The following is a 70,785-nucleotide window of genomic DNA, read 5'->3' on the forward strand; positions in this document are numbered from 1 at the left end:
TCCCAGCTACTCAGGAGGCTGAGGTAGGAGAATGGCGTGAACCCAGGAGGCAGAGTTTGCAGTGAGCCGAGAGTGTGCCACTGCACTCCAGCTTGCGGGACAGAGTGAGACTCCGTCTCAAAAAAAAAAAAAAAAAAGAAAGAAAAAATAAGAAAATGTCTGTGCTGGTCTGGGCAGCACATATACTGAAACTGGAATGATACAGAGAAGATTAGCATGGCCCTTGCACAAAGATGACATGTAAATTCGTGACACGTTCCATATTTTTCAGGAAACAACAGATGCTGGAGAGAATGTTCAGAAATTAGGCATGCTTTGACACTGTTGGTGGGAGTGTAAATTAGTTCAACCTTTGTGGAAGACAGTGTGGCAATTCCTCAAGGATCTAGAACTAGAAATATCATTTGACCCAGCAATCCCATTACTGGGTATATACCCAAAGGATTATAAATCATTCTACTATAAACGCACATGTACACATATGTTTACTGTGGCACTGTTCATAATAGCAAAGACTTGGAGCCAAACAAAAAGCTCTTCAGTGATACACTAGATAAAGAAAATATGGCACATATACACCATTCAATACTATGCAGCCATAAAAAATGATGAGTTCAGGTCATTTTCAGGGACATGGATGAAGCTGGAAATCATCATTCTCAGCAAACTAACACAAGAACAGAAAACCAAATACCACATGTTTTCAGTCATAAGTGGGAGTTGAACAATGGGAACACATGGACACAGGGAGGGGAACATCATACACCAGCGACTGTCGGGCAGTGGGGGTGTTGGGGAGGGATAGCCTTAGGATAAATACCTAGCGTAGATGACGGCTTGATAGGTGCAGCAAACCACCATGGCATATGTATCGCTATGTATCCCTATGCACATTCTGCACATGTATCCCAGAACTTAAAGTAGATTTAAAAAATGCTTAATGTGGTTTTGAGTCTCAAATAAAATGACACCTTCAAAACTGATTTTGAAGATCAATGAATAAGAAATGCTCTTATTTAAAAATATTTAAATTTATACAATTTTGGAGCTGGAAGGAAGTGCAATATTTTTAGGGAAATATGATTTATTTTCTTAGAGCAGTTATAAGGTCACAGTGAAGTTGAGCAGAAAGTAGAGCATTCCCACGTACTTCATGACCCCACTGTAGCACGGACTCCTAAAGGATCAACGTCCTGCCCCAGCGTGGTCCATTTGTTCCAATGCATGAACCACACGAACCATCCTTATCACCCAAAGTTCATAATTAACATTAAGGGTTCACATCTGGTGCTGTATATTCTATGAGCTCTGATGAATTGATGATGACAAGTATTCACCCTTATAGCATCATGCAGAGTAGCTTCAGTGCCCTAAAAATCACCTGTTCTCTTTCTATCCATCCCACTGTACCCTGACTCCTGGCCCCCCCAGGCTTTCTACTGTGTCCATAGATTTGCCTTTTCCAGAATGTCATGTGGCCTTTTCATGTTGGTTTCTTTCACATGGTTATGTGCATTTACTTTTTTTTATGTCTTTTAGGACTTAATAATCTACACTGTCAGGATGTGCTACAGTATATACATCCATTTATCTGCTGAAGAACATGTTGGTCCCTATTAAGTTTTGTCTATTGTGAATGTAGTGGTTAAAAACATCCAGGTTTTAGGTTTTCTCATTTGGGTAAGTGCCAAGGAGCGTGGCTGCTGGGCCATGTGCCTAGGTTGTGTTTGATAATGATTTTTTTCCTGGACAATCTCATGTGGTAGACAGAGATTGCTTCTTCAAGGGGAGGGACTGTGTCTCTGTCACCCTGTGGTCCCACAGCAGAGCATGGAGCCTGGCAGGTGGCTGTAAATGCTTATTGATCACATAGTGCTTAGAAATCACTTTATAGCCACTACAATGCAAATGTCGGGCAGTCAACATGAGCTGCCATCAATAATATAAACACGTTGAATATGGATGAAGTCACCCTCCTTTTGCCGGGGTCACTACCTGTGTGTCACGGCAGTGCCGTCATCACATGGATGAACTTCATGTGTTTTTTATAGATTTCCCCCCATGTAATACAGGACACAGTCTTTAAACAAAGAGTCACCAGGGTTCCTGATGGCCACTGGCCTGAGTCTGTCCCCTTGGAACTAAGGGCCCTCATAACTGCACTTACCTACCACAGGCGTCCCTGTAAGCACCACTAGAGGGCGAGCATCTTCACCAAACCTGATGGACCCAAGAAGTCTGACCTGAATGTCTCCCTGCTAGGCAGGAGTCCTCAGAGGAATCTTCTATCCAGTCCAGATGGAGGGAACTGGAAGAGTCTCCTCAAACCCAGGACCAACAAAGAGATTCCCTCCAAGATCCCAATTAGGGAGCCAGGACAGGGACTGAGAGGGAACAGGGAAGGGAAGGCACCATAGGTCCCAAAACCTGGAACTGATGGAGAAGGTCCCCTCCAGAAACTGTTTGGAGAGAACCAGCTGGGAAGAATTAAAGTCTCTGAGATCTTCCACCTAAGAGCTGGACATCTGAATTCAGGAAGACTTACCCGAGGCCTTCCCATGGTGCAATCGAGAAGAGCTCACGGGGCTCTTGCCAGTGCAGGATGCATTGGTTCTGGAGGCATCAGGAAGAAATCGGAGGTCCCCTTTGAATCCCACTTCTAACACCAATGAGGTCCACTAAAAATTATGGGGTCTATAGATTTAGAAAAAAGGAGCGTAATTTCTTCTAAAGGTTTACAACCTGCTCGCTGGGAAATGGGCCTCCAGGCAGGACCTGAGGCAAGCGTTTGGAGGGAGGGAAGGTGACCCAGGAATCTATGCTGAAGCTGTAGGCCGCCAAGTGTGCATATTCAGCAGGTTATTGGAGCAGCTATGAAAATTCACAGGGCGGGGGATGCATGCATGTATGGTGAGCAAATATACATGTCACATACGTCCCAGGTTCACCTGGTGGTTGAGGCTTTACATTTAAATGCATTATAATTAGGTTCTCTGCATCCAAAGGTGAAGTTGGGACATGAAGGTCCCCAATTCCTAACTAAAGGGCCTGGGGAGTCACCTTCTACAAATCACAAAGTCCCCTCAGAGGGGGTTTATTTAACCCTATATAAAGTGGCTTGAGGCTGAGCGCAGTGGTTCACGCCTGTAATCCCAGCACTTTGGGAGGCCAAGGCAGGCAGATCGCTTGAGGTCAGGAGTTGGAGACCAGCCTGACCAACTTGGAGAAACACCGTCTCCACTAAAAATACAAAATTACCTGGGCATGGTGGTGCATGTCTGTAATCCCAGCTACTCGGGAGGCTGAAGCAGGAGAATCGCTTGAACGCAGGAGACGGAGGTTGTGGTGAGCTGAGATCACACCATTGCACTGCAACCGGGGCAACAAGAGCAAAACTCCGTCTCAAAATCCATAAATAAATAAATAAATAAATAAATAAATAAATAAATAAAATAAAGCGGTTTGTTTTCCAGCCTGACTCAGGGTAGCCCAGAGTCTTCTGATGGTGCTGGCAAGGAAGCTCAGGGAGGCTTTGGCCATTGTCCAGATCCTCAGAGAAAGGACTGCTCACCATACAGGGTCCACTGTGGGAACAGAAACCTGCTTTTTCCCAGTGGAAGGTAAAGGGACTAGAAGTGGGGAGCAGTCTGAATCAAAAGAGAAACCGGACTGAGAAAAGTCAGAGAGAGAACAGGGAGCAATGAGAATCAAAGCAAAAGTCAGGGATGGCTCCTTCTAAATTCTGAGCTTCTCCCTTACTTTACCTATAGGAGGTGGAAACTTCAAGTGCTGGACTTGCTGGATGTTGATGAGAATGTCTGGGCCGGATGGCCTGGAGGCTAGGCCCTGTCCTCCTCCCCAGAGGCCATGAGTAAGAGGCAGACAGCAGAGGACTATCCAAGGATGGGAGAGCACCAGCCCTTAAAGGTGTTCATAGATGTCTGCCTCAAGGAAACACCCCAAGATGAATGCCTGAGATACCTCTTCCAGTGGGTTTACCAAAGGAGAGTTTTAGTACACCTGTGCTGTAGTAAGTTGGTGAATTATCTAACACCCATTAAATATCTTAGAAAGTCATTGAAAATAGTCCACCTGAATAGTATTCAGGAGCTGGAAATTCACAACATGTCCTGGCTGCATCTGATAAGAAAGCTTCATTGTTACCTGAAGGAGATGAAGAATCTTCACAAACTCATTTTCTCCAGGTGCCATCATTACTCTTCGGACAATGACCTCGAGGAATGGTTACTCACCAAATTCAGCCTGTGTTCCTCAGGCTGGAACACCTCCAATTGCTTAAAGTAAAATTGATCACCTTCTTCAGTGGGCACCTGGAACAGCTGATCAGGTGAGAAAGGATCGTGCACTTTCTCTGCAGACCACAGCACAGCCTTTTTTTGTTACAGCAAACGCTAGAAGGCATAACTTTTGTGTCAGCCAGTGGTGACATCACAGTGAAGGGGACACCAGAATATCAACACATTGTCCCGTTCAGTGCTCCATGTTCTGGAGTGGCTATCACAGGATCTCTGCAATGAGGGCAGCGGGGTTACCTGGGGTAGAGGCTAGAGAGCTACATCATGTACAAGCCAGGTAGTGGGGGTTTCAGCTCTACTGGGGGGTGCATATGTGAATTTCTTGTTACAAAGTGTGTTTCAAGTTGATATGATATAAAAGAGGTAATAGAGGAGGGTATGAAAGGAGGGACAGCGCATCAAACCTGTGCATTTCACAGTAGAAACTCTGTCCTCACCAGCTTAGTGATCACAAATGATCCTGTCTCTGATTCCCTGTTTGTAAAAGGTTGTTTTGAACTCCAGGAAAGGTAATTGACATGGGAAATGCATGCTTCCGGGATGGAGGTGAGGGAGTAGGCGTGAGAGTGGTAAAAAGTGACAGTTGGTTTGCAGATGCAGGCATGTCAGGGAGCCCCTGCTGACATGTAGCTCTAGCTGATGACCCTAGACCTTGCTCAGTTGAGTTCTTCGTGCACATCTCCCACCGGGTACCTGTGGCCCAGAGATGAACTTTTCTGCTAAAAGATGAAGAAAAGAGGCTTTAGTGACGTGATTTTGTGGCCTTGAACCAATCACACAAGCAATGGTGAAAGGATTGAGGCTAAACTAGGACTGCCCCTGAATGATCAGAGTCCTCATCACAGAGCAACTTGCATGTGGACCATCATCACATGATGGGAATAAACTTGTGTTTGGGTGAAGCAGACATTTCCCTTTCAGTTATTCCCCACCACCTTCATCTAACTGGTATCACTGCCCAGAACTAACTTCTTGATCTCCACAGGTGCCTCCAGAACCCCTTGGAGAACTTGGAGTTAACTTGTGGCTACCTATTGGAAGAGGACATGAAGTGTCTCTCCCAGTACCCAAGCCTCGGTTACCTAAAGCATCTGAATCTAAGCTACGTGCTGCTGTTCCGCATCAGTCTTGAACCCCTCGGAGCTCTGCTAGAGAAAATTGCTGCCACTCTCAAGACCCTCATCTTGGAGGGCTGTCAGATCCACTACTGCCAACTCAGCGCCATCCTGCCTGGCCTGAGCCGCTGCTCCCAGCTCACCACCTTCTACTTTGGCAGAAATTGCATGTCTACGGATGCCCTGAAGGACCTGCTGCGCCACGCCAGTGGGCTGAGCAAGTTAAGCCTGGAGACGTATCCTGCCCCTGAGGAGAGTTTGAATTCCTTGGTTCGTGTCGATTGGGAGATCTTCACCCCACTTCGGGCTGAGCTGATGTGTACACTGAGGGAAGTCAGGCAGCCCAAGAGGATCTTCACTGGTCCCACTCCCTGCCCTTCCTGTGGCTCATCACCGTCTGAGGAACTGGAGCTCCATCTTTGCTGCTAGGGAAGGCGTGCCTAGTGGGGTTGATAAATCCACACTTCTCTTCCAGGCACTTGGACACTAAAATCTAGTATGTATGTGCAAGTTATGTTTGTTTTTTCTTATTTCCTTTTTTAATAAATCTAAAATTTTATTAAAGCACATTTGAGACAGGGTTTCGCTGTGTTGCCCCAGCTGGTCTGAAACTGCTGGGCACATGGGATTCTCCTGCCTTGGCCTCCTAAAGTGCCAGGATTACTGGCATGAGTGATTGTGACCAGGCCACATGCAACTTACAGGAAGCACAGAATTCTTTGCTTCAGGCAGGTGCTCAGTATGAGGGAAAAAAGATAACAGCAGGGGGCAAGACTAGAGGAAAATGTTGAGGTGGAGTCAATGAGACCTTACGGGACCCATGTCCTACAGAGTCAGAAAGAGAAGCTAAAGTCCTACAGTGATGAGAATGTTATCCCTGCAGGGACGGTTACCAAGGAATATCAGAAATAACCTCAATGAAAACTTTCTGGTGTCCTCTGTATTTGATTGACTTATTTTAGTGATTTATACATCAGAAATCTCTAGTTATTGAGTTACTGATGGAAAAGTATCAAAGTACTCTGTTGTCTGTGATTGAGATTCAGCTGCAAAACATCTAATTCCCACCCATTCTTTTTCTTTGCTTTTTTTTAAAAAAAATGATAATAATAAAAGACAACATCTTGCTTTGTCACCCAGGCTGCAGTGCAGTGGTCCCATCTGGGCTCACTGCAATCCTATCCTTCGGGGCTCCAGTGATTCTCATGCCTCAGCCACTCTAGTAGCTGGAATTGCATGCAAGTGCCACCAAGCCTGCTACTTTTTGTATTTTTAGTAGAGACGCGGTTTTTCCATGTTGACCAGGCTGGTCTTGAGCTCCTGGCTTCAGTGATCTGCTGACCTTGGCCTCCCAATGTGCTGGGATTACGGGTGTGCCAATGATCTCCACCCATTCTTTACTTCTCTTCAGTCATCTGTTTTTTCCTTACATTTTCGCCTGCAAGGAGCAGCTCAGTCAGGCACAAAGGGACAGGCAGAGAGGGGCCCCGAGGAGAAGATGGGCTTGAGGTGGTAGGCAGAGCTGGGATCAAGCTACAGGGGCCTTTGTTGGGAAGCAGAAATGGCACTTAGTTCAATGACCTGGCCAGCTATGGGGCCACTGTGCCCACCCTGCTAACAGTGCCAAGTTCCTGGGTGTCAAAGGGAGGTTCTGTGCTAATCCTCCTGGGGCTGCATTTCCAAGATCTGCCCCCCACAGGGGTGACCACGGAGACTGACGTTCCTAATTGCTGGGTCTGGGGACCACGGTCCACTCCTGGAGGCACCCCACCTTGGCAGGGTTGTGAGCCATGCCTGTGCCCCGTGTTCCTGGGGCAGACAGCTGTGCCACCCACACCCTCTCATGGCTTAATGAGACCCGCTCCCAGGTCTGGAGCCTCTACAAAGCCTCAAACTCACTCCTCACTGCCTGCTGTTAGCCTGCAATATTCTTAACTAGAGTGCAGTTGGGGCTCATTAAACCAGACCCAGAAGCATTGGGTTTGTTTTTGCAGGGTTGGCCAGAGCTGCTGTGAACCTGCATCGCACCTGTCACCTCTGTGGAGAAACACAGAGAGAGGGCATAACTGAGGCTACGTACACTTTGAACCTGATGGGATCCTGGGACAAGAGGGAGTCCTGGCCCTCCTGAGTTGGCAGAACAGTAGCTCCAAAGGCACAACTGAAGCTGCCCAGGTCGCAGTTCCAACCAAGGTCCCCCAGTGCTCTTGAGGGCTCAGGAGGTCTCCCCTTCTCCTGCAGCATGGGGGTGTCTGCTCCCACTGTGTGGTCCCTCCTGGCACCTGCTGTAATTTTGGAGCGGGGTTGGGGTCAAGCATGTATGCTGTGGCAGCCCAGATGAGTGTGTGCATGCTCAGGTTAGTGCTGATGCACCGTCCGCCTGCTGTCTTGAACACTCTGGGCTTTGGGCCCTGATGAGCATGGGAGGGAGGCTGAGAGGGGGCTGAGGACAGATCAGTGCTGGCCTTTGGATGCTCCTTGATGCAAGTGACCTGGGCGCCATGGGTGGTGGTGGGAGGCAGACAGACACCTGGATGGGAAGACGAGGGTACCTGGTGAGGCTCTACCTTGTGACCAAGGAGGGCCTGAAGCCCGTGGGCTGGTCCACCAGTGCTATGGACCAGAGTGGGAATATGTGGTGCCTTTTCTGTGCCTGCCAATGGCTACCTATGACCCAAGCAGCACATACTTCCTTCCCCATGATGCCCCAAAAGCCCCAGACTCAGGGAAAACATCAGGATGAACAGTGGCAGAGTGAAACTACCCATTCTTGGGATGATTTTCCTGCAGAGACAAGCAATCCACTCTGGGGCCTTTTCTCTACTGAGAGCTGTGGAGATGATGAGATGACTTTCCTGGAAAGAGCAGCAGACACCACTGTGTACTCCAGGGACAAACATGGAAGCTGCTTTTGCTGTGCCTGGTTCATTTGCAGCCTTGCAAAAATCTGGCACCTGTGCTGGCACCTGGAGCTGCCTGCCCCACTGCTGCGGGAGCCAGTGACTGTCCAAAGTGGCCAGACCCCCTGCTCACTCACACACCCCTCACTGCTCCAGTCCTGACCCTCCCTTAATAGGCATGTGATCCAGGCCTGAAGCATGAGCCAAGCATAGTCTACCAGTCTGAGTGGGCAGAACAAACCCAGTGAACCCCATCAAAACTCCGGCAAAGGTGCCCCCAGCCATAGAGGCTTCTGGCCAGAAAAGTCACATCCCAAGGATTTCATAAGAGAAAATTACTTAAACACAAAGAAAGACAATAAGAAAGGAAGGATGGAAGAGAGAAGTCTCTAACCAACCAGAAAACAAGAAATTAAATGGGAGTACTAAGCCTTTATCAATAACAACAATGAAGACAATTTATCTCAGTTCTGCAAGTGAAAGGCTTAGGGTCCTTGAATGAGTAAAAGAATAAGACCATACTATATGCTGTTTTCCAGAAACTCACTTCACCTATAAGGACACATGTAGTCTGAAAGTGAAGGGGTAGAAAAAGATATTCCATGCAACACACCTGTATTTCCAGCTAACTGGAAGACTGACATGGGAGGATCATTTCAGCCTGAGAGGCCGAGGCTGCACTGAGCCGAGATTGCACCACTGCACGCCAGCCTTAGAAACAAGAGTAAGGCTCTGTCTTTCAAAAGAAGAAGAAAGAAAAGAAAAGCAAAGAAGATGTCTCTTCACATTTTATGCTGCACAGGCATTTTTTTTCTGATCTGCACTGCACTGCCAAGCCAGGTGTATTCTGTTGAGCTCACTTTGCAGCTGTCTTGCTTCTTGTTTATCCTAAGTGGCACCCAGAATAGTAGGTGGCACATTGCAGGCACTCAGTCAAAGGTTTTTTTGTGTGTTTCACATTTTTTTGTCTGTTTGTTTTGTTTGTTTGTTTGTTTTTGAGACAGAGTTTCACTCTTGTTGCCCACCCAGGCTGGAGTGCAATGGCGTGATCTCAGCTCACTGCAACCTCTGCTTCCCGGGTTCAAGCAATTCTCCTGCCACCACACCCGACCAATAGGAAGGGGAGGCACTGGATGTTAATAGTGTCAAATGTGCCAAAATCTTCTCTGTGGTTTTTCCCCAGAGTCTCCCCCTCCAGGGCCACCTGAAAATCCTCAGCCCTGGACAATGCAAGATTTTTTTTGACTGAGGATCACTGTGCTCCTTCTAGATCCACCAGAAAGTGCCAGGCAGTCTGATAGGTCCTGGTTTGACTTACATCTAGCAAGACCTTCACCTGGTTGGCAGGAGTAGATATGGGGTCACTTGGATGACAGGGACTCCAGTCCAGACCCCATTCTACCCCATTCCCTCCTGCAAAGATCAATCCTCACAGTCCTATGAGGCTGTGGCAAGTGCAGAGACAGAACTGCACCATATCCAACGTGCCTCCCTTCCCCTGGCCTCACACCAAGTCTCCCTCCCTCTGACATGTCCCTTGTCTTTGCATCCAGGGTGGATGTTTGCCATTGACTCTCTCTCCCCATGTCTCCCTGCTAGACTGACTCTTTGCCCCTGGGGTGAGATGGGGCAGCCACTGGAACCTCATGTAGACCAGGGTGAAATCAAAGGGCCTTAGAAACTCGCAGCTCCACATCCAGGCACAGGTCCTTTGAGGATCTCAGACACAAGTCCACAGCTTATCAGGGACGTGGCTCTGTGAAAGCCAAATAACCCGGCCCCCTACCCTGCTGCCATCTCTCTCCTCTGTACTTACTCTGGCCCACATCAGCTCCTCTGGGCCACTCCCTTTCTGGGCCCTGTTCTTTTCCTTAGTCCCCCTGGCTCCATCCAGCCTGCAGCGAGTTCCCAGACCTCCCCCACCCCAGGCTGCCACAAGCACCTTCTTAGGCATCCACTCTGCTCTCAGAGTGAGCTTCTCCTCAGATCTTTATTGGGGAAAAAAGGAGGGCAGCCCCTGATCTTGGAAAAGACGGTCACAAATGCGACCTGGAATGAGATCCTGTTGAGGACTAAAGAAGTCCAGCAGGGCCTGAACAGTGATTTCTACTGTTAGAAACATGGAGAGGGCAAACACCACGGGCAAAGAAAGCCCTGACTCAGAAACAGACTTACTGCATTCCAGGTGCAGCCTCGTCAGCTCTAAGGCTGGGCAAGGGGATCCTAGAAGGGATGGGCCCCTGCACTGGGACCTGTCCCAGGCTCTGCCAACAGCCTGGCACTTCTAGGAAAACCAGAGGAGTCAGCTCTTCCTGTGGAAGGCAGACAGACTTCCCCTCCATTGGTCCTGGGTGCCTCTTTAGGTCCAGAAGAGCAGCTGAGGAGCTCCCTGTTTTGTGCCTTGCTATGTGCACCCAAAAAGCTCAGTAGAATTTGGGGAGAATGTATGAGTCACTGCTGATTCCAGGGAGAGTGTCTCTCAGCACTGTTTGTGGCCATAGTCCTCGGTGCAGGAGAGATGGCCTGACATTTCCAGGAAGCAGAGGATTCAGCTTCTCTCACAGCTCAGGCTGGGGGAGGAAAACAGAAGTTCAGAAATATTTCAGAGACCCCCATCAAAAGCCTGGAGAAGCTTTGGAATCCCAGTAGAAATTCTGTGAGTGGAATTGAAGTCAGGCCGTCCCTTCAGATGGGCTCTGAAAGCTACTCTGACCTGGACAGCAGAGGAGCACCTTCAGAAGCACATGCAACCAGAACATGGTAGAAAGACCCCCCAAACTGCAGGATTCTCACTGGGGTCCTGAGGATGGTGCAGGATTCCCCCAAGGGGTTCATTTTTCTCCCAAATTCTTCAGATACACAGCTTGCACCATTCATGCTTCCAGATTGAAAAGTCTCCCTCCTTATGTCTGACCACACTGCTCCTCTTTGGGCTCTGCCCCAGCTCGCACACTCAGATTCACTCTTCCCAAGCTGGTATTCTGAGGGAAGCCCATCACGTTTGTGAGTAATGATGCTTCACCTTCCAGTAGGAACCAAGACTGTATCTGCCCTCTCTGCCCTCAAAGACACTGTGATGTTTTACGAGTCTGCATTATGTCTTTTGTAATTAGGTTTTTTTAATTTTTAAACTCAATCTAGAAGGAAGTCTTTCAATCCTTTTGTCTAGATGCCCACAAAATACCTGCCGTGTTTTATGTTGTCTTGGTTCCCTCCTAGGGTCCCATTAGAACAGTCAGTACTGTCCAGCCCAACCTCCACCTCACTTTGTAATTTAGGCCTGATTTCTTTCAGTGATGCCTTGACCTTAACCTTGAGATAAATTACACCCTCAGTAGTTCCTGTCTTCCACCTGAATGGGCATATGATCTACCATGTTAGGTAGCACAAAACCCAGGTGACCAGTGGATACACTGAGATTTTATTGTGTTTTTAGGGATGACATCACTGTCTTCTTAAAGCTGTTTTAACTCTGAAAAGTTTTGATACTTTTGATGTGACCAAAGGTTCTCCAATAAAGATACCATATATATATATATATATATATATATATATATATATATATATATGTATTTCTAATGTCTGAAACAGATAAAACCCTTCCCTGTATCACTATGAAGGTCACATATTAGTCAAACTTTACCAATATTTATGGAATAAGTGAATAAATGAGTTTTAGTCCTTCACCCTATTATTAATTCTTTCACTTTCATAAATCCATATCTAATTTAATCACTTAATAAGAAGAAAGTTGAAAACTCAATCACTGTTAACTGGGTGGAAGTTCAGGATCCAGTTGGATGTCATTTTTGGATTGGAAGTTGGTAATTGAGAAGGGGGTCGTGGTGAGAAAAGTCAATAAAACTCCTGAAGATGCACAGAAGAGACCCAAAACCCTGGCTCCTGGAGCTACTCCTTGATTCTCAGGGAGGTCCCAGCACCCTGCAAAGTGAGTCCAGATCTGGCAAGTCACCACTTATTAGGGATGTGCCCGTTTGATCTGATGTTCTGTATAGCATGTCACACAAAAGTCTGGAAGACACTAGCACATACACTGTGAAGAGAAGTCTCAAAAAAAGGGAAGCTTATAGAATACACTTGCTCTGTGATTTTGGAATGTTTTGCATTGAGAATTCTGTCCAGAGAAGGCAAAAAGAATGAAAAACAAAGGAAGCTCACCCACATGTACTTCTATGTACCTTTTACCATGCTGGACTTTCTTTTGTTTTGTTTTCTTTTCTCTCTCTCTCTTTTTTTTTTTTTTTTTTTTTTTTGATATGGCATCTCACTCTGTTGCCCAGGCTGGAGTGCAGTGGCACGATCTTTGATCACTATAACCTCCACCTCCTGGGTTCAAGCAATTCTCCTCCCTCGGCCTCCCCAGTAGTTGGGATGATACGTGCCACCACGCCCAGTTAATTTTTGTATTTGTTTTTATTATACTTTAAGTTTTAGGGTACATGTGCACAACGTGCAGGTTAGTTACACATGTATACATGTGCCGTGTTGGTGTGCTGCACCCAGTAACTTGTCATTTAACATTAGGTATCTCTCCAAATGCTATCCCTCCCCACTCCCCACACAACAGGCCCCAGGTGTGTCCATGTGTTCTCATTGTTCAATTCCCACCCTATCACAAGGACAAAAAACAAACACCGCATGTTCTCACTCATAGGTGGGAATTTTTGTGTGTTTAATAGATACAGAGTTTCACCATGTTGCCCAGACTGGTCTCGAACTCCTGACCTGAAGTGATCCATGCGCCTCAGTCTCCCAAAGTGCTGGGATTACAGACGTGAGCCACCACACCGGGCCAATTGCTGGACTCTCATGACACACATGGATATGGTATCACAAAGGCAATTTTTTCCATAATCCAATTTATTTATATTATTGGTAGTGAGCTAATGTTGACGTCCCCAAGTTAGCAATTCAGTGGCTATACCCATGACAAACGTTTCCATGCATCACGTGGTCAACAGCATTTGCTCCTGGGTTCAAGAGATTCTCTTGCCTCAGCCTCCTGACTATCTGGGATTACAGGGGCCCGTCACCACCCCAGGCTAATTTTTTGTATTTTTAGTAGAGACGGGTTTTTACCACATTGGCCAGGCTGGTCTCAAATTCCTGACCCCGTGGTCTGCCTGCCTCGGCCTGCCAAAGTGCTGGGATTACAGGCATGAGCCACCACGCCTGGCCATTAACCATTCTTAAAATATCACATTGCATTCTTTAAAAGTTTTATATCTTTCATATACGTAAATTACAACACAAATATTTATACTCAACTAGTATTTACATTATAGTAAATTTTCTTTTCTTGCTCTGTCCCCCAGGCTGGAGTGCACTGGTGCGATCACAGCTCACTGCAATCTTCGCCTCCCGGGTTCAAGCGATTGTCCTGCCTCAGTCTCCTGAATACCTGGGATTACAGGCGAATGCCACCACGCCCAGCAATTTTTTTGTATTTTGAGTAGAGATGGGGTTTCACCATGTTGGCCAGCCTGGTCTCAAAATCCTGACCTGAAGCGATCTGCCCACCTCAGCCTCCCAAAATGCTGGGATTACAGGTGTGAGACACCAAGCCTGGCCATGACAATAGCCTCAGCCTCCCAAAGTGCTGGGATTACAGACATGAGCCACCGCTCCTGGCTCATAATAGTAAATTTTTAAAAATACCATATAATATAATCCTTGCAACATTAAATTACACCATCTGGTCTGATCTACCAGCAGATGGCACCCGAGACCTATGGATTGGACATTTTACTCTTCTTAGGAATGAATCCAGTCCAGAAATGCCCACCCTGCCCCCTGCTGGCTCCTGGGGCTCTGCTGTTTGGGGGAGTCATGATGAAGTTGTGGCAGAGGGTAGAAGATGAGCCCCATTGCATGCCCTGGGTTCTTGTTGCCTCCCTGTTATCAGGAAAAGGAGGTGAGATTGAAAGATGAAAATGGCTGGGACTTCTGCTGAGAAGAGAAAAAAGAACAAGATGTATTCATCTAACTGTGTGCCAGTCCCCATGCCAAGCCCTAAACATGAACCATCTCATTGGATCCTTCCAGGGTCCTATAAGCTGTTGGACATCATCATCCTCATTTTACAGGGACCTGAGGCTCTTGGCTAAGATCCCTGACAGCAATACCAGCCCCTGAATCCTCAGCAGGATCCTTCACTTGGGTGCCCATTATGCAGGCTTCCTCAGCACAGGGAAGGTCACTCATCACCCACAGGCACTTGATCGTTATCCACCCTTTGATGATGTGAGATTCCAGAACACGCTGCACTGGTCTCTTCCTTGTTAGGGAGAGAGGGGAGTTGTTATGAGAAAATCTCTCATCAATCTGACCTAGCTCCCTAATAAGAAGTAACTTTTTTAAATGTCAGATGGAAATATTTAAAAAGTGTTACATACCTGTATAGTTTTAGTATTTTACTTAAAGGGAATGTGGCTGTCTTTACTGGCTACAACCAGTTTAATTCAAGAAGGGCTGCTAGTCATCAGGGGAAAAAGCAAGGGTTGGTGCTGCCCAGAGGCTCCAGCTAATACACAATATGGACATCCCCTTCCAGGGCAGCGGGAAGAGAGTGGCTCCTTGTGCAGTGAAGCTGACGTCCACCAACTAAGGCTTCTGGAAGCATGTGGAGACTCACAGGGGGTGGGCAGGGTCTCGGCATCTGGCTAGCGGTGAAAGACCCTGAGAAGAAGGTGCTTTCCGTGTGGATTGGCTCACTGTTCTTGCCCAGTAACGTTCCAGGCCCTTGGTGTCCACCTAGTGTGTATTAACCCACTGAACAGCCACAGAAACTAACAAGGAATTAACAGACATCTAAAGAAGTGAAGAACTGGAGGAGGCCAAGCCAAGCGTGGTGGTCCACGCCTATACTCCCTGCATTTTGGGAGGCCAAGGCAGGAGAATCACAAGCTCAGGAGTTCCAGATCAGCCTGGACAAGACAGCGAGACCTTGTCACCACACAAAAAAACAAGCATACAGGCGTGGTGGCTCACACGCCTCTAGTCCTAGCTCCTCAGGAGGCTGAGGTGGGAGGATCACTTGAACCCAGGAAATTGAGGCTGCAGTGAGCTATGATTGTGCCACCGCACTCTAGCCTGAGTGACAGGAGACCTCTAAAAAACAAAACAAAACAAAAAAGCCTGACACAGTGGCTCACACCTGTAATCCCAGCACTTTGGTAGGCCTACTTGCGTGAATCACCCAAAGTCAGGAGTTTGAGACCAGCCTGACCAACATAGTGAGGAAACCCTGTCGCTACTAAACATACACAAATTAGCTGGGCATGGTGGTGCATGCCTGTAATCCCAGCCACTTGGGAGGCTGAGGCAGGAGAATCATTTAAACCCCAGGTGGAGGTTGCAGTCAGCTGAGATGGCACCATTGCACTCTAAACTCCATGCTGGGCAACAAGAGTGAAACTCTGTCTCAAATAAAAGAATGGGAGGAAACTGATTACAATAACCAAATTTCATTTAAATGCCTTGATTTTCTTGGGCTGCATCTTATTGATTGGACAACTCAGTCAGTGCCTTTTGTTTTTTCCATCAATAACTGAAGATTCCTGAGGCTTAAACTGGAAAACAGGTTACTTAATAATACAGGGCACCAGACAGATTCTGCTCAGTTTTCCTTTATTTCTGATTGTTTCTTTACAACCATCCATGCAAGAGTAACTCCCTCAAGTATTCTCAAGCCTCCACTCTACACATTCAGATTCCCATTTTCGACTCTACAGGACACAGGTCCCCAAAGTCCCATCGAATCCATGGCAACATTTCCCGCAAGTCCGGCCTCTGCTTGATCAGCTTTCCTTTCCCACTTTCAGAGCCCATGTGTGAAACGATGGGTTCTGTGCTCCCTATAGGGTGTACCTAAGACCTAGGTTTTAGTTTCCAAGTGTCCAGAAGAAAGCGTTTGACATATCCACCAAAATAGGCAGGCATTCAACAGCAGCATTGATCTGCCTCCAGGTCATAAAATGACCTGTTGCCACAGTCAGGGCAGTAGTCAGTACAGAACAAGATCCTCTTGGGGTGCCTTAAGTCCCTCACTCTCTTCATCAGCTCAGCCCTAAGTTGGGCAAATCTGCTCCAGCAGAGAGTACCATCAGCACCATAACTCTCCCGCGGGGCAGGATACAGCTCCAGGCATAACTTTCTGAGTATGATTGTGTGGCTCAGCAGGTTCTCCAGGGTTGCCATGCAGATGGGATTTCCACAGAAGCTGAAGGTGTTGAGCTCAAAGCAGTGGCTCAAGGCAGGCAGGATGGTGTTGACTTGGGAGTCTACGATGCCACAGTCATCTAAATCCAGGTACTCAAGGGTGGCTGCAACTTTTTCTAGGAGAATTTGGAGAGGCACAAGACTGTAATTGGTCAGTCTGATGCCATTCAGGTCCAGGGTCTTTAGTTGACTGATGCTCGGGCACTGGGATAGATGCTTCAAGTCTGATTCCAAAAGCGCACAGTTAGTTATTGCGAGGATCTTTAACGAGGTCTTCAGACAGCTGCGGAGAGAGAGCAAGAAGTTAATTCTGGGGAATCATAGGGGTGAGTGGAGGGTGGTGGGGAATGACTTCAAGGTAATGGATGGAGACCATTTTACCCAAGCCCAGGGTCATTCTGATTGTCTGATGGTCAACACTTAGGAAGCAGCGTGATGAAGACCTTTGCCACTGAGGTCAATTCCACTTTAGGCCTGGCGCAGTAACTCACACCTGTAATCCCAGAACTTTGGGAGGCTGAGACAGGTGGATTCCTTGAGATCAGGAGTTTGAGACCAGCCTGCTGATCATGGCAAAACCTCCTCTCCGCCAAAAATCCAAAAATTAGCCAGGTGTTGTGGCAGGCGCCTGCAATTCCAGCTACTTGTGAAGCTGAGGCAGGATAATTGCTTGAACCCAGGAGGTAGAGGTTGCAGTGAGCAGAGATCATGTCACTACACTCCAGCCTGGGTGACAGAGCGAGACTCTGTATTTAAAAAAAAAAAAAGAGAAAAATAATTCCATTTGAGGCTGAGTCATTTCACCATCATTTATAGGAATGGATCAAGTTCTCAGAATCCCTGAAGCTCCCTTTCCTCATCTGTCAGGCAGAAAACCACATCCCTGGGCTACAGGAGCCCAGTGGAGATTCAGGCATAAAGGACAAACCCAGACAGGATCCTGCAACATCAGCTGGGGTGGGCAGGCTGCAGGCGTCCCTGACACGCCTGTATCATCAGCAAACCATCTATCACTTTCACCATTCTTTGTGCCTGCTCCCTGACCCTCTGTTTCAGAATCATGCATTTCCTAGGTAATTAATTTACCTGGAGCTCAAAAGAAACTTTTACAACAGGGAATTAGAGATGGGATCATTCTTGTTCACGAAACTGTGGGGCACAAAGCTGATTTTCTGACATGTGCAGGTTTGCTGAGCATTCCCCTCTTCAGTGCCCACTTCACTTCCCTACTTCCCATCATCTTCTTAAAAATTATCTTGTTGGCTGGGCGTGGTACCTCTCGCCTATAATCCCAGCACTTTGGGAGTCCAAGGTGGGTGAATCACCTGAAGTCAGGAGTTGGAGAATAACCTGGCCAACATGGTGAAACCCTGTCTCTACTTAAAATATAAAAATTAGCCAGGTGTGGTGGCCCACGCCTGTAATCCCAGGTACTCAGGAAGCTGAGGCAGGAGAATCGCCTGAACCTGGGAGGCAGAAGTTGCTGAGAGCTGAGATGTCACAACTGCACTCTAGCCTGGACAATCAAAGTGAAAATCCATCTCAGAAAAAAAAAGTTATCTTGTTTGTTTTTACTTTTATTTATTCATTTCTGACAGGGGTCTTGGGATGTTACCCAGACTGGTCTTAAACTCCTAGGCTCAAGTTATCCTCTTGCCTCAGACTCCCAAAGTGATAGGATTACAGGCATGAGCCAGCGCCCCTGGCCTATTTTTCCTCATCTTCACTTAGACACACGTCCTCAGGAAGAATTCAGAAAGGCACCCTCACTAGATCTGAACCCCCAGTAGCTAGCTTCCCAGCATGGCAGCCTCTCTATAGCATCTCCCCTAGCTGATCCCTCTGCCTCTATTGGGAGGGTTGCATGATACCCATTTCAGGACAGGGCCGCCAACAGGACAATGCATGGACATTCTAGTGTCCCCTTCACTGTTACATCCTCATAGGCTGGCTCACAGTAGAGGCCCACTAGTGTTTAGTGTAACAGGCTCTGCTGTGGTCTGCAGACAAAGCTCATCACCCTCCCTCACCTGAGCAGCTGGTCCAGGTGGCCTTCGAGGAAAGAAACAGAGTTCATATAAAGCTTTTGGAGGCAGCACAGCTTGAGGAACTGAGTGGTGAACTGGGTAACAATCTCCTTCTTCTGCTCTGGGGAAACGTAGCGAGAGACATCCATGTGGGAGAGAACGAGCTTCTGAAGATTCCTCATGTGGCCCAGGTATGGGGTAAACTGTGTCAGGATGGGCAGTATCCACTTGCAATTCACTTCCACCTCCTGGATACAGTCTAGGTTCACCATTTTCAGGATGCTTCTGATATTGTGGAAGGGCATTCCCAAAATTTTCAGCTTCTTACAGCACAGGTGTAGTAAATCTTTCCTCTGCTTGACCCATAGAAGGAGGTAGGTGAGGTATTCATCCAGAGTCCTGTTCTTGAGCCAAAGTTCTATGAACACAGTCAAGGGCTGCTGTCCTCTCATCCTTGGACAGTCCTGCACTGTTTTTTTGTTCCTCTTGGCATTGAGGAAGCACCCGTGGGCCATAGCTTCAGACCAAACCATCCAGAAGTTCTCACAGACATCCTGTAAATCCAGCACTTGAAGTTTCCATCTCCTGTGGGAAAATAGAGGTGAGACTGAGAATTTCAGAACTCATTTCTGAACTTAAACTCCACATCCTGGATAGCAGCTCCTCCTCTCCCTGCTTCTTGTCCCTCTCTCTGACTTTTCTTCACCCTGTTTTCCCCTTGGATCCTGCCCACTTCCACATTTTTTTTTTTTTTTTGAGACCAAGTCTCCCTTTTTCGCCCAGGCTGGAGTGCAGTGGTGTGAGGTCACCTCACTGCAACCTCTGCTTCCCGGGTTCAAATGATTCTCCTGCCTCAACCTCACAAGTAGCTGGGATTACAGGAACCCACCACCATGCCCAGCTAATTTTAGTATTTTTAGTAGAGTTGGGGTTTGCCATGTTGGACAGGCTGGCCTCCAACTCTTGACCTCAGCCTCCCAATGTGCTGGGATTACACTGTGAGCCACCGTGCCTGGCCCAGTTCTCACTTTTCATGGTGCCTTTCAGTGCCATTAGAGGAGAGGTTCCTGTTACCTCCATGGACCTGGCATGGTGAGCAGTGCTTTCCCTGAGGAGTTGGTGAATGACCAAGTCCTCTCAGCTTCCTCACCACCACCATCCCCCCTTGGGCCTCCTCACTTCTCATGACCCAGTTGTTCCTTCTGTTGGACACCTGGGCCCTCCCCACCAGCCCACCTGGGCCACCTCACCTGGGATGAACCCCTTGGGTAAGCAGTGCATCAAGCCCATCCAGCACAGCTTGGAATGCCTCCAGACAAGGCATCTTTATCAGAGGCCTCAGAGGGAGGCGGTGGAAGGGCCAGGCCTGCACCATCAGCTTCAGGGCCTCACAGCGTCTCCTGCTGAAGGCCTCCATGAACAGTGGGGGGAAAAGTTCCATGGGCAGCTCCTGCAGGGTGGAGATGGCCAAGGCTTGGTCCTTCAGCAGGCTCCGCCCCGCAAGCTCCAGGAGTCTGGGTGGAGTCCGGATGCTCATCTTCATGAATCTGCAGGGAAAACTTCCAGAGGACAAACCCAGAGAAAAGGCATCACTCTCAGGCCAAGCCCATGCAATCTCATCTTCTCCTATGGCAAAAGTCACTGCTCTGGCAATGGTGAAAGAGCCCTCAGTTTACTCCAATTCTACTCTGTACTCAGTGGCCATTAAGCCAGCATTCTGCCTCTGCTGCATCAGCACGAGCGTCTCCCAAGCAGTGAGGAAGCAGGGCCACCACTAGCCCTTCCTTTCTATCCAGTGTTCCATCCAGTGACTAGTGAGTGTGGAGGAACCTGAAAGCGAACCCCTTCTACCATTGGGGGTAATTACTAATTACTCAAGGTTCTAAAACAATGGGAATGGGAGTGTCACAAGCCTACATGCCCACATTTTCAGTTCCTACAAATAAGCTTGTTGGGAACATTCATGGGGCATCCCTAGAATAGGTTCTATTTGTTTTCTTTTCATTATTTAAGCTTGCTTTCTCTTTCTCTCTCTTTCTTCTTTCCTTCTTTCCCTCTCTCCCTCCCTTCTTTCTTTCTTTCCCACTCTCTCTCCCTTCTTTCTTTCTTGTCTTCTTTCCCTGCCTCCCTTCTCTCATTCTCTCTCTCTTTCTCTCTCTCCCTCTCTCACTCTCTTTCTGACAGGGTCTTGCTCTGTCACCCAGCCTGGAGGGTAGTGGTGGGATCTCAGCTCAGTGCAGCCTTGACCTCCAAGCTCAAAGGATTCTTCCCCCACAGCCTCCTAAGTAGCTGGGACCACAGTTATGCATCACCACACCCAGCTCATCTTTTATTTTTTGACTTTGTAAAGACAGTGGATTTCGCTATGTTGTCCAAGCTGGTCTTGAACTCCTAGTCTCAAGCAATCCACCCCCCTTGGCCTCCCAACATACTGGGATTATAGGTGTGAGCCTCCGCCCCAGCCTTATTATTGAAAATTTCAGTGAGAAGCTTTGAAAGCTATGTGACACTGTTATGCATCACTCGCAAGATAGACGTTTCCAATGCACACCTCTTACACATATTCAAACTGAACCACTTTGGCAGGGTGCAGTGACTCACACCTGTAATCTGAGCATTTTGTGAGGCCAAGGCAGGTGGATCATCTGAGATCAGGAGTTCAAGATGAGCCTGGCCAACATGGTAAAACCCTGCCTCTACTAAGACAGCAAAAATTAGCCAGGTGCAGTGGTTTGCACCTGTAGTCCAAGCTACTAGGGAGGCTGAGGTTGGAGGATCGCTTGAACCCAAGAGGCAGAAGTTGCAGTGAGCTGACATTATACCACTCCACTCCAGCCTGGGAAATAGGCTAGATTGAACAGAGAGACAGAGAGAGCTACATTTGACTAGACTTCTTAATCTCTACCCAGTTAGTCCTGATTGGATTTCTGGCTTTCTTAAAGATCACTGATTGAATTAATATTCATCCATCAAAATGAAACATTTAGGGATAGGGTGGAAGTCCAAGACTCATTCACTGATTCCCTTCACAAACGTGGAGTTTTACTAATATGTGTCCTTCAAAGTCCTGAGTGTGAGATAGGGAAGGGTTGAATCTCTTCCTGATATTAGACACAAAGAAAGCAAACTTGAAAGTATCTTTGTTGAGGGATCCTTGGCCACATCAAATTTATCAAAATATTTCAGAGTTAAAACAGTTTTCAAAGACAGAGATGATAGTCCCTAAGAAAACACAATAGAAATCTTCATATATCCAATGATCACCCGGGTGGCATAAATTTTTTGGTGTTGAAGGAGCTGAATCTCACTTCATCGGCCAGGCTGGAGTGCAGTGGTGTCATCTCGGCTCACTGTTACCTCGGCCTCCAAGATTCAAGCAATTCTCATGCTTCAGCCTTCCACGTAGCTGGGACTACAGGCATGCACCCCCCACAGCCACGTCTCCATTCAGGGGGAAGAATTACAGTGAGGACGTGATTGGTTTAAAATTAAGGTCATAGATCCTTTTTCGTTAAGATATTGTTTTTGTTTTTTGGACAGGGTGTCTCTCTTTTGCCCAGGCTGGAGTACAGCAGTGGTGTGAGCATGACTCACTGCAGCCTCAATCTTCTGGGCTCCAGTGATTCTCCCACACCAGCCACCCAAATAGCTGGGACTACAGATGCATGTCACCATGCTCGGCTAATTAAAAAAAAAAAAAAAAGTAGAGGCCAAGCACCTGTGACTCACAGCTGTAATCCCAGCACTCTGGGAGGCAGAGGCAGGTGGATTATCTGAGGTCAGGAGTTTGAGACCAGCCTGGCCAACATGGTAAAACCTTACCTCTACTAAAATTACAAAAATTAGCCAGGTGCGGTGGTCTGCGCCTATAGTCCAAGCTACTAGGGAGGCTGAGGCAGGAGGATCGCTTGAACCCAGGAGGCAGAGGTTGCAGTGAGCTGACAATACACCACTGAAGTCCAGCCTGGAAAATACGCTACATTCAAAAAAAAAAAAAAAAAAAAAAAAAAAAAAAAAAAAAAGAAAAAAAGGAAAAGAAAAAGAAAAAGAAAAAAGAGAGAAAGAGAACTACATTTGATTCGTCTTCTTCCCAGTTAATCCTGATTGGATTTTTGGGTTTCTTCCAGATTTACTGATGGAATTAGATATTCATCCATCAAAGTGAAAGATTTAGGGTTAGGGTGAAAGTCCAGGACTCATTCACTGATTCCCTCCACAAACATGGAGTTTTACTAATATGTGTCCTTCACAGTCCTGAGTGTGAGATAGGGAAGGGTTGAATCTCTTCCTGATATTAGACAGAAAGAAAAAACTTGAAAGTATCTTTGTTGAGGGATCCTTGGCCACGTCAAATTTATCAAAATATTTCAGAGTTAAAACAGTTTTCAAAGACAGAGATGACAGTCCCTAAGAAAACACAGTAGAAATCTTCATGTATCTAATGATCACCTGGGTGGTATCATCTAATATTTTTTGGTGTGGGTGAAGCTAAGTCTCACTTTGTCGCCCAGGCTGGAGTACAGCGGTGCCATCTCAGCTCACTGTAACCTCCACCTCTGAGATTCAAGCAATTCTCATGCTTCAGCCTTCCACGTAGCTGGGATTACAGGCATGCACCCCCATAGCCATGTCTCCATTTGGGTGAAAGAGGATGTGATTGGTTTAAAATTAAGGTCAAAGATCCTTTTTGATTGATTTTGTTTTTGTTTTTTTGGACAGGGTCTCTCTCTTTTGCCCAGGCTGGAGTACAGCAGTGGTGTGAGCATGGCTCACTGCAGCCTCAATCTTCTGGGCTCAAGTGATTCTCCCACATCAGCCACCCAAATAGCTGGGACTACAGATGCATGTCACCATGCTTGGCTAATTAAAAAAAAAAGTAGAGGCCAAGCACCAGTGACTCACAGCTGTAATCCCAGCACTTTGGGAGGCCAAGGCAGGTGGATCACTTGAGGTCAGGTGTTTGAGACCAACCTGGTCAGCGTGGTGAAACCCCACCTCTACTAAAAATACAAAACTTAGCCAGGCATGGTTTCAGATGTCTGTGACACCAGCTTCTGAGAATGGAGACTGAGGCATGAGAATTGCTTGAACCCGGGAAGTAAAGGTTGCAGTGAGTTGAGATCGTGCCACTGCACTCCAGTCTGGGCAACACAGTGAGACTCCATCCCCACCCTCAAAAAAAAAAACAAAAACGTTGTGTAGAGGAGGGTTTTTGTCATGTTGCCCAGGTTGGTCTCAAACCCCTGGGCTGAAATTATCCTCCCACTTTGGCCTCCAAAAGTGTTGGGGTTAAAGGCGTGAGTCACTGCTCCCTTCAAGAATTTTAAAATGGCATCAGCCAAAGCACAATCAACTTTTTTGAAATAAAGACAGAACTGCATTTAGAGGAAAACATTAAAAGCTTCAAATTGTTCATATATATAAAAAAAAGGACAGGATATAGCTCTGTGCCATCGTTGGCTGCACTGTCACCATCCCAGACCGACTGACTCTAGGTCAGATGGGAGTGTCCTTACAGAAATTAGTGACTTACCAGATCTGGATGTAGTTTAGAAGGTGCTCAAACCTCAGGAAGAACCAGGCAGGAACTCCAGGCTTGAAGACTTTGGGTCTCTCCTGTGGGTCTTTAGAAGCTTTTATTGACCTTTCTCATCACAACTCCCACCCACAGCCCTCCACATATCCGCTGCTAGCTTCCAATCAAAAAGTGATATCTGATTGCATTTGTGAAGCTCCACCCAGTTAATCCTGATTGGGTTTTTGGCTTTCCCCAGATTAATGGATTGAGTCAGATATCCATTCACATCACATATCTATATTCAGTTCGTGAAGCAAGAAATTGACAGTGTTAGGGATAGGGTAGAAGTCAAGAATACATTCATTCAAGGTTGGGCGAGGTGGCTCATACCTGTAATTCCAGCACTTTGGAAGGACAAGGTGAGTAAATCACCTGATGTCAGGGGTTCAAGAGGAGCCAGGTCAAAAAGGTGAAACCCCGTCTCTACAAAAATACAAAAATGCAAAAATTAGCTGGGCATGATGGCAGGCGCCTGAAACCCAGCTACTTGGGAGGCTGAGGCAGGAGAATTGCTTGAACAAAGGAGGCAATGGTTGCAGTGAGCCAGAATTGTGCCACTGCACTCCAGTCTGGGTGTCAGAGGGACATTCTGTCAAAAAATAAAAAAATCTTTCATTCATGAACTCCACAAACACTGATGGTATTTTACTAATATGTGAACTTCATAGTCTTGAGTGTGAGGCAGGGAAGGATTTGATCTGTTTACGACATTAGACAGAAAAATAAAATCTGAAAGTAGTGTTGTTAGGAGATCCTTGGCCACATCAAAATATAAAAATGCTTTATACTTTAAAACGCTTTCTAAAAACAGAGGAGTCATCCCTACGAAATCAGAATGAAAATCTCAATGTATTGAATGGTCTTCGGGATTTTGTATAACCTAAGGTAGCAGATTACATGCTCGTTCTGGTGGAGGAGAGGTGCCACTGAGGGCGTGAGTGGTCTCAGGGCTTAGGTTAAGGCTTCTTTGGAAGAAATTGAAACCACATCCATAAACTTTATAAATTTAATCAGTGAAGAAGTGAGGGAGAGAAACAAAAATAAACCAAGCTTGCAACACATTCAGCATTCATCACGACGTCTTCTTGCTCTCTGACCTGGTTCCTCATGGTTGCTGGCAGCCTACTGTTCCAAAATCATATAGACCTTAGATTACAGTTCCCCTTAACTTCCCTGCAGACAACGATTCAAGCATTGCAAAACATTAACTTTTTCATTTGAGATATTCTTTCAGGTTCTGCATGTCAGTGAAACTACTGATGCCAGCTGATCTGAAGGGCCCTGCAATGCACCAACTCACCAAAGAATGCAGTTTCTACATCCTGTTGACTTCTTCCCTCTTACCGCTACCCCAACTTTCCGGCCCCTTGCTATCCAGCATCCACTGGAAACCCTCAGTACTCCTTGGGGAGATGAATTTGAGGATCTCCTCCTAGCTTCTCATTCAGCCACCTTGTGATCATTAAACGCTCTGCTGCAAACCCTGCTGTCTCAGAATATTGCTAAGCTACTGTGCAGCAGGCATAGGAACCTGATGGTTCTGTAATAAAGTCATGTGAAAATTACAAATGGGAAGTGATGGTGGAGCTGGTCAGGGTTGAGCTGGGTTTTTAATGGGAACCTGGGAGTGAACCAAGACTTGCTGAACATGTTGGGGGTTATTGAGTGGGTGTAAGAGGAATCTATCTAACATTGCACTGATGCCCTTTTGGTTTTAATCCTTATGACCAAGTATGAGTCTTTCAAAACAATTTGTATAATCCTCCTTATTTTTCCTTTCAAAACCTTCAACTTCCTTTATCTCCCCAAATAATCTCACATCTATTCCCATTTCTTTGCTTACTTAATAATAAACATTTTTTTTTTTACAGAGTCTTCTTCTCTGTTAAGTAGACCACATATGTTGTTGCCACACAAGATTCGCAACCTGGTTCTATGGACAGAAAGGGTCAAAAGGATCCCATTCCTCAACAGCTGGGGGTGATGTAAAGGTCATGGTTATTCTTTGTCATATCTGCACCTGCATATTGCCAGTGAAAACTTGCAGGTCACATTGGGCAGGCTTCCAAATTCACCACCTGTGGAAGGTCTTTTGCTTGGCTTACATCCTGTCCCTGAGTAAAGAGTCTGATCGTGACTTCATGAGTGCTTCAAACTCTACAAATATTGATGAAGTCTTCCACCCACTGACAGTGAGAAGGCACTGATTTGATGCTGATCATGAAGTTTTGCTGGTTGTCTTGCAAGGAATATGTTTTATTCTTTTATCTTGTCATCTAAAGCCAATGATTGTAACCTCTGTATTGTCCCTTCCAATGGAAAAAACAAAAACAAAAACTCAACTCTATTTGAGCCTTGTCAGGTCAATAAAACAAAAGAAAATTTAAAAAAATAATTGATAGGAGGAGTCCCATTCCCAGCCCGGGCAATAGAGTGAGACTCCATCTCAAAAGGAAAAAAAAAAATGGCCGGGCACGGTGGTGGCTCACACCTGTAATCCCAGCACTTCAGGAGGCCAAGGCAGGTAGATCACGATGCCAAAAAATTGAGACCATCCTAGCCAACATGGTGAAACCCTGTCTCTGCTAAAAATACAAAAATTAGCTGAGCATGTTGGCACCCACCCATAATCCTAGCTACTCAAGAGACTGAGGCAGGAGAGTCGCTTGAACTCAGGAGGAGGAGGTTGCAGTCAGCCAAGATTTCACCACTGCACTCCAACTTGGTGACAGAGCAAGACTCCGTCTGAAAACGAACAAACACAAAAGAACAAACAAACAAAGAAAAAATCTGGAAAAATAAATTCTGAAAGAATTTCCATCTCTATGAATTCATCTTCAGAACTGATAGCATTTCCTGCTTGGCATTTTTTGCCTACATTTTTGGCATAAGATCTATCAACAAAAAGTATGAACCCAGGTTTGTGTAATGGAATATCTTAAACATCAATAGGAGGAGTCAATAGTTCTGATGCCACACACACATGTATGGTCTTCTCCATCATCAGGAAATGGTAACCAAGTGGTAGAGTTTTCCAGAGTGTAGCATTTGAAATGGAGATTTGAAGGTGACAAGGAAAGGATTTTGTAAGACATTAGTGTACAAGTTGAGCAATGTTGGTTCCTGTCACAATATTTTTATTGATTTATTTATTTTATTCATTTATTTTTTGAGATGGAGTCTCTCTGTGTCACCAGGCTGGAATGCAGTGGCACGATCTCAGCTCACTTTGACCTCTGCCTCCCCGGTTCAAGCAATTTTCCTGCCTCAGCCTCCTAAATAGCCGGGAGTACAGGTGCATGCCACTACACCTGGCTAATTTTTTGTATTTTTAGTAAAGACGGGGTTTCACCATGTTAACTAGGATGGTCTCAATCTCCTGACTTCATGGTCTGCCCGCCTCGGCCTCCCAAAGTGCTGGGATTACAGGCCTCAGCCACCATGCCTGGTCGGTTCACATCAAAATTTAAGAGGTATTCAATTGCATATGAAACTTGCAGGCAAAGTTTATTTCTTTTTTCTTTAAAGCATTAATTAATTAATTTATTTATAATGTATTTATTTATTAATTTTTTTTTGAAATGGAGTTTCACTCTTGTTTTCCAGGCTGGAGTGCAATGGTGCGATCTCGGCTCACTGCAACCTCTGCCTCCTGGTTCAAGTGATTCTCCTGCCTCAGTCTCCCAGTTAGCTGGAATTACAGGCACAGGTCACCACACACAGCTAGTTTTTGTATTTTTAGTAGAGAGAGAGTTTCACCATGTTGCCCAGGCTGGTCTGGAACTCCTGACCACAGGTGATGCACCCACCTCGGCCTCTGAAAGTGCTGAGATTACAGGCGTGAACCACCGTGCCTGGCCTACACTCATCACTTTTAATACTTTCTACATCACATGAGGAAGAAGAGCAGAAACACTTGAGTACTTCATGAAGGTCAAGGTTGGTATGAGTTTGGGTTCTAACATGATCAATTTCTGCTTCTAGGGAACCAAGCAGCTCAGGTTAAGGAAGGTCAGGAAACTCTAGGGTTTTCTCTCCCTCCAAAGAAAGCTTTACGCATCACCTTAACGGAGAAAGCAAATCTCATCCCCATGTTGTCACTTAATAAAAAGCCATACTTTACTAAAAATGGTCCAAATGTCATTTGGACTGCTTCAAACACAGGAATTTTCTGAACTTCATGTAAAACCCCTCCTCAGAAATATTTTCCTTTCTCCAAGGGATTTGCTGATATACTGGCTATAAACTGGATATGGCAGCCCTGGTTTCCACCAATTCTGTACCTAAGTCTGCAATGATCTTAATCTCAGCTTCTCCATTTTTATTTCAGGCTATTATAGAAAACAATTTACCAGACAGTTATTTTAAATTCCATCAATATGGAGACATCAGAAATGTCCTCTAGCCAGATGTGGTGGCTCATGCCTGTAATCCCAGCACTTTGGGAGGCTGAGGTGGGGGAATAACCTGAGGTTGGGAGTTGGAGACCAGCCTAACCAAGATGGAGAAACCCTGTCTCTACTAAAAATACAAAATTAGCCAGCTGTGGTGGTGCACAAATGTAATCCCAGCTGCTTGGGAGGCTGAGGCAGGAGAATCACTTGAACTCGGGTGGTGGAGGTTGCAGTGAGCTGAGATCCCACCATTGCACTCCAGCCTGGGCAACAATAGTGAAACTCTACCTCAAAAAAAAAAATGCAGAAAAGTAAAGAAAACAAAAAAGAAATGTCCTCTAATGTGCACAACCTCTGGGACAAAACATTCTGTCCAATAGACACCTGGTGCATAGGTGGACAATTTTCATTCCAATGGCCTGTTTCAAAGGTGGCAGGCAACTCTAGCAGGGTTTCTGTGTTTACACCAAACTGGATTTGAGTTTTAATAGTAAGGGGAGCTCCCCCATAAAAAACCAACAGAAAATAATGGATGCTATGAAGAATATGGAGAAATGAGAACCCTGGTACAACATTGGTAGTTATGTAAATTAGTACAGCTACTATGGAAAGCAGTATGGAGTTTCCTCCAAAAAATAAAAATAGGATTACCATATAAACCATAAATCCCACTGCTGGATATATATCCAGAAAAAAAAAAAAGAAATATATCCAGGAGATATCTACACTACCATGTTGGTCAGGCTGGTCTCGAACTCCTGACCTCAAGTAATCCACCTGCCTCAGCCTCCCAAAATTCTGGGATTACCGGCATGAGCCACTGCACTCAGCCTGCACTCTCCTATTTATTGCAGCACTATCCACAATAGCCAAAATTTGGAATCAACATAAGTGTCCATCAGTAGATGAATGGATCAAGAAAATGTGGTAAATATACACAACAGAATATCATTGAGCCGTAAACGTGAAGGAAATCCAGTTATCTGCGACAACATGGATGGAACTGGAGGACTTTATGTTGAGTGAAGTAAGCCAGATACAGAAAGATAAACATGGCATGTTCGCACTCATATTTGGGAATTAAAAAACACGAAACTTAAAAATAGTAAAATGGCGGTTATCAGAAGCTAGGAAGGGTACTGGGAAATACAGAATAAGAAGGGGATGGTTAATGGGAACAAAAACAGAGACAGGAATAAGATCTGGGGTTTAGTAGCACAATAGGGCAACTCATGTTGACAATAGTTCGTAGTAAATTTCTACATAATTAAAACAATGGAATTGGAATGTTGCTAGCAGAAAGAAATGATAAATTCTTGAGATGGTGGATATCCCAGTTACCATGATTTGAATATTACACATTTTATGCTTGTATCAGAATATCAGGCCAGGTGCAGTGGCTCATGTCTACAATCCAAGCACTTTGGGAGGCTGAGGCAAGTGCTTTTCCTGAGGTCAGGGGTTCGAGACCAGACTGGTCAACATGGTGAAACCCCCTTTCTACTGAAAATACAAAAATTAGCCAGGTGTGGTGGCGGTTCCCTGTAGTCCCAGCTACTTGGGAGGCTGAGGCAGGAGAGTTGCTTGAACCCAGGAGGGTGATTTCTAGAGACTTCTGATACATAAATGTCTAAAACAGGTTGATCAATCGTGGAAGACACCAGAAAGTTTCCATTCAGGTTCCATTTATTTTTGACATTTTTAAAAAACCATCCTTGCGGTGGTAACTCCTGCATCACTCTAGAACTTCAGGCTCCATTTCTGAGTCTAGAACACAGGTCCCTGAAGGTCTCATTGATTCCAAGTCAGCATTTTTAACCCAGTCCTGCCCCCGGCTGAGTCACCTTTGTTTTTCCACTCACGGTGAGCAGGTGCCTGAAACACACAGCTGTGTGCTTCCTTTAAGAAACGGCTGACCGGGCCCGGCTGCACACACTTGTAAACCTGGAACTGTGGAAGCCCAAGGCAATCAGATCACTTGAGGTCAGGAGTTAGAGGCCAGCCTCCTCCAACATCGTGAAACCCTGTCTCTACTAAAAATACAAAAATTAGCCAGGCTTGGGGCCCACACCCATAACACCAGTTACTTGGGAGGCTGAGGCAGGAGAATGACTTGAACCGAGCAGATAAAGCTTGCCATGAGCTGAGATTGTGCCACTACACTTCATCCTGAGGGACAGAGTGAGACTCTGTCTCAAAAATAAAATAAAATAAAAATATAAACAATTAAATTAAATTAAAATTAAAAAATGCACCCATGTACAAGATTTTAGTTCCCAAGTGTCCGGAAGAAAGCTTATCCATCCCACTAACCAGGCCTTCCCTAGGAGCAGATGGAAGTCCACTTTCTCAGATGGCCATGAGCCACAGGAAGGGCAGGGGGTGGGACCAAAGAAGATCCTCCTGTTCTGCCTGACTTCCCTGAGTGTACGCATCAGCTCAGCCCGAATTGGGGTGAGGATCTCCCAATTGGCATGACCCCTGTTGTCAAGACACTCCAGAGGCGCAGGATACATGTCCAGGCCTAACTTGCTCAGCCTGCCTGTGTGACGCAGCAGGTCTTTCAGAGCATTCATGGAGGTCTCATTTCCATGAAAGTAGAAGGTGGTGAGCTGGGAACAGTGGCTCAGGGCAGGCAGGGGGACCCTGAGTTGGGGGGCCTGGATCCGACAGTCCTCTAAGACAAGGGTCTTCAGAGTAGCAGCAACTTTCTCCAGCAGAACTCCAAGGGGCTCAAGATTGGTGGTCCACATTAGGATATGAATCAGACGCAGCTCCTTCAGCTGACTGAGGCTTGGGTACTGAGACAGACACTCCATGTCCCAATCAGTTAGGTAAGCATGACAGAATGTAAAGGCCCCAAAAGGGTTCTTGAGGTACCTGGGGAGAGCAAAAAGTTAGTTATGGGCAATGGTGCCAGTTAGAGGAGGGGGGTGGGAAATCATCTCAATGGTAAACTTGAAGTGGGCATTGAGTAATTCTGCACCTTACTACCACACAGGTGTTATAGTAACTGCAACAGGGAAGCCTGTTTCACCCAAACACAAGTTTGTTCCCATCATCAGATGATGGTCTGCATGCAAGGTGCTGCCTGATGAAGACTCAGATCATTCAGGGGCAGCTCTATTTTAGGCTCCGTCCTTTCAGCCTCGCTTGTGTGATTGGTACCACTCTCACACCTACTCCCTCACCCTCCATCCCAGAAGCATGCACTTCCCGTATCAATTACCTTTCCTGGAGTTCAAAATAACCTTTCACAGACAGGGAATTACAGACAGGATCATTGGTGTTCATTAAGCTGCTGAGGATGGAGCTTCTACTGTGAAGTGCACAGGTTTCATGCACTTTCCCTTCTTTTTCTTTTTCTTTTTTGACACAGAGTCTCACACTGTAACTTAGGCTGGAGTGCAGTGGCACAATCTCAGCTCACTGCAGCCTTCACTTCCCTTGCCTCAGCCTCCCAAGTAGCTGGGATTATAGGTGCCTGTCACCATGCTCAGCTAAATTTTGTATTTTTAATAGAGATAGGGATTCACTGTGTTGGGCAGGGTGGTCTGAAACTCCTGACCTCGTGATCTGCCTGCCTCAGCCTTCCAAAGTCCTGAGATTACAGGCAAGAGACATCGCACCAGACTGCACTTTCCCTTCTTTCATACCCTCCTCTTTATGAAGAATACGTTTCCATCATATTAACTTTATACACACTTCCTAAGGAGGAATTCACAAATGCACCTTCACTAGATCTGAACCCCCAACTAACTAGCTCCCTACACATCTCTCTCTGTAGCATCTACCCAAGGCCATCCCTCTGCCCTTATTTGAGTGGTCTTGTGATACCAACTTCAGGATATAGAGCACTGAACAGCTTAATGAGTGAGAATATGCGGTGTTTGGTTTTTTGTTCTTGCGATAGTTTACTGAGAATGATGGTTTCCAATTTCATCCATGTCCCTACAAAGGACATGAACTCATCATTTTTTATGGTTGCATAGTATTCCATGGTGTATATGTGCCACATTTTCTTAATCCAGTCTATCATTGTTGGACATTTGGGTTGGTTCCAAGTCTTTGCTATTGTGAATAATGCCGCAATAAACATACGTGTGCATGTGTCTTTATAGCAGCATGATTTATAGTCATTTGGGTATATACCCAGTAATGGGATGGCTGGGTCAAATGGTATTTCTAGTTCTAGATCCCTGAGGAATTGCCACACTGACTTCCACAATGGTTGAACTAGTTTACAGTCCCACCAACAGTGTAAAAATGTTCCTATTTCTCCACATCCTCTCCAGCACCTGTTGTTTCCTGACTTTTTAATGATTGCCATTCTAACTGGTGTGAGATGATATCTCATAGTGGTTTTGATTTTCATTTCTCTGATGGCCAGTGATGATGAGCATTTTTTCATGTGTTTTTTGGCTGCATAAATGTCTTCTTTTGAGAAGTGTCTATTCATGTCCTTCGCCCACTTTTTGATGGGGTTGTTTGTTTTTTTCTTATAAATTTGTTTGAGTTCATTGTAGATTCTGGATATTAGCCCTTTGTCAGATGAGTAGGTTGTGAAAATTTTCTCCCATGTTGTAGGTTGCCTGTTCACTCTGATGGTAGTTTCTTTTGCTGTGCAGAAGCAGAAGCTCTTTAGTTTAATTAGATCCCATTTGTCCATTTTGGCTTTTGTTGCCATTGCTTTTGGTGTTTTGGACATGAAGTCCTTGCCCATGCCTATGTCCTAAATGATAATGCCTAGGTTTTCTTGTAGGGTTTTTATGGTTTTAGGTCTAACGTTTAAATCTTTAATCCATCTTGAATTGATTTTTGTATAAGGTGTAAGGAAGGGATCCAGTTTCAGCTTTCTACATATGGCTAGCCAGTTTTCCCAGCACCATTTGTTAAATAGGGAATCCTTTCCCCATTGCTTGTTTTTCTCAGGTTTGTCAAAGATCAGATAGTTGTAGGTAAGCGGCGTTATTTCTGAGGGCTCTGTTCTATTCCATTGATCTATATCTCTGTTTTGGTACCAGTACCATGCTGTTTTGGTTACCATAGCCTTGTAGTATAGTTTGAAGTCAGGTAGTGTGATTCCTCCAGCTTTGTTCTTTTGGCTTAGGATTGACTTGGCGATGCGGGCTCTTTTTTGGTTCCATATGAACTTTAAAGTAGTTTTTTCCAATTCTGTGAAGAAAGTCATTGGTAGCTTGATGGGGATGGCATTGAATCTTTAAATTACCTTGGGCAGTATGGCCATTTTCACGATATTGATTCTTCCTACCCATGAGCATGGAATGTTCTTCCATTTGTTTGTATCCTCTTTTATTTCCTTGAGCAGTGGTTTGTAGTTCTCCTTGAAGAGGCCCTTCACATCCCTTGTAAGTTGGATTCCTGGGTATTTTATTCTCTTTGAAGCAATTGTGAATGGGAGTTCACTCATGATTTGGCTCTCTGTTTGTCTGTTGTTGGTGTATAGGAATGCTTGTGATTTTTGTACATTGATTTTGTATCCTGAGACTTTGCTGAAGTTGCTTATCAGCTTAAGGAGATTTTGGGCTGAGACGATGGGGTTTTCTAGATATACAATCATGTCATCTGCAAACAGGGACAATTTGACTTCCTCTTTTCCTAATTGAATACCCTTTATTTCCTTCTCCTGCCTGATTGCCCTGGCCAGAACTTCCAACATTATGTTGAATAGGAGCGGTGAGAGAGGGCATCCCTGTCTTGTGCCAGTTTTCAAAGGGAATGCTTCCAGTTTTTGCCCATTCAGTATGATATTGGCTGTGGGTTTGTCATAGATAGCTCTTATTATTTTGAAATACGTCCCATCAATACCTAATTTATTGAGAGTTTTTAGCATGAAGGGTTGTTGAATTTTGTCAAAGGCTTTTTCTGCATCTATTGAGATAATCATGTGGTTTTTGTCTTTGGCTCTGTTTATATGCTGGATTACATTTATTGATTTGCGTATATTGAACCAGCCTTGCATCCCAGGGATGAAGCCCACTTGATCATGGTGGATAAGCTTTTTGATGTGCTGCTGGATTCGGTTTGCCAGTATTTTATTGAGGATTTTTGCATCAATGTTCATCAACGATATTGGTCTAAAATTCTCTTTTTTGGTTGTGTCTCTGCCCGGCTTTGGTATCAGAATGATGCTGGCCTCATAAAATGAGTTAGGGAGGATTCCCTCTTTTTCTATTGATTGGAATAGTTTCAGAAGGAATGGTACCAGTTCCTCCTTGTACCTCTGGTAGAATTCGGCTGTGAATCCATCTGGTCCTGGACTCTTTTTCGTTGGTAAACTATTGATTATTGCCACAATTTCAGCTCCTGTTATTGGTCTATTCAGAGATTCAACTTCTTCCTGGTTTAGTCATGGGAGAGTGTATGTGTCGAGGAATGTATCCATTTCTTCTAGATTTTCTAGTTTATTTGCGTAGAGGTGTTTGTAGTATTCTCTGATGGTAGTTTGTATTTCTGTGGGATCGGTGGCGATATCCCCTTTATCATTTTTTATTGTGTCTATTTGATTCTTCTCTCTTTTTTTCTTTATTAGTCTTACTAGCAGTCTATTAATTTTGTTGATCTTTTCAAAAAACCAGTTCCTGGATTCATTGATTTTTTGAAGGGTTTTTTGTGTCTCTATTTCCTTCAGTTCTGCTCTGATCTTAGTTATTTCTTGCCTTCTGCTAGCTTTTGAATGTGTTTGCTCTTGCTTTTCTAGTTCTTTTAATTGTGATGTTAGGGTGTCAATTTTGGATCTTTCCTGCTTTCTCTTGTGGGCATTTAGTGCTATAAATTTCCCTCTACACACTGCTTTGAATGCGTCCCAGAGATTCTGGTATGTTGTGTCTTTGTTCTCGTTGGTTTCAAAGAACATCTTTATTTCTGCCTTCATTTCGTTATGTACCCAGTAGTCATTCAGGAGCAGGTTGTTCAGTTTCCATGTAGTTGAGCGGCTTTGAGTGAGATTCTTAATCCTGAGTTCTAGTTTGATTGCACTGTTGTCTGAGAGATAGTTTGTTATAATTTCTGTTCTTTTACATTTGCTGAGGAGAGCTTTACTTCCAACTATGTGGTCAATTTTGGAATAGGTGTGGTGTGGTGCTGAAAAAAATGTATATTCTGTTGATTTGGGGTGGAGAGTTCTGTAGATGTCTATTAGGTCCGCTTGGTGCAGAGCTGAGTTCAATTCCTGGGTATCCTTGTTGACTTTCTGTCTCGTTGATCTGTCTAATGTTGACAGTGTTGTGTTAAAGTCTCCCATTATTAATGTGTGGGAGTCTAAGTCTCTTTGTAGGTCACTCAGGACTTGCTTTATGAATCTGGGTGCTCCTGTATTGGGTGCATATATATTTAGGATAGTTAGCTCTTCTTGTTGAATTGATCCCTTTACCATTATGTAATGGCCTTCTTTGTCTCTTTTGATCTTTGTTGGTTTAAAGTCTGTTTTATCAGAGACTAGGATTGCAACCCCTGCCTTTTTGTGTTTTCCATTTGTTTGGTAGATCTTCCTCCATCCTTTTATTTTGAGCCTATGTGTGTCTCTGCACGTGAGATGGGTTTCCTGAATACAGCACACTGATGGGTCTTGACTCTTTATCCAACTTGCCAGTCTGTGTCTTTTAATTGGAGAATTTAGTCCATTTACATTTAAAGTTAATATTGTTATGTGTGAATTTGATCCTGTCATTATGATGTTAGCTGGTTATTTTGCTCGTTAGTTGATGCAGTTTCTTCCTAGTGTCGACGGTCTTTACATTTTGGCATGATTTTGCAGCGGCTGGTACCTGTTGTTCCTTTCCATGTTTAGCGCTTCCTTCAGGAGCTCTTTTAGGGCAGGCCTGGTGGTGACAAAATCAGTCAGCATTTGCTTGTCTGTAAAGTATTTTATTTCTCCTTCACTTATGAAGCTTAGTTTGGCTGGATATGAAATTCTGGGTTGAAAATTCTTTTCTTTAAGAATGTTGAATATTGGCTGGATGTGGTGGCATGTGGCTCGAATCCCAGCTACTAGAGAGGCTGAGGCAGGAGAATTGCTCGAATCTGGGAGTAAGAGGTTGCAGTGAAGTGAGACTGTGCCACTGCACTCCAGCCTGCATGACAGAGTGAGTCTCTGTCTCAAAAAAAAAAAAAAAAAAAAAAAAGGAAAAAAACTTTTGCCAAATAAGTTTAAATTACTTTCCTTCTAATATCCTTAGCCATTTTTAAAATATGGGTTACTGCTCTCTTATGAAATGAATTAGACAACTTTCCATATTTGCCTTTCTTTCTGGAACATCTTGTACAAAACAGAAAATACCGGCCAGGTGCAGTGGCTCATGCCTGTAATCCTAGCACTTTGGGAGACTAAGGCAGGCGGATCACTAGCTTCCAATCAAAAAGTGATATCTGATTGCATTTCTGAAGCTCCACCCAGTTAATCCTGATTGGGTTTTTGGCTCTCCCCAGATTAATGGATTGAATCAGATATCCATTCATATCAGATATCCATATTAATTGCATGAATCAGGAAATTGACAGTGTTAGGGATAGGGTGGAAGTCAAGAATTCATTCATTCAAGGCCGGGTGAGGCAGCTCACGCCTGTAATCCTTCCAGAAGGACTTCCCTGTACTGGTTTAGCCTTTGCATACCCTGTCTTTCATTTGGGTCCCACTGGGGGTCTGTTCCTGCTAGTTGGATCCTCACATACCCTCGGGGATTTTGTAATCAGCTGGAACATGTTCTTCCAGCCACTTAGTTGCCACTTGGAGCACTCTCCACCTTTCATCTGTGTTAAAGAGGTGCATGAGCACCTGGTGGCAATCAGCCCAGGTGGGGTTGTGGGTCTGGATAACAGTTTGGAGCAAATAAATTATAGCTTGAGGCTTTTCGGTATAGGATGGGGTATTGTTTTCCAATGGAGGAGATGGGCAGAGGTGAAGGGTTGGTACACAAAGGCACGCCTTTCCACCATAAGCCCATCCTCGTCTACTCCAGTATACTGTTGCTCTCTCAGGGACATTTGTATCCCAGTTCTAGGCCTCATACGGGCAGTCAAGGGAGGGTCTTGCATCCTGAGGTCTTGCACCCTTTCTTCTCTACTCTGGGCAGCCTAGGGGTATGTAGGCCTTGTGGAAGCTTGGGCGCAGTGGGCTCAGGAGTGGGAGGCCTTCCTTCTTGGTGAAAGGGGGGGCACTGGCACAGTGTCTTGCCAGTGTTCCTTTGCTTAGTTTCTTTTTTTAACTGTTGTTTGTGATTTTCCATCTTCCTGAGACCAACCACTACTTGCTGGACCTTCTGAATTGGGAAAGAATGGAAAGTCTGTCAGACAGTTTTTTCCAACATTTAGGTTGTTGAACTGCTTAGGGGATCCTCTGAGCCTCTCACCTGAGGGGTCTGCCAATCATTTGTTGCCTGAACATGGGCAGATTCCTCTTGCTAGCCAAATCTCAGGGTCACCAACATGCTTTAGATTATTTGTGAGGGAGAGCTGAGATCTTGGATGAATGATACCAGCCCCTGCTGTACCTCGTGGATGCTCAGTCACCAGAGACACTCACAACCACCCTTGGTGCTGAGCTCAACCTCAGCCTCAGGCTCACAAAGTGAGGGCAGGCAAAGTAGAAGCTCCACTGAACACATTTCAGTTTAACTCGATTGCACACATAGCAGGGCATTGACAGTGAGGTCAGAAATGTGGAGAAAGAACATTTACAGAAACATTTCAAGATAGAGAACACCCTTCAAAGTACTCCAGTTTTGGAGGCCAGTGGCATCTCAGAGCTGTTTGGTTTTCATATAGAATGGGAGAGAAAGGCCTGGAGGACTTTCTGGAGGCAAGGGAGCTTCTTGCTACTTTGTGCCCTAAAACATCGGAAGAATCACTGTGTGATCCCTCTTAGGATGGGAGCCATCCATGAACTTAGCAGATATTTCAACATGAAATAGAGCTTCCAGGTTTTGTGGGGGAAATGTATTTTAGGTGTGCACCCAATATAACAGTATATATGCGCTGCTCTTAAAGACAAGAAGGCTCTTTCTTTCTTTCTTTCTTTCTTTCTTTCTTTCTTTCTTTCTTTCTTTCTTTCTTCTTTCTTTCTCTTTCTTTTTCTTTCCTTCCTTCTTTCCTTCTTTTTCTTTCTTTCTTTTTCTTACTTTCTTTCTTCTTTCTTTCTTTTTCTTTCTTTCCACCTTTCTTTCTGTTTCCTTCTTTCTGTCTTTTTCTCTCCCCTCCCTCCCTCCCTCCCTCCCTCCCTCCCTCCCTCCCTCCCTCCCTTCCTTCTTTCCTTCCTTTTTTTTGAGGCAAGGTTTCATTCTGTTGACCAGGCTGGAGTGCAGTGGCACAATGATGGCTCACTGCAGTCTCAACCCCCTGGGCTCAGGTGATCCTCGCATCTAAACTTCTTGGGCAGCTGGGACTACAGGTGCACACCACCATGCCTGGCTAATTTTTTGTATATATTTTTTATAGACAGAATTTTCCATGTTGCCCAGGCAGGTCTCAAACTCCTGCGCTCAAGTAATCCATCTGCCTTGGCCTCCCAAAGTGCTGAAATTAGAGATATGAGCCACCACTCATGGCCTGAGTTTTCTTTGTATACCTAATGGTATCACTTTAATCAGAATCTCTCTGTTCAATATCAGGGACAAGGGAGGACTTTAAGGATGGCAGAACATTAATTATCAAAATATGCTGGGGAATGGCACGATGGTATTGATGAGGATGAGGGGCCCTGGGAAACGCCTGTGGGTGAGGGTTGCTGGGAAATGTCCCACTGTGGGAAGATCCCTGAGTCTAAAAGAAAGGTTTCCAGACCATAGCACCATGACAGAGACATGGACCCTTGTTCACTTTCTCCCACATCCTGCAAAACCCACAGCTTCCACCCTCGATGGCTTCCAGGTTGGGAAAGTCTCCCTTCCCAGGTCTGGCCACACTACTTCTCTCTGGCATCTGCCCCAGCTCAGATTCTCAGATTCCATCTTCCCAGGCTGATTTTCTGAGGCGAGCCCATCATTTTTGGGAGTAAGCACGCTTTCCCTTCTAGTAGGGGCCAAGACTGTATCTGCCTTCTCTGCCCTCAAAGACAATGTTGTGTTTGAAGAGTCTGCACTGTCTCTTCTGTAACTATTCCCTTTTTAATTTTTAAACTCAATCCAGACAGAGTCTTTCAATCCTTCTGTGGAGATGCCCACAAAATACCCACCATGTTTTATGCTGTCTTGGTTCCTTCCCAGGGTTCTACTAGAACACCCGGTCCCATCCTGCCCAGCCCCCACCTCACTTTGTCATTCTGTCCTGATTTCTTTCAGTGAAGCCTTGACCTTAGTCTTGTGATCAGTAACACCCTCAGTGGTTCCCCTCTTCAACCTGAACCCACATATGACCTGCCCTGTTAGGAAGCATAAAACCCAGGTAACTGTTGGATAACAGAGCTTTTTATTCTGTTTTCTTAGGGTTGACATCACCGTCTTTTTAAAGCTGTCTTAGCTCTGAAACGTTTTGATAATTTCAATGTGGCCAAATATTCTCCCATAAAGATATCATCAGGTTTTGTTTTTTCTTTCTAATGCCAGGAACAGATTAAACCTTCCATGTCACTATGAAGGTCACATGTTAGGCAAACTTCATCAGTGTTTGGGGAATAAATGAATTAATGAGTTTTGGACTTTCACCCTGTTATTTATTCTTTCACTTTCATAAATGCACATCTAATTTAATCAATGAATCAGAAGAAAGTGTGAAACTCAATCAGGATTAACTGGGTGGAACTTCAGGATCTAATCAGGTATCACTTTCTGATTGGAAGCTGGTGATTGAGAAGGGGAGGGTGTGGTTAGAAACATCAACAAAAGCTCCTGAGTTTGCACAGGACAGACCCAAAGCCCTGGTGCCTGGAGCTACTGCTTGGTTCTCTGAGAGGTCCCAGCACCCTGCAAACTGAGTCCAGATCTGGTAAGTCACCACCTTCTTAGGAACATGCCCGTCTAATCTGCAGCCAGCCAGTCAGGGATGGTGACACACAGCCCAAAATGGCACAGAGAATTTCCTGTCTGTTTTTTCAGATTAAACAGATGTAGGTTTTGATTTTTCCTCCAAATATAGTTTTGACTTCATCCCTCAAATTTTGATTTGTGCTTCATTTTTTCCTCATTTCAAAATTCTTATTGAAGCAGTTTTTAAAAAAAAATTAAAAATTTACAGTTGGATGGATGTTTATGTCTTGACATGTGAAGTTGTTGGTTTCTGTGCCTGTCAGCTATAGTTTGCACACTTAGTGGTATTGTGATTTTATTAGTCAGGCTTTCATTTTACAGAAATCTTAGATCTCCCGTACACCATTCTCAAGAGACTTGTTCCGAACCTGGGATTTATCTCTTCCCTTAGACTCTGTCCCTAAGTGTGTGATTGTGAGTATGTGGAAGGGATGTGTATTGGATCCTTCTCCTCAGACTTAGTGTTTCCATTCCTACCTTCCAAGTGCTCTAGACTACTGCAACACTGCTTTTATAATTTCTCTTACAGTTTTTCAAAATAAAAACACACATTGGACTCCCAAAGTGCTGGGATTACAGGAGTGAGCCACTGTGCCTCATCTAGAGCTAGTATTTCTATCCCTACCTTCCAAATGCTCTAGAATACCATCACATCGCTTTTAGTTCCTGGTTAATTCTTTTCTCTTGTTCTGAGATGGAGTCTCACTCTGTCACCCAGGCTGAAGGGCAGGGTGTTGAGTTCAGCTCACTGAAAACACTGCCTCCGGGATTCAAGTGATTCTTCTTCCTCTGCCTCCAGAGTAGCTAGAATTATAGGACTGCACCACCACACCTGGCTAACATTTTAATTAATTAATTTATTATTATTATTATTATTTGAGACAGAGTCTAACTCTTTTGTCCAGACTGGAGTGCAGTGGTGGGATCTCGGCTCACTGCAACCTCTGCCTTTTGGAGTCAAATGATTTTTAATTTTTTTATATTTAGTAGAGACAGGGTTCATTATGTAAGCCAGGCTGTTCTCGAACTCCTAACCTCAAGTGATCTGCCTGTTTTGGCCTCCCACAGTGCTGGGATTACAGACATGAGCCACAGCACCCGGTCAGTTTCTGGTTGAAATTTTTCAAAATAAAAAATAATGGCATTGACTTTAGGGAGTCCCTTTAGTGTTCCCCCAGCATGTTCATGGTGTAAACTGAGAATGGAGGCTGTCTGGGGCCACAGGACACTCTCATTCTCATTGCTTTAGGGCGGTAAGTGACAAGAAAATTTTCCTCAAAGAGGTAGAGCTTGGCTTTCAGGATCCTCAGTGACACTTTCCAGTGGTACTGGGATTCAGTGGAGCCATGGATGAAAATTAATGGGCCAGTGGTCTCTTTGACCCCTCCCTCCTTGGTGTTTGGAAGACATTCTTCCTGGTACCAGCAGAAGCAGAAATATAGATTTGTGGCCACCAAGTGCAGAGTGGAATTGGGGTAAAGTGGTAATTTTTCTACCTCTACCAGAGCAATGCTATTGGCCCTAGGAGAAGAAGAGGTGATTGTGTTTGGCCTGAAAGTGATGCCTTTTCTCTGGATTTGTCTTCTAGAGTTTTTCCTTACAGATTCATCAGGATGAGCATCCAGGCCCCACCCAGACTCCTGGAGCTGGCGGGGCAGAGTCTGCTGAGAGACAAGCCCTTGGCCATCTCTGCCCTGGAGGAGCTGCCCAGGGAGCTCTACCTCCCACTCTTCCTGGAGGCCTTCAGCAGGAGACACTTCCAGACTCTGACAGTGATGGTGCAGGCCTGGCCCTTCACCCACCTCCCTCTGGGATCGCTGATGAAGACGCTTCATCTGGAGACCTTAAAAGCATTGCTGGAAGGGCTTCACATGCTGCTTAAACAGAAGGATCGCCCCAGGTGAGGTGACGCAGGAAGGCTGGTAGATGGGGCTCAGGTGTCCAGGGAAAGAACAGCAGGGTCAGGCAAAGAAGTAGCCCAAGGATGGCCCAGTGTCTTCTGGTGGTGCTGGTGACGAAGCTCAGGGATGCCTTGGCCACTGCCCAGATCCTCAGGGAAAGAACTGCCCACAATATAGGGTCCACTGTGGGAACAGAAACTTGCCTATTCCCAGTGGAAGGTAAAAGGAATAGAAGTGGGGACCAGTCAGAATTGAAAGAGAAAAGGGACCAAGAAAACTCAGAGAGAACAGGGAGCACCGAGGACAGGAGCAGCTGATTTATTGGATGAGAATGAAAGCAAAGGTCAGGGATTTGTCCTTCTAAATTCTGAGCCTCTGCCTTACTTTACCCACAGGAGGTGGAAACTTCAAGTGCTGGATTTGCGGGATGTTGATGAGAATTTCTGGGCCATATGGTCTGAATCCAGGGCCCTGTCCTACTCCCCAGAGGCCATGAGTAAGAGGCAGACAGCAGAGGACTGTCCAAGGATGGGAGAGCACCAGCCCTTGAAGGTGTTCATAGACATCTGCCTCAAGGAAATACCCCAGGATGAATGCCTGACATACCTCTTCTGGTGGGTTTACCAAAGGAGAGGTTTAGTACACCTGTGCTGTAGTAAGTTGGTGAATTATCTAACGTCGATTGAATATCTCAGAAGATCATTGAAAATAATCCACCTGAATAGTATTCAGGAGCTGGAAATTTGCTATGTGTCCTGGCCACATCTGATAAGAAAGCTTCATTGTTACCTGAAGGAGATGAAGAATCTTCGCAAACTCATTTTTCTTCAGGTGCCATCCTTACACATCAATTACCGCGAGGAATGCTCAGTCGCCAAAATCAGCTCTATGTTCCTCAGGCTGAAACACCTCCAGCTGCTTAAAATGAATATGGTCACCTTCCACAGAGGGCACCTGGGACAGCTGATCAGGTGAGAAAGGATCATGCCCTTTCTCTGCAGACCACAGCGCAGCCTTTTTTTTTTTGTTACAGCAAACACTAGAAGACGTGTACTGTGTGCCAGCCAGTGGCAACGGCACAGTGCAGGGGACACCAGAATGTCAACACATTGTCCCATTCGGTGCTCCATGTCCTGGAGTGGCTATCACAGGATCACTTCAGTAAAGGCAGAGGGGTCACCTAGGGTAGAGGCTAGAGAGGGACATCATGTACAAGGTACTTAGTGGGCATTTTGTCTCTACTGCATGTGCACATGTGAATTTCTTGTTACAAAGTGTGTTTCAAGTTGATATGATGTAAAAGAGGTAACAGAGGAGGGTATGAAAGGAGGGACAGTGCATCAAACTTGTGCATTTCACAGTAGAAGCTCTGTCCTCACCAGCTTAGTGATCATGAATGATCCTGTCTCTGATTCCCTGTCTGTAGAAGGTTGTTTTGAACTCCAGGAAAGTCAATTGACATGGAACATGCATGCTTCTGGGATGGAGGGTGAAGGAGTAGGAGTGAGAGTGGTAAAAAGTGACAGTTGGTTTGCAGATGCAGGCAGGCCAGGGAGCCCCTGCCGGCAGGTAGCCCCAGCTAATGTCCCTAGACCTTGCTGAGTTGAGTTCTTTGTGCACATCTCCCACCGGGTACCTGTGGCCCAGAGATGAAGTTTTCTGCTAAAAGATGAAGATGAAAGGCTTTAGAGATTTTGTGGCCTTGACCCAATCACACAAGGAATGGTGAAAGGGCTGAGGCTAAAATGGGATAGCCCCTGAATGATCAGGGTCCTCAACATGCAGCAACTTGCATGAGGACCATCATCAGATGATGGGAACAAACTTGTGTTTGGTTGAAGCAGGTATTTTCCTTGAGGTTATTCCCCACTACCTTCATCTAACTGGTACCATTGCCCAGAACTAACTTCTTGATCTCCACAGGTGCCTCTAGAACCCCTTGGAGAACTTGGAATTAACTTGTGTCTACCTATTGGAAGAGGACTCGAAGTGTCTCTACCAGTACCCAAGCCTCGCTTACCCAAAGCATCTGAATCTCAGCTACATGCTGCAGTTCTCTATCAGTCTTGAACCCCTCGGAGCTCTGCTGGAGAAAGTTTCTGCCACTCTTGAGACCCTCATCTTGGAGGGCTGTCAGATCCACTACTCCCAACTCAGTGCCATCTTGCCTGGCCTGAGCCACTGCTCCCAGCTCACCACCTTCTACTTTGGCAGAAATTGCATGTCTATGGAAGCCCTGAAGGACCTGCTGTGCCACACCAGTGGGCTGAGCAAGTTAAGCATGGAGATGTATCCTGCCCCTGAGGAGAGTTTGAATTCCTTGGTTCATGTCGACTGGGAGATCTTCACCCCACTTCGGGCTGAGCTGATGTGTACACTGAGGGAAGTCAGGCAGCCCAAGAGGATCTTCACTGGTCCCACCCCCTGCCCTTCCTGTGGCTCATCACCGCCTGAGGAACTGGAGCTCCATCTTTGCTGCTAGGGAAGGCGTGCCTAGCGGGGTAGAGAAATCCAAAGTTCTCTTCTAGGCCCTTGTACACTAAAATCTAGTATGTAGGTACAAGTTATTTTCCTCTTTTCTTATTTCCTTTTTTAATAATTCCAATATTTTTATTACAACAAAATTGAGATAGTGTTTCACTATGTTGCCCCAGCAGGTCTCAAACTGCTGGTCGCATGGGATTCTCCTGCCTCGGCCTCCTAAAGTGCTGGGATTACAGGCATGAGCGACTGTGCCCAGGCCACATGTGCTACTTAAAGGAAGCACAGAGCTCTGTTTCAGACAGGTGCTCAGTGCGAGGGAAAAAATCCTAAGAGCAGGGGGCAAGACTCGAGGAAAATATTGAGGTGGAGTCAATGAGACCTACAGAGTCAGAAAGAGAAACTAAAATTCTTCACTGAGAATGTTATCCCTGCAAGGATGATTACCAAGAAATATCAGAAATAGAGAACCTCAGTGAAAACTTTCTGGTGTCCTCTGTAATTGATTTACTTGTTTTAGGGATTTATACATCAGAAATCTCTAGTTATTGACTTACTGATGGAAAAATAACGAGGCACTAATTTGTCTGTGATTGAGGTTCAGCTGTGGAACATCATAGCAGCCAAATAAAATTAGACCATTTTGAGTAATTCCCACCCATTCTTGTTCTTTTATTTCATTATTTATTTTTTTATTTTTGGAGACAAAAATATTGCTTTGTCATTCAGGCTGGAGTGTAGTGGTGCAATCTGGGATCACTGAAATCCTTTCCTGTGGGGCTCAAGTGATTCTCGTGCCTCAACCACTCAAGTAGCTGGGAGTACAGGCACGTGCCACCAAGCCTGCTAATTTTTGTATTTTTAGTAGAGACAGGGTTTTACCCTGTTCACCAGGCTGGTCTTGAGTTCCTGGCTTTGAGTGATCCGCCAACCTTGGCCTCCCAAAGTGCTGGGATTACAGGTGTGCGAATGGTCTGCACCCATCCTTTACTTCTCTTTAGTCATCTGTTTTTTCATACTTTTTCGACTGTGGGGAGCAGCTCGGTCGGGCACAAAGGCACAGGCAGAAAGGGGCCATGAGGAGAAGATGGGCTTGGGGTGGTGCCGTGCTTGCACATGAAGTGTGGTTGTCAGGTTCCAAAGGCAGAGCTGGGGCCATGCTCCAGGGCCCCGAGTTGGGAAGCAGAAATGGCACCAAGTTCAATGACCTGGCCAGCTATGCATCAACTGTGTGCCCACCCTGCTAATAGTATCAAGTTCCTAGGTCTAAAAAGGAGTTCTGTGTGAATCTTCCTGAGGCTGCATTTCCAAGATCTGCCCCCAAGAGGGGTGAGCACAGAGCCTGATGCTTCCGATTGCTGGGCCTGTGGACCATGATCCACTCCTAAAGGCACCACCTCTTGGCTGGGTTGTCAGCCAGGCCTGTGCCCCATGTCCCCGAGGCAGCCAACTGCGCCACCCATACCCTCTCACGGCTAAACGGGACTTGCCCCTAGGTCCGCAGTCTCCACCACAGCCTCGACCTCACTCCCCACTTTGTGCTGTTAGCCTGCAAACTCCTGGATCAGAGCGCAGTTGGGGCTCATTAAACCAGACCCAGGAGCTCCAGATTTGTTTCTGTGGGGTTGACCAGAGCTGCTGTGAACCTGCATCTCACCTGTCACCTCTGCACGGAAACAGAGAGAGGGCAAAGCTGAGGCTGTGCACACTTTGGAGCTGATGGGATCCTGGGACAAGAGGGAGTCCTGGTCCTCCCAAGTTGGCAGGGCAGTAGCTCCAAAGGCACAACTGAAGCTGCCCAGGTTGCAGTTACCAAACAAGGTCCCCCAGTGCTCTCGAGGGCCCAGGAGGTCCCCCCTTCCCCATTCTATTGCTCAATAAAGGTCCTCTTTACCTTGCTCACTCTCCACTTGTCTGCATATTTCATTCTTCCTGGTTGCAGGACAAGACCCGCCTAATAGTGGGGCTAAAAGCAGTAACACAAACAAAGCTGAAACACGCCCCTTGCTCACCAAGTTGTAGGTGAAGAGAAAAAGAGAAGAGCTAATACTCTTTTCAGGAGCCCAGACGTGGGAGCTTCCTGAGCCAGGGCTGTGATTCCCTTTTTGTGGCTCTGCAGTTCCCAGCACTTCCAAGAAGGCCCATAATGGCAGTTAATGCTAGAAAGGGGAGGTAGAGGAACCTGTGGAAGGAAAAAAAATGGTGGGGCTGAGATGGAGGGCCTGGGTCCACCCACGGACGAAAGTACCTTCCTAGCAGACCCTGCACTGGGCCCCGGGGATCCTGGCATCCCTGGTTCACACCCACGCTGCATATCGCACCTATGGGGGGGATCCTCAAAGCTTCAAGCAAGCCCAGAAAGGAAGACAAGACTTGAAAGGGGAGGTAGAGGCACCTGTGGAAGGAAAAAAATGGCGCAGTCGAGAAGGGGGGCCTGGGTCAACCCACGGATGAAAGTGCCTTCCTAGCAGACCCTGCACAGGGCCCGGGGGATCCTGGCATCCCTGGTTCACACCCACAGTGCGTGTTGCACCTGCGGGAGGCACCCCAAAGCATCAAGAAGGCCCAGAATGGAAGACAAGGCTTGAAGCTTAAGGTAGAAGCACCTGTGGAAGGAATAAAAAACGGCACGGCAGAGGAGGTGGGCATGGGTCCCCCCATGGATGAAAGTGACTTCCCAGCAGCTCCTGAGCTTGGTCCTGGGGATACTGGTGTCCCTGGTTCGCCCCAACGATGCCTGTCTCTCCCACTGGGGGGAAACCCAAAGCAGCAACAAGCACCAGTGGAAGGTAAAAAATACGTGCGGCAGAGGAGGGGGGCCTGTGTCCCCACATGGACTAAAGTGCCTTCCAAGCAGCACTTGCACAGGGCTCCGGGGTTAGTTCCATCCCTGATTCACACCCAAGGTGCATGTCACACCCATGGGGGGCACCCCAAAGTGGTAAGAAGTCCCAGGATGGAAGATAAGGCTTGAAAGGGGAGGTAGAGACACCTGTGGAAGAAAAAAAATGGCGAGGCAGAGAAGGGGTGCCTGGGTCCCCCCACAGATGAAAGTGCCCTCCCAGCAGACCCTGCACAGGGCCCTGGTGATCCTGGCGTCCCTGGTGCTCACCTACGGTGCATGTCACACTCGCGGTTTTACCCCAATGGGGCAAGAAGGCCCAGAAAGGATGATAAGGCTTGAAAGGGGAGGTAGAGGCACCTGTGGAAGGAAAAAAAAAAGGGAACAGCCGAGGTTCAGGCCGGGGTACCTCCTTGGACAAAAGTGCCTTCCCAGCAGCCCCTGGGTGGGGCCCCGTGGATCCTGACATCCCTGGTTCGCCCCCTTGGTAAGTGTCAGTGACCTCATGGTATGTATATATATATGTGTGTGTGGTGTGAGCACCTAGAAAGTGACAACTCTCCAGGACAGAGCTGGCCTCACAGATTAACATGGTTTTTCACTTGGCAGGGAAAAGTAAAACACCTCGTGTTCCTGGCTGGGCAACTCCCTCAGGAGTCCAGCAAGAAGACATGGGATCTGTGGACAGGAGGCTACTGGGCGAAACCTCTCATTGAGGATTATGTTAAAATTTGCTCTTGAGACGTTCAGTGCCCTATGTCCTTCCCACTCACCAAAGAACCCCAGCTGAGCCAGCCCTGACTCCCAGACACAAGAGCCCAGGGAGGAGCTGGGAGAGAGGGAGACCCGCTGTGACCCCAGGGCATGGAAGGAGCCCCGACCTTTTTCTCCATGATGCCTTCCCCACTCCCAAGTGCCTCTGGCCTGAAGCTTCCAGGGACCCCTGCATTCCATCCATGCCCTCCTCTGCTCCCTCCAACCCAGCCTTTTCTAAAGCCCCATGCATTTGTCTCCATGAGAGTGCCCCAGTCTCAGGCGCTCATAGTGCCTCAGAAGCTCGGGGTCCCTGTGTCTGCCTGGAGGCAGTCTCACTCTGTGTGGCCCCATGTGTGTTCTTGGATTTCTTTCTACACAAGGTCACCTGTAGGTGTACAGTAGACACATCACCTGTAGAAGAGCCAATGGGGATGGGTGAGGGCCAGGAACCCTCTCAGGCACACGCATGGAAAGAGAGAGAAGTGTCCCTGGAAGCACAGGCCTGGGGGTGGGTGCTAGCCCCCTCTGTCTCCTCTAATCAAAGAGGTCAGCGACTTTGGCCACAGAATACACACCCACTTCCCATGGGTTCACATCCAAAGAACAAACTCCTTCAGACTCCCTGGTCCATGCACTCGAGATCCCCAGGGTGTCTTGAGTTTTTATCCCAGAAGGAGAGAGAAACAAGCTTTCATCAGCTAAACAAGACCACTACTAATACTAATGCAGGTATTGACACTAATGCTAGGACTACTACTAATACAAGTACTAACACTACCAAAAGTACTGTACTAATATGCATATCAACAGGGATTTTTTTTCTAGCTGCTCAAGGAAATGTGTGGAGTCATCCCCTATTTTCTTTCTATTGGAGCCACTGTGTCAGTGGCGACAGTGGTTAGGAGCCTCCTTTGGGTAAAAACGAGGTAAATTCAGCCCCTGCTTGCTCCACTGTCTGCCTCTCCAGGGCCTCTGTGTCCTGCAGAGTCCAGCCTGTTCTTCAGAGGCTCACATTCCTTATGGCACAGAGACACACCAATAAAAAATGTCCTGAGAGAAAGGAAGGAATGGCACCTGCAAGAGACCTCACACTGATGGACCTCAGAGATATTCGTGGCCTGAGGAACACAGAGGAGAATGTGTGGGGAGCAGATCCCCACTTAGAAAGAAGCAGGACAGCTGGGTGCAGTGGCTCACACCTGTAATCCCAGGACTTTGGGAGGCTGAGGCATGTGGATCATGAGGTTAGGAATTTGAGACCAGCCTGGCCAATATGGTGAAACCTCACCTCTAGTAAAAATAGAAAAATTAGCTGGGTGTGGTGTTGTGCCTGTAGTCCCAGCTACTTGGGAGGCTGAGGCAGGAGAATTGCTTGAACTGAGGAAGCAGAGTTTCAGTGAACAATAGGAAAACAGTATTACAAGGAAAACTACTAGTCCTAAGATTTCTAACTATGTTTATTTGCTTGATGAGTCCTCAAGCTTCGGCCGTGCGTAGACTAGTCAGCTTCCAGTGTGTGACTAGAGCAGGGCTTGTTGTCTCCTCAACCTTCAGCTGTACGTAGACTGGTCAGCTTCTGGAGTGACCAGAGCAGGGCGGTCACCTTTAGCATCAGCTTGGTCTCATCTCAGGATCAGCTGTGTCTCATCTCAGGATCAGTTGGGTGATCTGGGTCCTGCTGGCTGGTCCACTTGTCCTGAGCTTCGGTTTCAGCCAACTGTGGTGGATCCAAGGCACAACACCTGCAACTTTAACAGCAGAGGGAGTACACAAGATTACAGTATAGGGCTGGGTGTGTTGGCTCACGCCTGTAATCCCAGCACTTTCAGAGCCCGAGGTGGGTGGATCACGAGGTTGGGAGATGGAGAGCATCCTGGCTAACACGGTGAAACCTCATCTCTATTAAAAAAAAAAAAAAATACAAAAATTACCCGGGCATGGTGGCGGGCACCTGTAGTCCCAGCTACCTGGGAGGCTGAGGCAGGGGAATGGTGGGACCCCAGGAGGCGGAGCTTGCAGTGAGCTGAGATCACACCACTGCACTCCAGCCTGGGGGACAGAGCAAGACTCTGCATCAACAACAACAACAAAAAGGTTACAGTATAGGGCCCATCCCATATGGGTCCTAGAGAATTTAATTCAACTTTTTAACTCAGAGTCACTAGGTTTAAAGGGGTGTGTCTGGTCTGTCAGGCTTATAGACATTCTTTCCTGTACCCACCCATGGACACTTTGCAAGTCTGTCCCTAATGCCTGCATTTGCTTTCTTAAGGTTAATTCTCTTAGTTCAAGGAGATCACCTTTAATTTGACTTATCATTGGGGGAGGCTGACTGAACAAAATCTCATAGGGCAAATACCCAGTTTGTTTGGTGAGGGTGCACCTGACTCAGAGGAGGACCATAGGCAGGACCTGATCCCATCTCAGATAGGTTTCCTGGAAATACTTCTTCAGTAGCTCCTTGAGTGTCTGGTTCATGCATTCCACTTTTTCTGAACTTTGCGGCTGATAGGCTGTGTGTAACTTCCATTTTATTTTTAACAGTCTTGTTAAATCTTGCACTATTTCAGCTACAAATGCCGTGCAATTAACGGACCCTAAAGTTAGAGGCAGTCCAAGCATGGGGATAATGTCTCTTAGCAGTACTTTAGTCACTTCTCATGCTTTTTCTCTTCTGGTGGGGAAAGCTTCAACCCATCCTGAAAAGGTGTAAATAAGCACCAGCATATACTGATAGCCTCCGGCATGGGGTAGTTTGGTAAATTCTATAAGAAAGTTTTCACAAGGCATGGTTCCTACTTCCTGAATTCTTGGGGGTTGAGTGGGCCCCTGTCACGGGTTGTTCTGAGCACAGGTTAAACATTGTTTACGAACAGCTCAAATGATGGCCACGGCACATAGAGACAGCATTTCAGTAATGTTTCCAGTGCCATTTCTTCCCATATGAGTTCCTAGATAAATTTGCTTCAGAAACGTAGGAGCTAACATTTCTGGAATGGCTAATGTCCCATTGAAGAATTTCCACCACCCTCCTTTAATATATTTTCCAGCTTCTTGAGCAAACCAGGCTCTTTCATTTGGAGTAGAACTTGGGTCTTCTTGGAGAGGAGCTTCTGGGAGGAGAAGCATAGCTAAGGCTTCCTCTTTAAAATGTGATGTAATCATTGCTCCCCTCTTTGCCTCTCTGTCTGCCTTTCTGTTTCTTTTGGCTTTTGGTGTCCCTGACTTTTGGTGCCATCTGCAGTGCATTAGAGCTACTTTTCCTGGAGGCCATACAGCCTCTAAGAGCTGTAGAATCTCTTCTTTGTACTTGATTTCTTTGCCTCCAGCTGTTAAAAGCCCTTTCTCTTTGTCTATAACTTCATGTACATGCAATGTAGTAAAAGCATACTTAGAATCAGTGTAAATGTTGACCTTCTTCTCTTTTGCTAGAAACAGTGCTCTTGTCAGGGCTATTAATTCTGCCTTTTGAGCTGATGTTCCAGTAGGCAGAGGCAGAGCATCTACTACTAAGTCCAATGTTATTACTGCATACCTGGCATCTTGAACCCCTTCTAGCACAAAACTACTTCCATCTGTGAAATATTCAAAATCCGGGTCTCTGAGGTCTGTCTGCAAGGTCTTTCTGACTGGAGAACACCTCATCTACTGTTGCAACACAGTCATGGAGGGGAGCCCCCGGTTAGACTGGGAGCAGAGGAGCCAGGTTTAAGGTGTTCACTGTTTCTAAAATAATGTAAGGGTTCTCACAAGGAAGACCTGAGTCATTTTTGGGTTTGATAACCAAAGATGCCCTCTTTGGTCCATCAGAGTTATAACTGAGTGTGGCACCCGCACAGTTAGCTGCTGTCCCAGAGTTAATTTGCTAGCTTCTTGTGTTAACAAGATGGTGGCAGCTAATGCCTTAAGGCAAGGAGACCATCCTAGCACCACAGAGTCCAGTTGTTTGTATAAATATGCCACTGGGCAATGCCATGATGCTATAATTTGAGTCAGAACCCCTATAGCCATACCTTTTCAATCATGAATACATAGAAAGAGAGGCTGAATTATATCTGGTAGTCCTAAGGTTGGGCCTGACCTAAAGCTTCCTTGAGCTGTTTGAATGCTATTTCCTGATTAGTTTCCCAAAGGAGGGGCTCTTTTTCTCCGATTTTGTGGCTTCATACATATAATGTCTTTGCCATCACTGAAAAATTTGGAATCCAGATGTGGCAGAATCCTGCTGCCCCTAAAGGAAGGGGGCCAGCCCCTCCACACCTGTGGGTATACCTCATCAAGTGGGATGAGAGACTGAGAAAAGAAATAAGACACAGAGACAAAGTGTAGAGAGAGAACAGCGGGCTTCTAGCCAGCAGAGAGTTGCCTGTGTTACTCTCCGACACTCCTCAGTGTTAAACAGTGGGAGAAAAAACTGCCTGCAGTCTGGCCAGGTTGGATTGTGTGTCAGAAAGATGGACTGCATCAGATCTATAAGAGCTTGGGGCTTTGCCATATAGGAGGGAGTATGGTGTTTCCAGTTCAAGAGATCAATGGTTGAAAAGGGATGATAGATGAAAGTCCATTCCCCCCACCTGACTTGGCCTTGGTCATCATATTAAATGGGTCCTCCCATCTCCCTGAGATGCATTTGCATAACTCAAGCATGGCTAGATCTGAGATGGCCTGCTTAACCATGTTGACTTCCTTCCCTGGCCTCTCAAGCCTCTGATCCTTCCTTTGGGGTGAGACTTTGGGTGTGCTAGCTCCTGAATCTGGTTCCTGGGGGGCTGTTGGCCTCGGTAAAGAAGGCTAGGCTGGGACATATGGAGTAGGAATCTCTATTCCCTCTGGTGGATCCTGCAAAACTGGCTTTTTTGCTCCCTCTGGGACTTTGCCTTTAACTCTGTGTCTGCCGATGAAGCTGTTCTTACTTTCATTTTTGGCATGGCTCTGGCCACAAGTGTTTTGCACTAACTGGCTAAACAGAGCTGGACCATGCTGGTCTTGTCTGTGCTATATTTAACCGTAAGTCAATATAAGGAAATTGATCTGAGTGCCCAGGCTGTCCTCCAACCCCTGTCACCACCTTAAATACACGGTCAATTATTTCCCTATCTATAGTTCCTTTGGTTGGCCATCCAACACCAAAAGAAGGCCATTTGAATTCACAGAGAGTTCTCAACCTCTAGGAGGTTAGCGTAACTCCATAATCTCCTGCAAAACCTTTATTAAAGTTCTGTAACATGCACCCCAATGGAGTGTGTTTTGATGACTTTCCTCCTATTTCCTCGCTTTACGATGCAGCACACCCACTCTTCCTTTTGCCTCAGACCCAGCAGATCATCTCCTATTATGGGAGTTTTCAGATGCCACTTGGCTTAAGAAAGGGTTTTATTCCCACCATAACTCTGAGATGTGGGGCAGCTCCTACTAGCTGTATGCGGTTCGCCACTAGTGCAGGTTGGCCCCACACTTCGCTTGGAGCACACAGACCATGCTAAGAGATCTGTGACTCCCCGTGCCACTCCCACATTGGTTCCTCCCTGAACTGTATCTTTCACACACTTTCACACACCTCCCCACTCCCAGTTTGTGTGTTCCTAATTGGGGTTGTGAGCCACTCTCACCACCTCCAGTTTTCTTTTCCTAACCGACTTGGGGAGCCACTCTTGCATTGTGTGCCAGGTAGGGTGTGAGATTCATCTGAATTGATGAGCCTCTGTCACCACCTCCAGCCTCTCTGGGTCAGATTACTAGTTACACCCTTGGAGGTGATCAGGCTCCCCTTCCGTCCTTATGGGACAGATCCTGTCTTTGGTCCCAAAACTTTACTGCAGTCCTGAAGAAATCACACTGCTCCTGGAATCGTCCTGTAGCCCCTCAGGTTCTGTTGTGCTGCTGGGTGGGGACACCAGGTCACAGGAGAGCCGATCTCCCCTCTGGGCTGAAGTTCTCCCAGCAGTGTCTGGGGTCACAGGTTTCCCTTGACCCTGGGCTCCAGCCCCACAAGAAAAGGAGAAAGTAAACCTGTCATCTCCACTCCTCCAGTCTGGCTCACCAAAAAGTTCTGAGAAACTGAAGACCAGAGAGACTGATATGGGAAAACAGGAGGATTTTTTTTTTAAGGTACACACTGGCTCAGTGGATTCATATCCAAAAAGCTGAGCATTGAACAAAGACTGAGCAGGATTTTTATAAGCAGGCTTACAGAAGCAAAACAATGGCAGTTAATCACACAATGACAGGTAATGTAATCTATTACATAATTTGTGGCCTTGCATAGCTGATGGCCTTGTAGCTGCATCAAAAGAAAAAAGAAGAACTGGCTAAATACAGACATTTGCCATTTTTCTTTTCTTTTTTTAATCACCCTTGCTCTGGAGCAGTGGGTGTCTGGAGCCTATTCCTTTCATTTCAACTTCTCCAACAGCATTATCTTATAACTGTCCTTGAAATGAGCTTGCTAGGCAGAGGAAAACTTGTTTTTTGTTTGTTTGTTTGTTTGTTTTACCTTTGCCTGACACATTCTGGGCCTTGGCTTTTACTTCTCAGACTAGGTCACTATGACCTTCTTATAGCTTTGTCTGTAACTTTTCTTGGAGTAAATGAATGTAGTATTTATTGTTATTATTGTGTTTAAATTTCTGCCTCAAGACCAGACTAGGTAGTAGCGCAAGACCCCATCACTATTAAAAAAAAATCAATAGAAAATAGCATATATGATGGGGCATGGTGGTTCATGCCTGTAATCCCAGCACTTTGGGAGGCCAAGGCAGGTGGATCATCTGAGGTTAGGAGTTCGTGACCAGTGAGGCCAATATGGTGAAACCCCAACCCTACTAAAAATACAAAAATTAGCTGGGTGTGTTGGCTCGCACCTGTAATCTCAGCTATGCAGGAGGCTGAGGCAGAAGAATCACTTGAATTTGGGAGGTGGAGGTTGCAGTGAGCTGAGATCATGCCATTGCACCCCAGCCTGAGTGACAGAGTGAGACTTCATTTCAAAATTAAAAAAAAAAAAGAAAAGAAAATAGCATATGGAATATCTCTGTGGTTTTCTTAAAAACAAAGCAAAATCTGTCATTTAAAATCACAATAATATTGCTGGGCACGATGGTTCACTTGAGTCCAGGAATTCTGAGACTAGCCCGGGAAATGTGGCAAAATCTTTTCTCTGCATAAAATACAAAATATTAGCCAGGTATGCTGCCACGTGCTGGAAGTTCCAGCTACTCAGAAGGCTGAGAGGGGATGATTGCTTGAGCCTGGGAGGCAGAGGTTGCAGTGAGTCAAGATTGCAACACTGCACACCACCCTGGGTGACACCCAATCTAAAAAAAAAAAAGTCTTTCAATCCTTTTGTCCAGATGCCCACAAAATACCTGCCATGTTTTATGTTGTCTTGGTTCCCTCCTAGGGTCCCATTAGAACACTTAGTCCCATCCAGCCTAGCCCTCACCTTACTTTGTAATGTAGGCCTGATTTCTTTCAGTGAAACCTTGACCTTAACCTTGAGAAAAATTACACCCTCAGTAGTTCCTGTCTTCCACCTGAATGGGCATATGATCTACCATGTTAGGTGGCATAAAACCCAGGTGCCCAGTGGATACACAGAGATTTTTATTGTGTTTTTTAGGGATGACATCCCTGTCTTCTTAAAGCTGCTTTAATGCTGAAATGTTTTGATACTTTTGATGTGGCCAAAGATTCTCCAATAAAGATATATATATATTCTAATGTCAGAAACAGATTAAATCCTTCCCTGTATCACTATGAAGGTCACATATTAGTCAAACTTTACCAGCGTTTGTGGAATAAGTGAATAAATGAGTTTTAGACCTTCATCCTGTTATTACTTCTTTCACTTTCATAAATGCCTATCTAATTTAATCACTTCATGAGAAGAAAATTGAAAACTCAATCAGGGTTAACTGGGTGGAAGTTCACGATCCAGTTGGATGTCATTTTTGGATTGGAAGTTGGTAGTCAAGAAGGGGGTTGTAGTGAGAAAGGTCAATAAAAGCTCCTGAAGATGCACAGAAGAGACCCAAAGCCCTGGCTCCTGGAGCTACTGCTTGATTCTCACAGAGGTCCCGGCACCCTGCAAAGTGAGTCCAGAACTGGCAAGTCACCACTTTTTAGGGACATGCCCATTTGATCTGATCTTCTGTATAGCAAGTCATACAAAAGTCTGGAAGACACTAGCACATACACTGTGAAGAGAAGTCTGGGATAAGGGGAGGATTATAGGAGACGTTTGCTCTGTCGTTTTGGAGTGTTTTGCATTCAGAATGCTGTCCAGAGAAGGGAAAAAGGATGAAAAACAAATGAAGCTCGCCCTTATGTACCTCTATGTACCTCCTACCATGCTGGACTTTCTTGTTTTGTTTCATTTTGTTTTTCTCTCTTTCTTTCTTTCTTTCTTTCTTTCTTTCTTTCTTTCTTTCTTTCTCTCTCTCTCTCTCTCTTTCTTTCTTTTTCTTTTTTTGATGTGGTGTCTCACTCTGTTGCCTAGGCTGGGGTGCAATGGCATGATCTTTGATCACTGCAACCTCCACCTCCTGCGTTCAAGCAATTCTCCTCCCTCAGTCTCCCCAGTAGTGGGGACTACACCTATGCACCACCACGCCCAGTCAATTTTTGTATTTTTAATGGAGACAGGATTTCAATCATGTTGGCCATGCTTGTCTCAAACTTCCTACCTAAAGTGACCCACCAACTTCAGCCTCCCAAAATGCTGGGATTACAGATGTGAGCCACTGCACCTGGCCAATTGCTGTACTTTCATGATACACATGGAGTATCCACAGTATCACAAGGGCTATTTTTTCCATAATCCAACTTATTTGTATTATTGGTAGCGAGCTACTGTTGACATCCCCACGTTAGCAATTTAGTGGCTATACTGATGATAAACATTTCCATGCATCATGTGGTCAACAGCATTTGCTACCAAGTGCCAGGTTCCATGTTCAGCAGTGGGACCACAGGATGATCGAGACAAAGTTCCTAACCTTTAGTAGCAATATCGAACAAGTGAGATTGTCAAGAAAGAAAAAATCCTTGTAAAACACACCATACCCCTACGATTCAGTCATCATGCTCCCAGGTATTTAACGAAGGGAGTAAACCCACACCTGGATGTTTATAGCAGCTTTATTCATAATCGCCAAAACTTGGAAGCAAGAAAGATGCCCTACAGTGGGTGACTGGATAAAGAAACTGTGATCCATCTGGTCAGTGAACTATTACGAAGCCATAAAAAGACATGAAAGATTCCCAAATGCATGTTATTGTACAAGTGAAAGAAGGCAATGTGAAAAGACTCATCCTTTTAGACATTCCAGAAAAGGCTTCTGCCTTTTTCTATGGAGATGGTAGAAAACCCAGTGGTTGCGAGGGATTTGGAGGACAATGGGATGAATGGAAAGAGGACAGAGGACTTTTAAGGAAACAAAACTACTCTGCATGATGCTCTAATGGTGGATACATGTCATTATCCCTTTGTTAAAATCCATAGAATATACAAAACCAGCAATGATCCTTCATGTAAACTATGGACATTGGGTGATAATGATGTGTCCCTGTGGCTCTTTGGTTGTGATGAATGCTCTGTGCTGGTGTGGGTGCTGATCCTGTGGGGGTGCTGTGTATTGAAGGGGGAAGAAGGTAGATGAGAACTCTGCAGTTTCTGCTTAGTTTTTCTGTGAATCTAAAACTGCTATAAAGAAAAAATAGGCTGGGTGTGGTGGCTCACGTCTATAGTCGTAGCATTTTGGGAAGCCGAGGTGGGTGGATCACCTGAGGTCAGGGGTTCGAGACCAGCCTGGCTAAAATGACAAAACCCTGTCTCTACTAAAAAATAGTAATAATAATAATACAAAAATTAATCAGGTGTGGTGGTGCATGCCTGTAATCCCAGCTACTCTGGAGGCTGAGACAGGAGAATTGTTTGAACCCTGGAGGCAGAGGTTGCAGTGAGCTGAGATCGTACCACTGCACTCCAGCCTGGGTGAAAGAGTGAGACTCCATCTCCAAAATAAATAAATAAATAAACTCAAGGCTGGGTGTGGTGGCTCATGCCTATAAGAGCTCACTCCCAGCAATTTAGGAGGCCGAGGCAGGTGGATCGCTTGAGCCCAGAATTTCAAGACCAGTCTGGGCAACATGGTGAAACCTGGTCTTCACTAAGAATACAAAAATAAGCCAGGCATGATGGTGCATGCCTGTTGTTCCAGCTACTAGGGGGACTGAGGCAGGGAGATCACCTGAGCCTAGGAGGTCAAGGCTGCAGTAAGCCGTGATCATGCCACTGCACTCCAATCTGGGTGACAGAGTGAGACTTTGTCTCCAAATAAAATAAAATAAACTCAATATTTTTTAAAACTGTAATGTTGCCTTTCAAAGCTAAAATTGTATTATTCTAAATATATTTTAAAGAAGAAATGATTATTGTTCAGTGTCTTTAAAATTGGTTTTTAAAGACAAGGAAGGGGTTGATCTGTTCCGGACATTAGACAGAAAAATAAAACCTGAGAGTAGTGTTGTTGGGAGATCTTTGGCCACATCAATATTTTAAAAATGCTTTATAGTTAAAATAGCTTTATAAAAACAGAGAAGTCATCCCTACAAAATAAGAATAAAAAGCTCCATGTATGGAATGGTCTTGTGGGTTTTATATCACCTAAGGTAGCAGGTTATACGCTCATTCTGGTGGAAGAGAGGTGCTACTGAGGGTGTCAGTGGTCTCAGGGCTTAGGTTAAGGCTTCTCTGAAAGAAATTGAAACCATACATATAAACTTTATGAATTTAATCAGTGAAGAAGGCAGGGGGAGAAACAAAAATAAAGCAAGCTTGCAGCTCATTCAGCATTCATCATGAGGTCAGCTTGAACTGCTTCCTCATGGTTGCTGGCAGCCTACTGTCCCAAAATCATGTAGACCTTAAATTACAGTTCCCCTTAACTGCCCTGCAGACAACAATTTAAGCATTGTGAAGCATTAACTTTTTCATTTGACATATTCTTTCAGGTTCTGCATGTCAGTGAAACTACTGATGCCAGGTGATCTGAAGGGCCCTGCAAGGCACCAACTCACCAAAGAATGCAGTTTCAACATCCTGATGACTTCATACCTCTTACTGCTACACCAACTTTCCAGCCGCTTGCTATCTGGGATCCACTGGAAACCCTCAGTACTCCTTGGGGAGATGAATTTGAGGATCTCCTCCTAGCTTATCATTCAGCCACCCTGTGATCATTAAACTCTGCTGCAAAGCCTGCTGTCTCAGAATATTGGTCAGCTACTGTGCAGCAGGCATAGGAACCTGATGGTCCTGTAATAAAATCATGCCAAAATTACAAATCTTATCATGAATGTAGCATCCTCAATTGCTAGCCAACTGTGATGAAAGCAGGTTGTAGTATTAGCTATGATCCTTCCCTTTCATCTAAATGACTCCATAGCCAGCAATTGCTTTGGTTAGTGCGAGTGGCTACATTTTGAACAGAAGATCTTAGAAAGTGTTTGGTTTGAGTGGTGGAACTACCTAGCAACATAGAATATAGGTTTGATAATTTTGTGTTAATACAAAACCAAGTCTCAGTCAATGGAAGAAGATCAAATGGAGTCTTGTTCCATTGTCTTGGAAAAGCTGTCTACCAGGTGATGATGTCTGCTTCTAGGGAAGGCTTTTCCTCGGATATCTTTAAGTTTAAGTCATCTGGTACGGTCCCATCCATTGCTGCTCATGCGCAGATTTCCCTTGGCGTCATTTCTAAAGGATGCAATCTCCAAACGCTAGGGCATCAAGGTCTAAGCATCACTGAAAGCCTCCTTCACCTACTGGAAATAGTCTTTCAAATACTGCATCAAGGTCTTGCAGTATTGAGTCACATTGTTACTGAATGATGGGCTCACTGTCCTAAGTGCATAGAAGCCAATACTATGACACTATCTTTTGAGAAAAGAAAAAAGATTCAGCTGGATGTGGTGGCTCACATCTATAATCCCAGCCCTTTAGGAGGCTGAGGCAGGCAGATCACGAGGTCAGGGGTTCGAGACCAACCTGGCCAACATGGTGAAATCCTGTTTCTGCTAAAAATACAAAAATTAGCTGGGTGTGATGGGGTGCGCCCATAATTCCAGCTACTCAGGGGGCTGAGGCAGGAGGATCTCTTGAACCTGGGAGGTGGGTTTTGCAGTGAGCTGACATAGCACCACTGTACTCCAGCCTGAGCAACAGAGGCTCAGTCTCAAAAGAATATTAATAATAATAATCCAGTTTTCTTTGTTAGTTTAGCTAATTTTAATTTCAAGATACCATTTGTTCTTGAATACCTTTGCAGAATACCAAGGATAGTGAAATTAATGGTAGTGCCATTGAATCTGTAAAATTTTACCTGTGTGATCACCTGCCTAGTAAACTGAGGTTTCCTACCATTGGAGATTTCTCCAGAGATGCCCCAGAAAGGAAACACATTTTATAATCATTTATTTGCTATGACTGTGGCATCAGCCTTTCTAAGCTACAACCCATCCTGAAAACAGACAGACAATCACAAGAATTGTAGCCTTTTTACCTGGCTCACTGTTATGATTGGTCCATGACATTCCTCTTTCTTACAGCTAGATGTGTGTATGTCCATCTATTCATATCGATATCTATATCTATTTCCTTTTATTACCATGATTCATTTCCACTCCCCTTTCCATAGATAGCCACTCTACTCTTTGACCAACCTTGAATTTGGATGTGACCTTATAGGATATAAGTATATGGAAAGTATATAGAATATATACTGGCATTTCATATGTGTATTTATTTTAATCCACATGTATGCTATAGTGTATGGTGCTACAGAAGACGGCCTGACAATTGTCCAGTCCTGGACACTGGAGAGTGAATGAACATGCTGCTATAGTTAATTTTCTTTCTTTTCTTTTTTTTTTTTCGGAGATGCAGCCTCACTCTGTTGCCAGGCTGCTGGAATGGAATGACGTGATCTCGATTCACTGCAACCTCCACCTCCTGGGTTTGAGTGATTCTCTTGCCTCAGCCTCCACTCTACCTGGGATTACAGGCGCCCGCCACCATGCCTGGCTATTTTTTGTATTTTTATTACGATGGGGTTTCACCATATTGGCCAGGCTGGTCTCGAACTCTTGACCTCAGGTGATCCACCCACCTCAGCCTCCCAAAGTGCTGGTACTACGGGCATGAGCCATCTTGTCCGTCCTTGTTGTAATTCAGATTTTCAGAACAACAGGGTGAATGAAGGCTTATAATCAACTTAACTATAGACCTTGGTCTCTTACCAAATTTTTAACTAATATATCTTTCAAATATAATAAGAATAAAAGTATTGCTTGCCCTATGTCAAATCCAGCTTGAAGTACTTAAATAGATTAACTCATAGCACTCTGTGAAGTCAATCTTGTGATTATTCCTTTTTATGGGTGAGTTAGCTGGGGCACAGAGGTTAAGTAAGTTGGATAAGATCATACAGCCATTGGCCACCGAGCCAGATTTGAACCTAAATTAATCAATCTGGATCTGGAATCTTTCCTACTGACCAAAATACCTATGTGCCTCTAAATCCTAAGCTGCTGAGGGTCTTACCTTGTTTCATATCTCAGTAGGAAGGGAGCTAATGTTTATCCATTACATCTGATGTTTAATGCAAATTTTTAATATATAACATTTCATTTTCCAAAATATGTTATTATACATTTACTTTGATTTTTCTGCATTTTTTAGGAACCTTGCTTTTCCTCCTTTAATTTGTTAGTGTGGTGAATTATGCATAGATTTTTCTGAGATTGTCTGGCATTCCTGGAATGGCCATTATATATTACTTTCTTTTCCTTTTTTTTTTTTTTTTTTTTTTTAAGACGCAGTTTCACTCTTGCTGCCCAGGCTGGAGTGCAATGGCGTGATCTCGGCTGACTGCAACATCTGTCTCCTGGGTTCAAGGGATTCTCCTGCCTCAGCCTCCTGAGTAGCTTGGATTACAGGCACCCACCACCACACCTGGCTAATTTTGTATTTTTAGTAGAGATGGGTTTTCTCCATTTTGGTCAGGCTGGTCTCAAACTCCCGACTTCAGGTGATCCACCCACCTTGGCCTCCCAAAGTGCTGGGATTACAGGCGAGATTCAGAATGCCTGGCCTATATAATACTTTTTAATGCACTGTTGCATTTATTAGCTGACATTTTATTAAGAACTTTTGCTGTCTTGCTCCAGATCATAGAAAAAAAGGCTTTCAATTTCTCCATTCAGTATGATGTTGGCTGTGGGTGTGTGAAAAATACTCTTTATTATTCTGAGGTTTTTGTAGAGAGTTTTATCATAAAGAGATGTTGGCCAGTTGCAGTGGCTCACTGGTGAAACAGTGAAACGCCTTCTCTACAAAACATACAAAAAGAAAATTAGCTAGGCATGGTAGTGTGTGCCTCTAGTCCCAGCTACTCAGGAGGCTGAGGCAGGAGAATCACTTGGACCTGGGAGGTGGAGGTTGCAGTGAGCTGAGATTGCACCACTGCACTCCAGCCTAGGTGAATGAGTGAGGCTCTGTCTCTCTCTCTCTCTCTCTCTCTCACACACACACACACACACACACACACACACACGTCCTTTCAGGACAAAACCTTGTTCACTCGTGGTGTATATTTAATGTGCTTCCACTAGAAGTGAGAAATTCTCATAGTTTACATAACATTTTAAAATTATGAATCACTCCAAAGGCATATCTACTATTTGTAAAAGTACTAACTACTTTGTCTTTGACTGTATGACAAGCTCTAGTAGGGGTGTATCTTACTGTAAATTGTTCTGATATAAACTCTAAAATAAACGCAACAGAATTAACCAACTTTTAAAACAGGAAAAATAGGCTGGGAGCGGTGGCTCATGTCTGTAATCCAGCACTCTGGGAGGCCAAGTCAGGCAGATCACAAAGTCAGAAGATGGAGACCATCTTGGCCAACATAGTGAAACCCCATCTCTACTAAAAAATATAAAAATTAGCCAGGCATGGTGGCACAGGCCTGTAATCCCAGCTACTTAGGAGGCTGAGACAGGAGAATCATTTCAACTACGGAGTCGGAGTTTAGAGTGAGCTGAGATCTCGCCACTGCACTCCAACCGGGGCAGCAGAGTGAGACTCCGTCTGAAAAAAAAAAAGAAGGCCGGTCGCGGTTGTGGCTCACGCCTGTAATCCCAGCACTTTCTGAGGCCAAGGCAGGCAGATCACGAGGTCAAAAGATTGAGACCATCCTAGCCAACATGGTGAAACCCCATCACTACTAAAAAATACAAAAATTAGCTGGGCATGGTGGTCTCCGCCCGTGGTCCTAGCTACTCAAGAGGCTGAGACAGCAGAATCGCTTGAACCCAGGAGGAGGAGGTTGCAGTGAGCCAAGATCGCGCCACTGCACTCCAAGCTGGTGACAGAGTGAGACTCCATCTCAAAACAAACAAACAAAAACAAAACAACAACAAAAAAACCCAAAAAAGCTGGAAAAATAAATTCTGAAAGAATTTCCATCTCTATGAGTTCATCTTCAGAAGTGATAGCATTTCCTGCTTGGCATTTTTCTCCTACATTTTTGGCATAAAATCTATCAACAAAAAGTATAAACCCAGGTTTGTGTAATAGAATGTTACACAATATTCATACTTTCCTCAGGCTTTTTCCACCCTGCTGTAGTCATTCACTTTTAGGCTTTCCCAGGTCCTAATACATTTGTGTCAACTGATATAAACCAGGTAACCCACAGTCACAGCCTCCTGCGAGGATTCTAATTTACTCAGTAGATCGGTGCAGTGACTCACATCTGTAATCCCAGCACTTTGAGAGGCTGAGGTGGGAGGATCACTTGAGGCCAGAAGTTCAAAACCCACCTGGGGAACATTGCAAAACTCTGTCTCTGAACAAATAAAAATAAAACTCCAACAGAAAATAATGGATACTACAGAGAATATGGAGCAATGAGAACCCTGGTACAACATTGGTAGTTATGTAAATTAGTACAGCTACTATGGAAAACAGTATGGAGTTTCCTCCAAAAAATAAGAATAGGATTAGCATATGAACCATAAATCCCACTGCTGGATATATATCCAAAATTAAATAAATACATCCAGGAGATATCTACACTACCATGTTGGTCAGGCTGGTCTCGAACTCGTGACCTCAAGTAATCCACCTGCCTCAGACTCCCAAAATTCTGGGATTACAGGCATACACCACTGCACCCAGCCTGCACTCCCCTATTTATTGCAGCACTATCCACAATAGCCAAAATATGGAATCAAACAAAGTGTCCATCAACAGATGAATGGATCAAGAAAATGTGGTAAATACACACAATAGAATATCATTCAGCCATAAACATGAATGAAATCCTGTCATCTGCAACAACATGGATGGAACTGGAGGGCATTATGTTAAGTGAAGTAAGCCAGCTATAGAAGACAAACATGGCATCTTCTCACTCATAATTGGGAATTAAAAACACGAAACTTAAAAATAGTAAAATGACTGTTATCAGAAGCTAGGAAGGGTACTGGGAAACGGATAATAAGAAGGGGATGGTTAATGGGAATAAAAACACAGATAGGAATAAGATCCAGGGTTCAGTAGCACAATAGGGCAAATCATGTTGACAATAGTTCATAGTAAATTTCTACATAATTAAAACAATGGAATTGGAATATTGCTAACACAAAGAAATGATAAATTCTTGAGATGGTGGCTATCCCTGTTACCATGATTTGAACATTACACATCTTATGCTTATATCAGAATTTCAGGCCAGGTGCAGTGGCTCATGTCTACAATCTGAGCACTTTGGGAGGCTGAGGCAGATGGTTTGCCTGAAGTCAGGAGTTCAAGACCAGCCTGGTCAACATGGTGAAACCCCCCTTTCTATAAAAAATACAAAAATTAGCCAGGCATGGTGGCGGGTCCCTGTAGTTCCAGCTACTCAGGAGGCTGAGGCAGGAGAATTGCTTGAACCCAGGAGGCAGATTTCTAGAGACTTCTGATGTATAAATGTCTAAAACAGGTTGATCAATCATGGAAGACACCAGAAAGTTTCCATTCAGGTTCCATTTATTTTTGACATTTTTAAATAACCATCCTTGCGGTGGTAACTCCTGCATCACTCTAGAACTTCAGGTTCTATTTCTAAGTCTAGGACACAGGTCCCTGAAGGCCTCATTGATGCCAAGTCAGCATTTTTACCCAGTCCTGCCCCTGGCTGAGTCACCTTTGTTTTTCCACTCACAGTGAGCACGTGCCTCAAATACGCGGCTGTGTGCTTCCTTGAAGAAGCGGCTGACCGGGCCCTGCTGCTCACACCTGTAAACCTGGCACTGTGGAAGGCCAAGGTGGTCAGATCACTTGAGGTCAGGAGTTTGAGGTCAGCCTTCGCCAACATCGTGAAGCCCTGTCTCTACTAAAAATACAAAAATTAGCCGGGCGTGGGGACATACACCCACAACACCAGCTACTTGGGAGGCTGAGGCAGGAGAATCACTTGAACCCAGGAGGTGGTGCTTGCAGTGAGCTGAGATTGTGCCACTGCACTTCATCCTGAGGGACGCAGTGAGACTCTGTCCCAAAAAATAAAATAAAATAAAAATAAAATAAAACAAAATAAAATAAAAAATATAAAAAATAAAATAAAAATTTAAAAAATGCACCCATGTACAATATTTTAGTTCCCAAGTGTCCAGAAGAAAGCTTATCCATCCCACGAACCAGGCCTTCCCTAGGAGCAAAGATGGAAGTCCACTTTCTCAGATGGCCATGAGCCACACGTAGGGCAAGGGACGGGACCAAAGAAGATCCTCTTGGGCTGCCTGAATTCCCTGAGTGTACGCATCAGCTCAGCCCGAATTGGGGTGAGGATCTCCCAATTGACATGACCCTTGTAGTCAAGACTCTCCAGAGGGGCAGGATACAACTCCAGGCCTAACTTGCTCAGCCCACCTGTGTGACGCAGCAGGTCTTTCAGAGCATTCATGGAGGTCTCATTTCCATGAAAGTTGAAGGTGGTGAGCTGGGAACAGTGGCTCAGGGCAGGCAGGAGGACCCTGAGTTGGGGGTCCTGGATCCGACAGTCCTTTAAGACGAGGGTCTTGAGAGTAACAGCAACTTTCTCCAGCAGAACGCCAAGGGGCTCAAGATTGGTGGTCCACATTAGGATATGAATCAGACGCAGCTCCTTTAGCTGACTGAGGCTTGGGTACTGAGACAGACACTCCATGTCCCGATCAGTTAGGTAAGCATCACTGAATATAAAGGCCCCCAAGGGGTTCTTGAGGTACCTGGGGAGAGCAAGAAGTTAGTTATGGGCAATGGTGCCAGTTAGAGGAGGGGGGTGGGAAATCATCTCAACGGTAAACTTGAAGTGGGCATTGATTAATTCTGCACCTTACTACCACACAGGTGTTATAGTAACTGCAATGTGGAAGCCTGTTTCACCCAAACACAAGTTTGTTCCCATCATCAGATGATGGTCTGCGTGCAAGGTGCTGCCTGATGAAGACCCAGATCATTCAGGGGCCACTCCATTTTAGGCTCAGTCCTTTCACCCTTGCCTGTGTGATTGGTACCACTCTCACACCTACTCCCTCACCCTCCATCCCAGAAGCATGCACTTCTGATATCAATTATCTTTCCTGGAGTTCAAAACAACATTTTACAGACAGGGAATTAGAGCAGTTTGCTAAGCTGCTGAAGACAGAGCTGCTACTGTGAAATGCACAGGTTTGATGTACTTTCTTTTTTTTTTTTTTTGAGACAGTCTCACATTGTAACCTAGGCTGGAGTGTAGTGGCACCAACCCAGCTTACTGCAGCCTCCACTTCCCTTGCCTCAGTCTCCCAAGCAGCTGGGATTACAGATGCCTGTCTGCATGCCCGGTGACATTTTTTTTTGTATTTTTAGTAGAGACGGGGATTCACTGTGTTGGCCAGACTGGTCTCAAATTCCTGACCTCATGATCTCCCTGCCTTGGCCTCCCGAAGTGCTGGGATTACAGGCATGAGACACCACAACCGGCCACACCTTCCCTTCTTTCATACCATCCTCTGTATGAAGAATGTGTTTTCATCATATTAACTTTATACACTGTTCCTCACAAGGAGTTCACAAATGCACCCTCACTAGATCTGAACCCTCAACTAACCAGCTCCCTACACACCTCTCTCTGTGGCATCTACCCCAGGCCATCCCTCTGCCCTTATTTGACTGGTCTTGTGATACCCACTTCAGGATATAGAGCACTGAAGAGCATAATGAGTTGACATTCTAGCGTCCCATTCCCTGTGACATCACCGGTGGCTGGCACACAGTAGATGCCCATTAACATTTACTGTGAAAAAGAACATAAGTCTGTGGTATGGTCTGCAGAGAAAGCTCACCATCATTTCTTACCTGAGCAGGTGCTCCAGGTGCTCTTTGATATTACTGATCTTTTTTATATAAAGCATCTGGGGGTAGTACAGGCAGAGGAATGGAGAGTCCAAGTCAGGAATGCACGGCCACTGGATGCTCACGTATAACTCACGCTCATAACCGAAGGCTAAAAAGAGTTCACGAAGATTGCTCATCTGGCTCAGGTAAGGGGCAAACTTTCCTGTTTTATTCAGAGAGGACTCTTTCCAGACTTCCAACTCCTGGATACTGTCTGGGTATATCCTTTCCAATAAATTGCAGAAACTTGAAGTGGACATTGAGTAATTCTGCACCTTATTACAGCACAGGTGCACTAGGCCTCTTCTGTAGTGGATCCACCCACAAAGGTAGCTCAGGCATTCATCCAGTGTACTTTCCTTTAGGCAGAGGTCTATGAACACCTTCAAGGGCTGGCGCTCTCCCATCCTTGGACAGTCCTCCACTGTCTGCCTCTTACTCATGGCCTCTGGGGAGCAGGAGAGGACCCTGGCTCCAGACCATATGGTCCAGAAATTCTCATCAACATCCCGCAAATCCAGCACTTGAAGTTTCCACCTCCTGTGAGTAACATAGGGGAAAAGCTCAGAATGTAGGCAAGGACCCACCCCTGACCTGAGCTTTCACTCCACATCCAGGACATCAGTCAGCTGCTCCTGTCCTCAGTGCTCCTCCTTCTGTCTCTTCTCCATCCTGTTCCCCCTTGGATTCTGCCTTGTACCCACTTCTAATACCTTTACTTTCTGCTGGGAGGAAGCAGGCTCCTGTTTCCTCAGTGGACCCTGTATGGTGAGCAGTCCTTTCCCAGAGGATCTGGGCAAAGGCCAAGGCCTCTCATGGGCACTGTCAGAAGGCTCTGAGCCACCCTAGCTCCCCAACCCCACCACTCCTCCTGAGCCAGCTGTCCCTTCCCTGGATGCCTGGACCCTTCCCCGCAAGCCACCTGAGTCACCTCACCTGGGGCGAACCTTCTGGGCCACCAGTGTATCAAGTCCCCTCAGGACAGCTTGCAAGGTCTCCAGATGAGGTGTCTTCATCAGGGATCCCAGAGGGAGGCAGAGGAAGGGCCAGGCCTGCACCATCAGCTTCAGGGCCTCAAAACGTCTCATGCTGAAGGCCTCCATGAACATCAGAGGGAAGACCTCCCTGGGCAGCTCATCCAGGGTGAAGATGGTCAAGAACTGGTTCCTCAGCAGGCTCTGCCCTGCCAGCTCCAGCAGTCTGGATGGGGACTGGAGGCTCATTCTGAGAAATCTCCAAGGAAAAACTCTAGAGGACAATCAAGTGAAAAGGCAAGTTTCTCGGGCCAATCCCCTGCAATCCCCGCTTCTCCTAGGGCCAAAGTCATTTCTCTAGCATGTGTGAAAGAGCCCTCAGTTTACTCCAATTCCATTCTGCAATAAGTGGCCACAGAGGCATAGTTCTGCCCTTCTGGTACCAAGAAGAGTGTGTCCCAACCTCTAAAGAGCAGGCAAGATCCCTCCTAGTCCATGAATTATTAGCCACTGTTGCAATAAACTCATAGCACTGGGAAATATTACCGAGGATCTCTGAAGCTCGGATCTCATGCCCAGCTAATCTTTTATTTTTTGACTTTTTGTAAAGACAGTGGGTTTCACTATGTTGTCCAGGCTGGTCTTGAACTCCTAGACTCAAACAATCCACCCACTTTGGCCTCCCAAAGTACTGGGATTACAGGCGTAATCCTCTTCCCGGCCTCATTATTGAAAATTTCAGCAAGAAGCTTTGAAAGCTATGTGACAGTGTTATGCATCATTCGCAAGACACAGATGTTTCCAATACACACCTCTTACACATGTTCAAAATGAACCACTTTGGCTGTGCACAGTGACTCACACCTGTAATCCCAAAGTGCTGGCTGAGGCAGGAGGATCGCTTGAACCCAGGAGGCACAGGTTGCAGTTAGCTGAGATTATACCACTACAATCCAGCCTGGGAAATTGGCTAGATTCAAAAAAGAGAGAGAGAGGGAGAACTACATTGGATTAGACTTCTTAAGCTCCATCCAGTTAATCATGGTTGGATTTTTGTCTTTCTTCCAGATTAACTATCAAATTAGTTATTCATCCATGAAAGTGAAATATTTAGGGATATGGTGAAAGTCCAGGACTCATTCACTGATTTACTCCACAAACATGGAATTTTACTAATATGTGTCCTTTGTAGTTCTGAGTGTGAGATAGGGAAGAGTTGAATCTCTTCCTGACATTAGACAGAAAGAAAAAAACTTGAAAGTATCTTTGTTGAGAGATCCTTGGCCACATCAAATTTATCAAAATATTTCAGAGTTAAAACAGTTTTACAAAGATAGACATGACAGTCCCTAAGAAAACACAGTAGAAATCTTCATGAATCCAATGATCACCTGGGTGGTATAATTTAATTTTTTTCGTGTCGGGGGAGCTGAGTCTCACTTCATCACCCAGGCTGGAGTGCAGTGGTGCCATCTCGGCTCACTCTAACCTCTGCCTCCCAGGTTCAAGTGATCCTTATGCTTCAGCCTTCCATGTAGCTGGGATTACAGGCATGCACCTCCACACCCATGTCTCCGTTTGGGTGGAAGAGTTACAATGAGGATGTGATTGGTTTAAAATTAAGGTCAAAGATCCTCTTTGGTTAAGATTTTTTTTCTTTAATAGGGTCTCACAATGTTGCCCAGGCTGGAGTACAGCAGTGGTGTGAGCATGGCTCACTGCAGCCAAAATCTTCTGGGCTCAATTGTTTCTCCCATGTCAGCAACCCATACAATTGGGAAGACAGATGCATGCTACCATGCCCGGCTAAT

The 70,785-nt window shown here is 45.5% G+C and overlaps 3 protein-coding genes, 1 non-coding gene and 1 pseudogene across 4 annotated transcripts in view; 3 read left to right on the forward strand and 2 right to left on the reverse strand.

Annotated features, from left to right (window-relative positions):
• The first annotated feature begins 161 nt into the window (after nucleotides 1-161).
• On the forward strand, nucleotides 162-268 carry LOC129138503 (U6 spliceosomal RNA). The gene has a single exon (XR_008541813.1). It is a non-coding gene; the product is annotated as a U6 spliceosomal RNA (small nuclear RNA).
• Nucleotides 269-4,694: 4,426 nt separating this feature from the next.
• On the forward strand, nucleotides 4,695-5,860 carry LOC129143175 (PRAME family member 1-like). The gene is made up of 2 exons (XM_054678072.1): nucleotides 4,695-4,825; nucleotides 5,302-5,860. The coding sequence occupies exons 1-2, from the start codon at nucleotides 4,695-4,697 to the stop codon at nucleotides 5,858-5,860; spliced, it is 690 nt and encodes a 229-aa protein (XP_054534047.1).
• A 10,433-nt stretch (nucleotides 5,861-16,293) lies between these two features.
• On the reverse strand, nucleotides 16,294-20,157 carry LOC129143173 (PRAME family member 15-like). The gene is made up of 3 exons (XM_054678066.1): nucleotides 19,850-20,157; nucleotides 18,603-19,184; nucleotides 16,294-16,855 (listed from the first exon to the last, which is right to left on the reverse strand). The coding sequence occupies exons 1-3, from the start codon at nucleotides 20,140-20,142 to the stop codon at nucleotides 16,294-16,296; spliced, it is 1,437 nt and encodes a 478-aa protein (XP_054534041.1). The 5' UTR covers nucleotides 20,143-20,157.
• Nucleotides 20,158-42,162: 22,005 nt separating this feature from the next.
• On the forward strand, nucleotides 42,163-45,048 carry LOC129143172 (PRAME family member 14-like; annotated as a pseudogene).
• A 21,180-nt stretch (nucleotides 45,049-66,228) lies between these two features.
• LOC469819 (PRAME family member 10-like) overlaps nucleotides 66,229-70,785 on the reverse strand; it is a 5,278-nt gene continuing 721 nt past the window's right edge. Inside the window, exons 2-4 of the mRNA XM_054678062.1 lie at nucleotides 68,937-69,248; nucleotides 67,962-68,540; nucleotides 66,229-66,850 (exon numbers count right to left, since the gene is read on the reverse strand). Coding sequence (XP_054534037.1) covers nucleotides 66,292-66,850; nucleotides 67,962-68,540; nucleotides 68,937-69,223 — 1,425 coding nt within the window. The 5' untranslated portion in view covers nucleotides 69,224-69,248 and the 3' untranslated portion in view covers nucleotides 66,229-66,291. The remainder of the gene's footprint in view (nucleotides 66,851-67,961; nucleotides 68,541-68,936; nucleotides 69,249-70,785) is intronic.

Source organism: Pan troglodytes, chromosome 1 (assembly GCF_028858775.2).
Source record: "Pan troglodytes isolate AG18354 chromosome 1, NHGRI_mPanTro3-v2.0_pri, whole genome shotgun sequence".
Lineage (NCBI taxonomy): Eukaryota > Metazoa > Chordata > Mammalia > Primates > Hominidae > Pan > Pan troglodytes.

Bases quoted from the DNA above. Each gene is read 5' to 3' on its own strand.
- LOC129143175 (XM_054678072.1), top strand. From the start codon at position 4,695: ATGAAAGGAGGGACAGCGCATCAAACCTGTGCATTTCACAGTAGAAAC. The intron at 4,826-5,301 runs GTAATTGACATG...TGATCTCCACAG, and splicing joins TGTTTTGAACTCCAGGAAAG to GTGCCTCCAGAACCCCTTGG.
- LOC129143173 (XM_054678066.1), bottom strand. From the start codon at position 20,142: ATGAAGATGAGCATCCGGACTCCACCCAGACTCCTGGAGCTTGCGGGG. The intron at 19,185-19,849 runs GTGAGGTGGCCC...ATTTTCCCACAG, and splicing joins ACCCAAGGGGTTCATCCCAG to GAGATGGAAACTTCAAGTGC. The intron at 16,856-18,602 runs GTGAGGGAGGGT...CTCTCTCCGCAG, and splicing joins CACCTGGACCAGCTGCTCAG to CTGTCTGAAGACCTCGTTAA.